The sequence below is a fragment of the Helianthus annuus genome, chromosome 9 (assembly GCF_002127325.2).
Source record: "Helianthus annuus cultivar XRQ/B chromosome 9, HanXRQr2.0-SUNRISE, whole genome shotgun sequence".
Taxonomy (NCBI): domain Eukaryota; kingdom Viridiplantae; phylum Streptophyta; class Magnoliopsida; order Asterales; family Asteraceae; genus Helianthus; species Helianthus annuus.
In genome coordinates this window covers 170,980,426-171,052,514 of record NC_035441.2, presented here as the reverse complement: position 1 = coordinate 171,052,514, position 72,089 = coordinate 170,980,426, and the positions used below count along the sequence as shown (strand labels likewise).

At 35.1% G+C, this 72,089-nt stretch overlaps 1 protein-coding gene and 2 long non-coding RNA genes across 4 annotated transcripts; 1 reads left to right on the top strand and 2 right to left on the bottom strand.

The window, feature by feature from the left end:
• The first annotated feature begins 52,152 nt into the window (after positions 1–52,152).
• Positions 52,153–56,024, top strand: LOC118482229 (transcription factor bHLH110-like). The gene is made up of 7 exons (XM_035977864.1): positions 52,153–52,481; positions 52,766–53,393; positions 53,684–53,812; positions 53,892–53,957; positions 54,387–54,452; positions 55,314–55,370; positions 55,477–56,024. Exons 1-7 carry the CDS (start codon positions 52,387–52,389, stop codon positions 55,600–55,602), a joined length of 1,167 nt encoding a protein of 388 aa, XP_035833757.1. The 5' UTR covers positions 52,153–52,386; the 3' UTR covers positions 55,603–56,024.
• Positions 56,025–63,167: 7,143 nt separating this feature from the next.
• On the bottom strand, positions 63,168–65,779 carry LOC110879543. 2 transcript variants are annotated; one of them, XR_002558751.2, is made up of 5 exons: positions 65,418–65,779; positions 64,305–64,406; positions 63,855–63,960; positions 63,643–63,701; positions 63,168–63,511 (listed from the first exon to the last, which is right to left on the bottom strand). It is a non-coding gene; the product is annotated as an uncharacterized LOC110879543 (long non-coding RNA). The 2 variants fall into 2 exon arrangements; XR_002558752.2 differs by having other exon boundaries at positions 63,643–63,692.
• Positions 65,780–67,954: 2,175 nt separating this feature from the next.
• LOC110879544 lies at positions 67,955–69,994 on the bottom strand. The gene is made up of 2 exons (XR_002558753.2): positions 69,654–69,994; positions 67,955–68,376 (listed from the first exon to the last, which is right to left on the bottom strand). It is a non-coding gene; the product is annotated as an uncharacterized LOC110879544 (long non-coding RNA).
• Between the last annotated feature and the right edge of the window lie 2,095 nt (positions 69,995–72,089).

Sequence of the window (72,089 nt, the reverse complement as noted above, 5' to 3'; positions counted from 1 at the left end):
CAAGATTTCAGGGGTTACCTATATATCCAAGTTTATGTTAACCCACGGAACAAGCAAGTTTGAAATTTAGTTTATATCTCGTCACAATTTACTAAGTGTGTAAGAACCTACTGACATATCTGCAATGAGATTGTTTATCACATTTTATCTTTACAAATCTTTAGCATGTTGTGACAAATCTTTACAAATCTTTTCACAACAAAACTCATTTTTGAATTTTTTCATGTTTTTGTATTTTTCAAATTTTCTAATGTTTTTGGATTTTCTGAAATTTCCCTACTCCCCCTAAAATGCAAACACATTTCAAAGAAATTTTGAAAATAACTAGACTCTTGACCCACTAGAAACATGAAAAGTAAAACAAACTGTACAAAAAATTTGACAACTGACATCGAGTCACATCAAATCTCAATTCACTCGGCATAAACAATCAAAACTCCCCCTTTCAACAAACCATTTTCTCATTTATATCTCAAAACACTTATGTTTATTTTAATCAAAATGATTTTTCCGGAAAATGAATTTGTTTTCACCACTTTTTAAGTTTACCACTTGAAAAGCATGGGGATATGGTTCATCATCTTGTTTAACAATCAAATAGATATAGTAAATCAAGTACAACTTAATGTCCCTGATTTACCATTTGCAGTTCATAAACCTCTGATCCACTTGAAAATATAACCAACAAATCCTTCTTGTAAGTAACTCCAACTAAAACTATTTGTAGGTTTTCCTGTAGGAATGAGACATCTACAAGAAACCTCTTTACCACTTGTAAGATTAGTCAGAAAGATGCCGATTCCTGCTTCTCAATTACCAACCTGGAAGCTCCGGCGTAGTCCTTTCATCTGTAAAATTCAAACACTATTCAAAATCTTTCAAACAAACTTTTCAAACACTAGAATGATGCCGATTCCTGATCCACGATATAAACTTGGGATCTCCGGCATAGTCCTAAGACTATCATGGAAAGCAAACTTCCATCCAACTCTTCTCAGACTTGATGGCTTTCAGTTCTTGCGCAGTAGGGTTGTATGTTGCCTTTTTAGTTGCATAAAAGTCTTTAACCCCCTTTGCTTTCCCATTCAACATTTTCCCAAAAATTTTCTTTACACTTCCATTAAAAGTTTTCTCGACATCAAATTCATTTTTCTCTGTGTAAAACTGTTTCGAGATATCAACTTTTCCAATTTTCTATTTAACTTCTTCAAATTTCAGTGACGGAAAATCATCATTATTCACTGAAATTTTCTCCTCAACCTGTGGCTCTTCTGGCTTTGTGGAACCAGATTCATCGCCGACATTTTCATCATTCCTTTTAACAACCCACACTTGGTTGTCTTTTTCTTTCTTTTTGTAAAAATTCATCTTCGAACACTCACCAACCTCATATTTTGAATTTTCAAAAACTTTAAGTTTTTCAGTTGGTGGTTCAATATCAACAATTTTTTCTTTCAATTTCTGAGAAACTCCCTGTTTTGTTTTGGTGTTATTTTGACAATTCCATGCAATATGACCAACTTCATTGCATCTGTAACAGGTACGAGTCTCTCTTTGATAAAACACTTCAGTTCCATTCGTCTTTCTTTCAGCAAGAAACTCTTGATTTGACTGTCTCCAGAATGGTTTCTTCTGTTCATCTTCTGAGCTTCCACCTGACACAAATTCTGTTTTTGTTTTAGAATTTTTATCATTTTTATAGTTTTTTGGTGGAACAAAACCTAATCCTTTCTTTTTGTAGCTACGATTTTGGTTAGGTTTCTTTTGAAAACCAGAACCAGAATTGTAACCCTTTTTCTTGTTTAGACGTTGTTGAACTCTTGAAGTGTATTTTTTAGGTTTTTCAGTAAGATTTAAATCTTTTATTTCAAAAATATTGATTTATGTCATTTTTGAAAACCTTTTTGATCATGTCAAAGCGAACACTTCTTATTGGAAACTCTTTGTTGTAATATAATTTGTCAGAATAATTTAAAGTGTATACAACTTCAAATGTTTCATCATCCAAATTTGCTTTCGATAATAAAAATTCTTTACTATAAGACCGTTTAACCAACGAATTTTGACTGTTGACTGACGAATTTGACCCTCCAGACTCAGATTTTGACTCGGACTCCTCATCAGTATCCAACACCTGATCGACCACCTTTTTAATTAACTCAGACTCATGATCAGTATCGGACGAGGTAAACGTGACATCAATGTTATCTGGTAAAACGTCAGTTGTGTCGGTTTTTAGCTTTATAATGACTGCTTTTTCAAGTTGCTCCTCGTTTGGTTTTCTAGGAGAATACCCTTCCCAAATTGGAGGCGGACACTTGTTATAGCTAACAGTCGGTTCCTTACCACAATCTTTCTTCTTATTTTGCTTCTCGTCTTGAAAAGCTTCCATACCTGCAACAGTTGGGTAAATACGATCAATGAGATAATCAGAACTAGAATAACTTTGTAACAGACGTCTAATTCTCTCATTCTCGATCTTCTCAGTCTCCAACTCTTGCTTCCACTTAGCACTTTCTTCGATGTAAAAGTTGATGGCTTTCTGCTTTGTCATCATCACAGCATTCATCATCGTTAATGCTTGTTCTCTCTCTGAGTTTGTCTTTTGGAGACCAGTTACTGTTTTGTTCAAGACATCATATGATTCTTTTACATAGTTGAGGTTGAACAGTAACTGCTCCTTCTTCTTCTCATACTCAGCAATAATGTCATCTTTTGCTGCACATTCCTTGCAAGCTTCCAAACATTTTGTGCAAGGCTTGACAACTTCAACAATCTTCTCAACCTCAATTGTTTCCACAACTTCAATCACCTTTTCTTCTTCTTTCACCTTCTCAGCTTCAATTACTTTCTCAACTTCAGTAATCTTCTCAGCAACACTTTCAACATTTTGAACATCATCTTCAGATTTCGTTTGTTGTTCTTTAGCAGCTCTTTTCTCCTTCAGTTTCTCCAACCGTTCTGCAAAATAGAAATGAAAACTGTCAGGAGGAAGATGAGATTTTGCAATATTGATATGTTTTTCTTCCTCATCATCATTGCTACTATCAACTGGAGACTGATCAAACTGTACAGGTTTTTCTGAATCAGCTTCTGATAAACAAGAATCTGACGGTGTTTGATCAAATACAACTTCCTTTTCTGAACTAGCAACATTTTGTTCACTCTCATCTGAAATTTGTGAACCTTTATCTAAACTTTCATCAGAACTTTCTGAGCTTTCATCAGAAGTAACAGACTTTTCATCCTCACTCTTCACATTCACTCCAATAGACTTCATCCAGGTAGCAAACATATCTGGTTCTCTGACAATCTTGGCAATGAAGGCTTTATACTCTCCCTTTTCATCAACGAACATATCCCAACTGAAACCTTCAGGTAGTTGTTCATCATCTTGATCAACTAAATAGGCTTTGCTATCAGGAGATATGTAGTTGCTCCAGTTGAAGTTCACCAAACATGCTCTCTTTGAATCTTCAATCTTTCTACCATGAGCCGTCTGTGAGTCTTGTGATTGACCAACTTGCTGATAAATGGCTTTCTTGTAATAATCGTCTTTACCAAACGGATTCTGAGCACCACTAGCTTCTCTGTTCTTGCATTCCTGTTTGAAATGGCCTTTCTCCCTGCATCGAAAACAAGTAACTTTAGATTTATCAAAACCTAAAGTAGATACATGAGCATCAAGAAAGTCATTTCTCCCGGTAATTGTTTTGAACTTTTCAGCACGTCGAAGAACACTTGCAAGACACCATTTGATATCCATTAATTCCATCTCTTCGGCGTCTATTTGATCGTAATCCTCTTTAGTGAGCATGGATTTCCAATCCGACCAGCTACTAGTCCCTCATAAGATAACAATACAGAACCAAGTAGAGCCATGTGGTCTTTAGCAGTGTCTTCTGAAAAGCTTTGGCCTTCTGGAAGGTTTAGAGCTATGTTGCACTGAATCACGTAGCCATTTCCAGTTTTCGTGCTTTGAGACTGAAAGCTTATATTTGACTCTTTAGGATTGACACTTGGATATGATGAGAATCCGCTGCTACTTTTGGTCGAACTCTGATCAGCTTTTTCCGTTGACTCACCAGCACTGAAAGCAGTTTGGATTTTCGGACTTCTCTCAGCTTCAGGAACTGGAATGCTGCCTTTATAGTACATCTTTACGTCCTGTTGACCACTCGGACTGTTCATCCTAGTGATCTTTTGTTGTTCCAGGTCCTGACTCTCAATCTTTTCGATAAACTGAGAAATCGTTAACCCATCATAAACACCCGTGTTTTTCAGAATCATCAGATATGTTCCCCACTCTTTCTGTGGTAGTGCATCGGCTAGGTTGTCTACCCACTCTTCACGATCTTTGGTAATACTCAACATCGACATCGATCGCACTAGGTGACAATAACGTTCTATCAACTTCTTTGTGTCTTCACCCGATAGACTACTAAACAGATCAAACTCTTTCTTAAGCAATGCCTTCTTGCTCTTTATCATATTCTCGCTACCCTCAAATTTGACTTTAAGTGCATCCCAGATTAACTTTGCAGTTTTGTCGTGCTGTAGCAAAATGAATATATCCTCTTTGATTGCTTGTTGCAGCAGACTGATCATCATCTTCTCGGCTTTGTACATAGTCCGTTCCTGATCCGTGAATTCTGATAACTCTTTGAGAACCTGCAAATCTGTTCGAGGCAACACGTATTTCTTCAGTATGCATTCCCATGACCTAAGATGGTTTGCCTGAACCCAGTTCTCGAATCGATCTTTCCACCCGTAGTATTCTTCTATACTCATCAATTTCGGGGGTTTCTGGGTGGTTCCCGTCTCGTTCTCTAAATTCATGGCCTGAGCAATCACAGCTGGAGTAGATGGTGTTGCAAATGCGTTGTAAAACTCGGTATCCATGTTTCACACCTGTATCTCCTGATGTACACAAACAAACAAAACACAATCAGTTTAAAAAACACTTATCACAGCAACTGAATCAAACTGATACTCCGTGCGAACTGAGTCACTCGAACTGATGATTATTCTGTGCGGATTGAAGTTTGACACACTGTGCAGACTGCTAAGACCCGGATCAATTCAAACGACCAGACCCTTTGAAACCTTTGAACTCCAAACCATACGAGTTGGAACCAACTTTCAAGCGAATTGTTGACACTTTAAACGAACTGAAAATCACCCGACCTGAATTCACACTAAAACTTCAAATGTTATTGAATTCAAATGAACCGGATCTTTTTGAACAATTAATTTTTTTAAATGTGGCCAACAACTAATCTTAATTGATAAAGGCTGGTTATATTGAATTTTTGATGACACAACTAATCTTTGTGATTGGGCCGATTTAAAGCATAACAACTATCATTGAGCCGCAAAAACTCGACATGGGATTGGGCCTCTTCTTATGAAAAAAAATGTGGCCGACAACCTTTTCTTTAGACAAGTCTCATTGGACCTTTAACTCCACTGAACCAACAAATGATAAAAGTTCACTTATTGGGCCTCCTTACTACTTGATGACAATCACATGGGCAAGCTAACACAAATTCATTGATTGGGCCGCAAGTCTATAGTGGGATGAAAACAAATTAATTCTTTTTACCACACTTTGAAAATCACTGACAACATAAATCTTTTAAACCATTGGACCTCCAGTATAAGACTTATTACTATTATCGTGATTGGGCCTCCCACTTTGAATGCTCTTTTTTATAAACGAATGTGAATGGACCGCTAGATGAATCACATGGGCCGGATCATTTACTTCCGTTTTGACTGTTTGTGGCCGACATTATTACTGAAATTGTTTAATTCCCATTGGACCAAAACTGTTTATGGCCGACACCTTTAATATTTTGCATGTTTTCATTGAACCAAGTATCATACAAGCGGACCTTAGGAGAGGACTTGAATTTTGTCAGAAAAGCGGACCTATTGATTGACCAGACTTTGAAGCAAACCTACTGACAAAGTGACAAATGAGCGGACCTATACTACTACATGAGCGGACCTCACAAATAACGTCACAAAAGCGGACTTGAATGCAATTTCAAGCGAACCTAATGCACTTTTGAAGCGGATCTATCACATTAAATGACACTCAAGCGAACTTGAATACCATTTCAAGCGAACCTAATGCATTTTGAAGCGGATCTATCACAATTTGGAGCGAACCTGTTAAAGTTTGAAGTGGATCTTCAAACAAGATGTCCAAATAAGCGGACTTGAAGTGCCAAATAAGCGGATCTACTCAAATGTTCGAAAAAGCGGACCTAATTTCGAAGATGATTTCACCCATTTTTCATCCGAATTTCAAACTCAAACTTTCAAGGGTTTATCTATGAACAATTACCTACAACCTGTGAAATTTTGAGCGGATTCCGACCGTTAAATCTCGTTCTGATGAAGAAAGAAGGTGTAGAAGTAAGAAATGATGATGAATTCTAGCTATTCTCTGTAGAAAACCTCCTCCCAAGTTCTGATACCACTTGTAGGATCGTGTTTCGACCCGAACGAGTCGTTCAGAGGCGTTCTCCTATGTTTCAGGTGCGGAATAACAAGAAACGTAGGTAGAAATAGCTTGTTCTTCACTTTAATCTACTGATTTATTGATTTGCCAATGTTTACATCTCAAACGTCACACGGGCAGCACCTCGGTATGGAAATCACAAAGTTACAAATGAGATCCGCTTATGGGGTATATATAGTGCAGGTAGGTTCCCACATACGGACATGTCCGTATAAGCGTATAAGCGGACCTGACAAATAAGCGGACCTCCTACGTCCGTATAAGCGGACCTGACACATAAGTGGACCTCCTATGTCCGTATAAGCGGACCTAACACATAAGCGGACCTCCTATGTCCGTATAAGCGGACCTGACACATAAGCGGACCTCCTATGTCCGTATAAGCGGACCTACTCTCTAAATCACATATTCTCCCCAGTTTTCTCGTAAAACGCGCCCTAATCTATACAATACAATGTATAACATGATCTAAGACGAAATCAACAGATGAAGTGCACCAACAGGTTACAACTTTGGAAGATAACAAGTTTGTTACAACGATTGCTATTGTGTTTGTGTGTGTATTCGCCAACTGATTTTAGAGAGAGTTAGAATGTGTCAATGTGTTTCTAATAATAGCTTGTTATCCCCTTAAAAAATAGAAAATAACTAGATAACTAACTATCTGAAAAATAAGCTTGCCATCCACGATCACCACAACAGTTTTCATCTTGTGCATGTGCTATAATAAGGAGTATATTCCCCTGGAATCTCGGTTAGAACAAGCCTCCTTCGAAATATACCTGCAAAACAAGCTAAAAGGTGATGGAAACAATTGTTAGTTTTAGAATATCAAAGAGGATCCTGGATCCTTAGCCTTCCTGCACCATTTCCTTAGGATCCTTGATCCAGGTTGAACTGAGGATTCGTGATCCTTGATTAATAAAATTCTATCCCTAACAGTACCTATATCACATCCGAAAAGAAGACACCCACTTCCAGCAAGTATAAATTCAAGAACCCACAAATCCAACACCTTGTTGCTCTAATAAGGCTCACTGAGGCAAATGATCGAACACTTGGTAGGCAGATGACTCAGGTAAACTTTTTGTTGAACAATTTAGTCAAATCTTGTAATGTTGGAAAAATGGACTATGTGAGAAGAATACGCAAATCATCTATACCAATAAGATCAAATGAACCCAAACCATCGTTGCAGCAAGGGTTATTAATTTCAGATTATCAGTTACATGTATCCACAGCAGCCAACGTAAGACCAAATCGATTTCCTTTGTATGTTACAGATAAATTGTTAGTCGACTGATCGATTTGAAAAACAAATTTGGATTAAGATTGTTTGTGTTAAATAGGTTTACATATTAGCCGGTGGTGGAGGTGGTGGCGGAGGAGGTGGAGGTGACGGCTGGGAGGAGGAGAGGGGTGGAAGAGATGTCTGTGTTTTGTGTTTTGAGATGAAGAAGAGGTTGGAAAAGGTGGGAAGACATTGGACCATGTCTGCGTGGGGAAGAGGACGCGCAGAGGTTTGAAGACATTTTTTAATGAAATGTGTTCTAAAAAACAAACGGTCTGCAGAGTTAAACGTATGCGCGTAATCTGCGCGGCGCAGACATAAGAGGTCAGAAGAGGTTTTTCTGAAAAAACAAACCCCCCCCCCCATTAGTTTCTTAAAAAAAGGATTTGTGGTAACATGAAGGATGGATACAACTGGTTGTCAACGATAGACTAGTCCAACAAACGCAATAATTTTATGGTCTATATCATTCGAGATCATTGACTGATACATATTAATGAAGAGAGGCTGAAGTTGCATATGTGAGTTAGTGATTTAGATGAAAATGACAATAAAACATTAATTTAAAAATCTCAAATGCAAAAAAAAAAAGTTTGTATAAATTTAACAAACACAAATTTATAGAGAAGCAAATTAAGTGATAAATGAAATTTATAAATAAAAAATCATGAAGCATAAGCTAGTTGATGCACAGCTTACTGATGTGAGGCTAGACTAATAAAAAAATTGATGAGTTTTGTCCTTTATGTTTATCCCAAATTTCAGGCGTTGTCTTTTACCTTTAAAATTGATGAGTTTTGTCCTTAATGTTTCAAAATCCTGCACGTTATGTCCTTTAGGCCAAACCCAGTTAATTTTTTTTGTTAAAACTGATCATCCAAGGGTATTTTTGTCTTTTTACCTATATATTTAATATTAATATTAAAAAATAATATTATTATTACTATTATTTATATATATGAAATCATTAATCATAATCTTCCCCAACTCTCTCTGCAATTCATCTCTCTCTCTCTCTCTAAACTCAATCCGCCATCACCCACCAGAACTGAATTAAACACCCACCACCACCACCAACATCGTCACCCTTCACCACCAGAAACACTCCACCACCTCTAACCGCCATCACCCACCATAAACGCCCACCACCGGGATCGGAACCCTAGAAAACTACCAACCGTCAGTTACAACCACCGAAGACCACCACCGTTTACACCTACCGGCCGGAATACAGTTATCATCGAAAAGCTTCTTGAACAAACTGACAAAATCATCTTCTTACATACATCTAATTCCTTATTTATTTCTGATTTCTAGCAATTTGGATTCACACAGTGGGGCTAATCGTAGTTTTACGGACCAGAGGCGTGTCTGTGTTTTTTGGGGATTTTGGGGGTTTTTGATTTTGTGGGTTTTAAGGGTTGTGGTGGTGTCGATGGTTGTTCTTTATTTGGTGGTGGAGGTGGAGGGTGGTGGTGAAGACCGGTGCAGGGGAAACAGTGGGTGGATGGTAATGGTGGTTATGGTGGTGGTGGGAGGTGGCGGCAGGTGAGAGAGGGAGGGAGAGAAGAGAGAGAAGGAATTTAGAGAGAGAGAGAATGCAGTGGCGGTGTGTGTGGTGACGGTGTGCTCTTCCGTCAATCGGAGACCTTACCACAGTCGATCGACTATCACAATGGTGGTTTGCAGGTTCTTGGGGTTAGGGTTCCAGTGGGGGTGGTGGGTTTAATGGTGTTGGTTGCTAATTTGGATTGTTGCAGGTTGGTGTTGGGGTTAGGGTTCCGGTGGGGGTGGGGATGGTGGAGACAGTGGTGGTGGTAGTCTGGTAATCGACGGTGGTGGTGGGTCTGCAGAAGATGGTGGGTATTTATTTTAAGTTAATTAAATAAATTTCTCTAAAAAATGAAATTACAAAAATGCCCTCATGTGCAAAGTTTTAACAAAAAAAAATTAACTGAGTTTGGGCTAAAGGACATAACGTGTAGGATTTTGAAACATCAAGGACAAAACTCATCAATTTTAAAGGTAAAGGACAGCGCCTGAAATTTGGGACAAACATAAAGGACAAAACTTGTAATTTACTCAATAAAAAATAAAGTGTATTGATTATTTATTTATTAATATTGATATTAATACTAATAATAGTATAAAAATATAAAAAAGTAATAAAATGTATTATAAAATAAAATAATATACAAAACATAGTTATTACTTTTGCCTTTAGAATAAAATGATGTATTAAAGTAGTTAATCATTACCAAGTTGACTAATTTGGTATATTAGAGTGTAGGGAGTGGTTAAACACTTGGATTAGGTAAACTTTCAAATCACCCAATCAAACAGTGTCACGTCATTTTACCTATTTTGTTTACTTATAGCTCAAAAATGTTTGCGGTGGTTTAGACACTTGGATTAGGTAAAGTATTATTAAAAAAACATATAAATCAAAAGATGACAATCATCTCTCACAAACAACTTACCCCGCATTGGTAAAGCTTTTCCGCTCAATGAACTTCATCGATCGGTAAACATCATCGGCAGCGGTATTATCGATCAGTAATCGCCTTACCGATGGTGTTTACCGCACCGCATTGTATACCTTTAATCCTTATTTTGAGTCTATTAAAATGTTGTTTTCTTAGGGTAAGCGGGGCACCTTCGGTGACCCCATGCGGGGACTCCTTTCACCGTGCGGGTACACCGCCACCAACAAAGGTTTACCGCGCGGTTTGTGTTTGGCTCGGTAAGTGGTCACCGCTTGAGAGAGAGGAGAAAGAGAGAGGGTGATTGGTTGTTAATGTGAGTCCACCCTTTTCCACCAATCATATTTTTTTCTTCTTTTTTTATAAAAAAATAATTGTGTGAGTGGAGTAATGCCAACGTTTGAGTGCAAAATGAAGACTTAAGAGGGGAGTTGACGTGGCACGTGCTGATTGAGTGTGTAAGAGAGGTCATTCCCCTAAGAGAAGAGTGCCCCTCTCACCCTTAAAAAATAACTCGGAAACATATGACGCATTTATGGCGTTATGCGAAGGTCACTGACATCATAATTGGAATGTGCATTCAAGGATATGTCGTTTTATAGCGTGGGCCTGTCCATATTTTGTCCTTTTTCACTTTTAATTCCCCACTTTCATATAGTTTTATCAAGTATTCAAAACCTTTAACTACAAAATACAACATATTATTATATTAATTCGCGTTTCGAAAATCGTTACAACTAATAGAATTTTACAAACGAAACAAGTCCACTGTTTAGCCCGTCAAGTTAACCGAATCAACTCCTTAACCTTCATCATTTATATGTTGTTTTTCATTATATGATAAGGTAGTTGTCATTAACTCTTAATTCAAATCAATGGTTTGAAATAGTTAAACTGACAACTGTCAAAACTAAACGATGAAACCGTCAATCCAAGAAGCTCAACAAATCCCGACCAGTTTGGTTTGTCGTCTCCCAAAATCTTTTTATCGGTTTGACCCATAATTCTCATCAAACACCACTAATCCTAAATAGATGCTATTAAAGAAAAGGAATTTGGTAAAAGCTGTCTTATAGTGTATGATTAAGAGCTAAGATTTACTTATTTATCATTAACTTTTTATATATAATTATTTGTTTCAATTCTTAGCTCTTGAGCAATCATTAACTTTTTTATACACAATTATTTGTTTCAATTCTTAGCTCTTGAGCATTATGTATATATTAAAATTATGTATATATTAAAAATAGAAACCAATGAACAATAACTTTAATATTATAATATAATATTATATATAGTTTTTTATACTTTTATTATCTATTATCTATATATTAAAAATAGAAACTAATGAACAGTAACTTTAATATTATAATATTATATATAGTTTTTTTTTACTTTTATTATTCTAATTTTATAATAATAATTATAATAATAGTTTTTTAACTTTAATTAATGATTTTTTAAGTATTACGGGTTGGGATAGGCTTGGTGTCAACCGGTATCAAACTGTTACTGGTTAAGTTGAATACATTATCATATCTTTCTTAACTTTAATGAGTTTTTTTTTTTTAATCCCAGGTTGGGATAAGCTCGGTGTCAACCGATATCGAAACGGTACCGGTATCGAAAATACCGCCCCATACCCCATATTCTTATATTTCCTAGATCACTATTGATTTTGTTTGTTTTAATTAATTGAAATAACTATTTATTTAATTAATATATATATAATTTACTCAATTAGGATTAGCAAATGGTATCGGGTATAGGTATCAGTATCAAATTTATCAAACTGGGTATATTTTTGGTATCGACTTTTGACATTTTCGGTATCGGTTCGGCACTGTACCACCACCGACCGGTACCGAACCGTACCGTGCCAGTATATTTGGTACCGGTACCCACTTTTGGGGATTTTCGGTAACAGTATTTTCGGTACCGGTTGTTACCAAGCTCATCAAATCCTGTAGCAACGCAAGTAATTGCACCGTTTAGATTACTTTTCATACACAACCCAATGAATAGTAACATCATCAAGGGGATGAGCAAATGGTAACACTTGCCATAGTTGGAGCACCACACGAACTTCACATGGCCGTGACTATGCTTGTCTCTACATTCGTTCCATCACCTAAAAATGTAAACAAAACGATCCAGTTTTCAACAAAATTGGGTCATAGAAAAGCGTAAAAACATAACAGATTTGATGATCATGAAACAAAATTGAGTGATGCAACTAACCATGTAGCGAAGAACTTTTGGGGGTTTCTCCAGTCGATAAGGGTTCCATGGGTTCCGATTGTCTGAAATTGGCGCTGGTGGTGCCAATCATGTTGAACCACCGTCAGGTCCATCCACACCTGCAGGGCCAGCCGCTGCTAAGTCGTCGGCGTTGTTCACTAATACCTCCGCGGTTGTCGTCGCTGTTCACCACTACCGCCGCCGCCGCCGTATCCCATGTAGAACGGAACCCTAAAAAACATTCAGGATAAAGAGCGGTGGAGATATCAGCTATATGAAGCGGTGGAGGTTTTGAGAGCAAGAACTATTACTTTTATTATTCTAATTTTATAATAATAATTATAATAATAGTTTTTTAACTTTAATTAATGATTTTTTAAGTATTACGGGTTGGGATAGGCTTGGTGTCAACCGGTATCAAACTGTTACTGGTTAAGTTGAATACATTATCATATCTTTCTTAACTTTAATGAGTTTTTTTTTTTTAATCCCAGGTTGGGATAAGCTCGGTGTCAACCGATATCGAAACGGTACCGGTATCGAAAATACCGGTATGGTCCTATTCGGTATCGATACATGAAGGTAAAAACCGGAACCAGGTTAGTAAAGAAAACGCCAAAAGTCGGTACCGAATTCATATTGAAAATCTTTTAGTTCGGGAAATTCGGTACTACTACCTGGTACCGTTTGCTCATCCCTGATCATGAGTACAGTACGAACAACAACGGTATAGTACAATTTTTTTGTTGATTTTCTTCAACTTTCAATGATTTCTTTTTTTTTTTTAGTTTAAGGGTAGGGATGAGCTCGGTACCAACCGATACCGAATCGGTACTGATATCGAAAATGCCGGTTACGGTACCATTATATGAAGATAAAAACCGGTAGCGAACCGGTACCATGAACGCCAAAAGTCGGTACCGAATTAGGACTTAAGATCTTTCGGTTCGGGAAATTCAGTATCGGTACCCGGTACCATTTGCTCGTCTCTGACCACAGGTTTCATACGAACAACATCATTAATATACAACTTTTTGGTTGATTTTCTTTCGCTTATCTTTTAGTATTTTGTTTCTACAATTTCTTTATATTCTTGTCAGCGGTTTTGTGCACAACGCGTTTATAGTGATTTCAAAACACATTTAAACACCGACTTGATAACAAAAGAAGTTCGCCGCAACATGACAACGTCATAAACCTAGTTGATCTCATATCATAAAAAGTAGACAATTTAAGTATTTACTGTAGTCTTTTAGTAAGATATGTTTGAATTATTTTATAAAAGATGGAATGCAATTTTTTAAGTTTCCATTGCAAGTTTAGTTTTGTGGTTTTAGGTCATGGGGTATGGGGCTTGGGTTGGGGCGTGGGTTGGGGGAAAACGCCTAAGCCACCATCCTGGGTGGGCTCGGGTTGGGGTATGGCCCTTGAGGCTTGGCTTTCAAGTCGGGCGTGGGGCGGTATGGCCATGCTAGCTGGCTGCCCCCCATTCGCTCACCCGCCACGTCATAGCGGACATTCAAAATTTGAATTTAAAATTCAAACGGTTTGGGGACACCAAACCGCCACCCGGTCACCCAACCACCCCCTATATATTGTAACCCCAACCCACTGGTCCCCCATCCCACGAACCCAACCTCACCGGCTAACCCACTGTCCCCCCCCCCACTATGGCATCCTGGACCCATGAAGAAGAAATGACACTCGTCACTAGCGTCGTCGACGCTATGAAGGGGCGGCCACCGGGGCAAACAAAATATTGGACGGAAGCATTCGCGGCCTATCGACATAATGTCGGTAACGACCGCCACAACCTCAACGCGTGCCAACATAAATGGCGCGAGCTACGGCCCAAGCTTGACCGTTTCAAGGCTTACTACGAAGCGGTCCCGAGCGGCAAGTTAAGCCACGAGGACCGGGTGGCGGTGGCGAACATAGAGTTTCGAGGCAAGGAGCGAAAGGCGTTCGACAAGATCGATCTTTTTGAAATTTATTTAACGCTCTAGGTTTGTTATTTTGTAATTTTTAGAAATTATGTAATTTTTAGGATTATGTAATTTTAAATTTTAATGTAGGTTTTTTTTTATAAATGTTGTGTGATTTTTTATAAATTTTTTTGTAATTTTTTTTAATATTCTGCCACCGGTGCACCCAACCCACGCCCCGCCATACCCCGCGGACACGTAACCAGACAGTGAGGGCTCCCATTCCACGTGTCAACAAATGCTCCAACTCAAGCCCCACCATACCCCACGGTGAGCGCTTGTAAATTAATAATTGCTTTAATTCGAAAAGGGAGTTGGGACATGTTTGGCATAGGGGACAGCTAGGAGCCAACGTAGGTCTACTACGCTCTAGCATTAACCAAGGTTGTAGGGACGGTTTTTTTTTTTTTTTTATTTTTTTTTCTAAATTACACTAAATTATTTCTACTCTACACCTCGTTTGGATAGAACTCAAAATCTTTTGTGCTTCTATTTTTTTGAATGGCCAACAAAATTTTATTAAATTATAGGGCCAACAACGTGTTAGTCCACATCAATTACATACACCAATTACATTCACCAAAATACATCCAAACTATAAACATTTACTTGCTACATCAAAATTACTCCATTCCTCCAAGTGATTCCTCTATCAAATAAATTAGTCACTCGTTAGCTCGCTTGTAGGGACGTCCTTGATTCTCTCAAGGGTTTGGCAGGTACTAATATATCTATTTTTAAATTGACAAATTTATATCCACTAAATTTGCAATTAAATTTTACGGTAATGGTTTACTGCAGGATCAAAACCCGATTAGAGGACAACACATTGCTAAACTCTTTGATACGAGCATATTACAAGTAGTGGCGGACCTAAAATTTTTTTTCATTGGGGTCCATTTTAGAATTTTTCACAACCAAACATTAAAATTTCCGGGTCGGTCATTATAGTCGGATCGGGTCAGGGCTAGGAAATAATGTAGAAGCATTTAGTGGACATGAAACCACAACATCATTAAGAACCAGTTTTAAGAATCAAGTTACCAAATTGTGATGATTAATAAGTTGCTTGAAACCAATAACTACGTAAGCAACACAACTAGTTCACATAACTTCAAAATTTTGTTTAAGCTTTTTTTTTTTGAAGGCCACTATATGTTAAAAGTCTTATATGGTAATCAATCAAATGTGAAATAAAATCATTCGGAGACATTAAATTTATCATTTTAAAAAAGCAAATTAGAGAATCAATGGTTGGTTGTGATGTTTTAAAACACTAGTTTAATTTTGATGGAAAAAATAAACTAAAAAACAAAAGATGTAAGACTTGAACTTGAGACCTACTTGTTGGAACACAAGGAGATTTATCATCATACCATCTTTGCTTTTAATACTATGGTGTCCAACTAATTTATTTTATGAGGTCTTTGAAAAATTTAACATACAGGTTCTACTATTTTTTTAAAAATCGTTGGGGTCCGTGGACCCTGACCCGCATCATGTGGGTCCGCCCCTGATTACAAGCCCTTTTGTTGTATTAGTATCTAATTCTTAGGTAGTGTTTGGTATTTAGGATTGGGTGACGGAATGGAATGAGCTTGTAACACCCGCATCCCATGATAAGCTCTAGGGAGTGTTACGCATCGGATATACAGAACACATAGTAACCGGAGAATTCACAACAGAAGTTTCGAACTTTAATTAAACTTTTAAGAGTATTATACATATGTATTATTATACAATAACATTTTCATCAGTTAAACTATATTACAGATCTAAATCTTCAGAAGCCCTCTAGACCTCTATCTCCTCATATCTCATCATCCTCAATTCCTGCAATCACATGGCACCTAGGATGTGTGCCTGGAAAATATTTGGGACTCAGCATAAGCTGGTAGGTTCATGAACATAAATGATTTTATTCAAAGCATACATTTATCGAGTATCGCGTCAATTAGATATAATCATGGCAAACAAATAAGAACAGAGTAAGCACGGTATGTTCACATAACCAGGCTATGTATACAAACTCTACTGGCTTTATCAGATACACACAATCAACCCTCAATCATCTTATTAATCATTGCCACATATCACAGATGCTATACATAGTCGATTATATAGTTATTACCAATCAGACAGAACATCACATCATGTTTTAGAAACGGTTCAGAGGAACTCACATTGCTAGCTTATAGTTCTTGAGCCTTCAGATAATTAAGCTTCTTGTAAGTCTATAGTCCTGGTTTTAAGCCTTCTGATAACTAAGCATCTAATTTAACAAAGTACAATACACATAAGTGTAAAAACCGAATCAAACTTTAACGACAATCATGAGATCAAAACCTCAATGTAGTTAACAAAGTATAGCTTTATTCAGGCAGCACTTTGGCATCCGCTGATTGGTTTCGGATCAATCGGACAAGGTATCGTTTCAGTGATCAGGGTTTAGTACACTTTCTACGGAGCAGAGTTTCGAGGCTTAGGGTTTCTGGAATTAGAACGATATAACGAGAGAGCGAGAGAAAGAGATATATGAGCAGTTTAGAATGCACAAGAACTGCTCTATTTATAGCTGAATTTTGACGTCGTCACGCCACGCGACCGGCTCCACACTCCCCCATCGCGTCAAGTGGCGGGGTGTGTTAGGGCTTAGGTGGCATGAGTCACCCCTATAGGTCTGCCATGTGGCAACACGTGGCATCTCGGGAATCTGGACCCGCCGCGCTACGCGACGATGACCATAACTTGGTTTTCTCGTTTTTCGTGCTGGTTCTCGTTTTACGTGTTCGGGGTTTTGATTACGGGTTTATTCGGGACATTTGAATTTTATTGACCAGAAGACTCGGGATGTTACAGAGCTATTGTGAGAGAATGAAAAAGAAAGGTGTTTGGTTGGTCAATCAAATGAAATAAGCTATTACATAAGAAATCTCATTCCATCTAAAACCCCAAATTTATTTCATCAATCCCTTTTTATTTTATTTTATTATATCTTTCAGCCTTCATCATCACCACCACCACCTCCAACCACCTGTCGCCAATCACCACCGCCACCAGCCACCGCTGCTACCACCACCCACCATCCACCACCACTTGTTGCCACCCATGCCACTACCGTCGCCGCCACCACTACCAATTTTATTATTTGTTTTTTCCTGTCTACCAAACAACATAAAGTAGTTATTCATTATATTTTAAAATGGTAACCAAACAAGACAATAAAACGATGATTATCCATTTTATTCCTTTGCCCATTCCATCCGCTCGTCCAATTCATTAACCAATACCAAACAATCCCTTAAACTCTTAAAACGTGTAAAATCACATGTTACATTGAAAAGGTTCATTTAAAAAAATACTTATTTTGTCTCTGATACCAAAAACTAAAAAGGTCTAAAAATGTTCCCATGTTATCACCATTTTTTTCTAATAATCTTGTAAATTATGAGTGAAGATACAATAGTAAGTTTATTTGGCTAAGAAGGTTAGGAAGTGATCTTGACCATCTATTTAGTTAATCAAGGGCTAAGATTAAATGATGGAAATTGAAGGTAAGAAAAGAGGCGCGTGAGTTTGTTTAGGGGCATTCTAGTCAATCCAAGCCAATAGTTTCTCTCTCCTCCAATTTCCCCCCATTTTTTAAACGTTAATAACTCTTTCATACTACATTATTTTTTTATAAAAATTGAACCAAAAAAACGAGCGTTTTTTTATCTTAAAAACGAGTATACTATTGCTATATTTTCGAAAACCCAGTTGCGTAAAACGCAATGAAAAAACCCAGTTGCGTAAAACGCAATGAAAAAAAAAACAAAAAAATGACATTTTTCTAAAACGCAATGCGCCAAAAACACAAAGAAATGTCTTATTTGTAAAACGCAATGGCCAGAAAACACAAAGAAATGTGTTATTTCTAAAACGCAATAGCCTAAAAACTCAAAAGAAAGTGTAGTTTCTAAAACGCAATGGACTAAAAACACATAAAAATGTGTTTTACCTAAAACGCAATGCACCAAAAACACAAACAAATGTCTTATTTTTAAAACGCAATGGCCAGAAAACACTTAGAATGTCTATTTTTCTAAAATGCAATGGACTGAAAACACATAAAAATGTGTTTTACCTAAAACGCAATGCACAAAAAACACAAAGAAATGTCTTATTTATAAAACGAAATGGCCAGAAAACACTTAAAAATGTCTCATTTCTAAAACGCAACAGCCTAAAAAAACAAAAGAAAGGGTTCTCTCTAAAACGCAATGGACTGAAAACACCTAAAAATGTGTTTTACCTAAAACGCAATGACTAAAAACACTTCAAAATGTGTTTTTTTTTTCTAAAACACAATAGCCAGAAAACACATAAAACTCTCTTATTTCTAAAACGCAATGGACACATAAAACTGTCTGTGAACTGTCTGAATTGTCTACGAATTACTGTCTTCGAAATGAGCCAATTTCTGGAAAATTAATTTTTCTGATGCATTTTTATTAAAGCAATTAGCTCAACCCCAGCCAGGGGCTCTGCCCCTTGGACCCCGCCAGGGGCAGCCGCCCCTAGGACCCTGCTACCAGGGGCGCTGCCCCCGGACCTCCGCCAAGATCGTAAAACGCAATGACTAAATCAAAAACCCAGATAATAAAAATGAAACTAAAGAATTTCTTACATGGATCGAAGTCGGTTTCTTCAACGATTGACGAAATTTGAATGATTGAAACACTTATCAACGATCGAATCGAACGAATGGAGTGATTATCTTCAAAATCACCGGAAAAAACGAGATTTTGTATGAAATTAAACTGGGTTTTCTTCAAAAAAAAAAAAAGCTGAAGAACACGTTGATCGGGGTGTTTGAATCATTGATTGGTGACGAAAATCGCACTATAATGTAGTGATTATTGAGATAGAAAGTGAAGAAATGGTTGAAGATGGTGGGTTTTGAAAATAGTGGGTTTTGATGTTACTGGGAAGAAGAACGAAGAAGAAAAGGATAAGATTGACTAAAATACCATTCCTCTTTATTTTAAATTTTGCCACATGTCCTAATCCTATTGCTTCCTATACTTCCTAGCCAAAATAAACTTCCTATTTGATCATTTCCCTGTAAATTATTTTAGTAAACTATTTATTCCGTATTATTTGTTTTAGGAGCTGTTTGTTTTACCTTTTAATGAGGTTTTTATTGGTTCAGACCTCTTACTGTTTCAACACTTAATTGTTCAGCACTTAATGGTTCAGACTGTTTGTTCACGAGCAGATGTCTGAATAGTTCAGACATTTGCCTCTGAATGGTTAAGCATTATACAGAGTCTGAATGGTTAAAACCTCTAATCTGAATTGGTCAGTCATTTTCCTCTGAACGGTTAAGCATTATACAGGCTCTTAATGATTCAGACCTGTTACTGGTTCAACACTTAATGGTTCAGACCTCTTACTGGTTTAGCACTTAACCATTCAGATGTTGCCAAATAGGGATGGCAAAAATACCCGAGCCCAACGGGTATACCGAAACCCGACACAAATGGGACGGGTAAACCCGATACCCGACGGGTAATGGGCCGGGTATGGGATTAGTATTAAAAATTTTCGCGGGTATGGGTCGAGTATGGGATTAGGTGATACCCGACCCGATTACCCGAAAACATACCCGTTTACCCGAACTATATACCCGATCATATACCCGGATTTTTAATTTATATTTTTATTTTCCATTAACCATTGTCTATTAGTGATTTATTTTAGTATGTTCATGATGTGGAAAAATAAATTTTCTTTTAGTATATGTATTTGATAATAGTATTTATATTTTGTATGTTATGAAGTATATACGTATAAGTGTATAAGTATTATAAAGTTATTATTAATTTATGATAGAACTTATATTATGTAATGTACATTTTTAATTTATAATAGTTGTATAAATTAAATATATATTAATTATAATCGTAAAAACTGTATTTGGAAACCCCAACATAAATATTTTAACAAATTAATGGGTATACCCGATACCCGCGAGTATACCCGATACCCGACGGGTATTGGGTCGGGTATGGGACACAAGTTTACAAGCGGGTATAGGTATGGGATTACCAATACCCGACCCGAACCCGACCCATTGCCATCCCTATTGCCAAACAGCTCCTTAGTAAGTTATTACTAAAAAGTTTACTTGATATATATATATATATATATATATGGATTGGGTTCATTTAAGAACTCTAAATAATTGCAGAACTTACAGAACTCCTAATAAACAATCATTTTATATATATTTTTTATATTTAGAATCTTTTTATCATCTATTATATGTATTTTTATGATTACCTACATGTTAAAAGTAGTTAACATATGTCTAATAGCCAAATTATATATATGTGTAATAACTAATTACATATATGTAAAAACACTAGTTTACATATATGTAATTATAAATTTACATATAAAAAATGATAAAATTACTCTTAACATGTAGGTAATCATAAAAATACACATAATAAATGATAATATTATCCTTAACATAAAAATATATAAATACAAAGATTGTTTATTAGGAGTTCTGCGAGTTCTGTAAATATTTATGGTTCTGAAATGATCCTTACCCATATATATATATATATATATATATATATAGAGAGAGAGAGAGAGAGAGGAAGGTTAACGTACATTATGGCTTAACGTACATCACGTACGACAGGTAATTACGCACGTTCATTTTAAAATCACGCACGTTATAACTTAAAAATCCAAAATCACGGATGTTGAAACACAATATTCACGCATATTGAAAACATTAATCACGCATGTTATATAACAAATCACGCACGTTGTTTTACGTGAAGTACGTTAAGCCGTAATGTACGATATATTTTTTCTATATATATATATATATATATAACCAACCTCAACTTCACCCATCGTGTTCGATCGAAGTCTTGTGCAAAATAGGACCCAACATTCATAAACGAACTTGAATGACTACATTAGCTCTAATATGCTTTATAACCGGGTAGTTGTACATGCTCTTAATATTTTGAGTAAATTACAAAGATTGTCCTTTAGTATATACTAGCTTACAACCCCGTGTATTACACGGGTTAAATGACGGAAAAATGTAAATTATAAACTTGTATATAATACTTATTAATGAAATGACTTATTTAGATAAAATTGTAAAACAAAAGAACAGTTATATTTTCGCTATTCAAAATAATTTTCTAAATTTTTAATTTTCTTTTGAGATACTACAATCCATTTTATTATGTCTTAAAAAGAAGTAACGCTAAAAAATTAAAAAAAATAATTATCATAAAATTGTAAGTATTTTTAAAAATAATTATAAGCTATGAGGTTATGGTAAATGAATTGTAATTAAATTCTAGTATGTATATTAATGATATAATAAATACTTTGATATAAATACTATTTTTAGATATATGGATCATGAGACAAGATACGAATATCATCATTGTATAGAAAATATTACATATTAAAAAATCATACTAAAAATAAAGTATACGTTTAAAAAAAATAGGACTAAAGTTTTTTAAACTATAAATTTGAGCGTCTACAACAACTTTTTTAATTAGTAGTCGATATTTAAATATTCAAATTAAATTTTTTATAGTATTATATAATGTCTTTATTTAGCATGATGATAATGTCTTTTGTTGCGTAATATGATTGAAATTAGAAAGTTGGACCATTTTTTAAGATGAAAACATATTGATATTAACATAAATTTAAAATTGGAAGAAAATATTGAACACGTGTATTATACGACTTAAGTAAATATAATGTTATATACTTAATAGCAAAAAAAAATATGTCTTTTGAAAACCATTTAGTGTTCGCTTTAAAGATAATTTGGTACTTTATTTAGATAATTCGCTTGTAATTTTAGTCTTCTAAGTTATATACTATAAGTACTTGTACATGTGATTTGACACTTTATTAGTAATTATTGTTTGAACTTAGAGAACTCGGCCTTACAAAAAGTTTTTTGATTTTTTTACAAGGGGTATGAATTAGCGGTTAGAGACTCTAACTATATCAAATAATATTATACTTATTATATTATTTGATACATTTATATTTGTTATAGATAATCATTAATTAAATTTGAATTTATACGTTTATCTCTAACTATATTAATTAATATTATATTATATTTTGTGTATAAAAATTAATATGTAATACTATTATTAAAAGGGAGGAGACACCAGAGAGTGACACGTGTACAAAATGATTTTCGTTTATTAGTATAGGAAGATCTCTTAATATTTTGAGTAAATTACAAAGATTGTCCTTTAGTATATATCAAATTACACTATATATCCTTTAACTTTAATAATTACAGAATTATCTTTTTTAGAAAATGTTACACACCCCATGTCATTTAAACTAACTACTGTTAACTTTTCAGTTAATCATAAGGTAAAATGATTATTTTATCCAAAAAGACATAATCTAATCTGGAATTTTATTTGTAAGAAGATAGAACTTGAGTAAATTACACATTATGACATTTATATATAAATTACTTAATTATGTTGTTTGAGTAAAATAGTCATTTTACCTTAAAGTTACATTAGCTTAAATTGGACACAAAGTGTGTAAAGATTTTCCAAAAAAAGATTTTCCAAAAAGTATAATCTCTGTAATTATAAATGTCAAAAGACATGTAGTGTAATTTGATATATATAAGGGTTAAGTTATGCTACAAAAACTCATAAAAATAAGAAGTGTACAAAGATACGATAAATCGCACAAGATGACATAATATCGAGCAAAATATAACACAATGCAAAAAAGTATAACACAATATCGAGGAAAAAAGACACAATGAGTTGCAAAAAAAGAAATAATGATAAATAAAAGATACAATGATAATAAACAAAAATTCTAAAATCTACAACATATAAATCCAAAAGTTAAAATCTAAAATCTCACATCTTAGAGTTCGATGAGACGGTTCCAATGCCGCTTGAATGAGATCAATCGGAGTCCGTTTGATACCCTTTGTTCGACTTCTTATTTTCAGAAGCCTTTATATTTGATCCTAAACTCTAAATTACAATCTCCTTTACACTAATATTTTTAAGGTTTTGTTAACCGTAAAGGAGTATTTTGGAAATTAAGTCTTGTTGTATGTATATATCGTTTGGTGGTTTGGTGCTTTCATTTGTCCTCATAAGTATCTTGATTGGTAATATGTGGATCTTCACCTGATCAAAAAAGGTGAATTTGTAAGAGTTATAAAACCGAGTGAAAAATAAATTGTTTATTTACTTAGTTTGATTAAAAAACAGGTCTCATATTCACATTAATATGTTAAAATTGAAGTTTAATGTAGCAATATTAAACGGAGAAAAATGTAGTTCCATATAAGTCTAATAATACGGTAGATATTTAATGGGTATTTTCTTAAGATTTTCTAATATATTTTATGAAATCCATTCTATACTATGCAAGGTCATAATGTCAAATTAAGACCAACATAGGTAAACATAAAAACTCGTATGATGACATGATCTTGTGAGAAACCCTTCGTTCAAAGGAAGGTGTTTATTATTCATATGGAACTAGTAATAAGACCCGCGCGCGTTGCGGCGCGGGTACTTCGTAAATGTCAAATGAATTAGTCCAAGCGTTATGCGTATGATTGAACTCAGTTTAACCTATATAAGCATCGTGATTCGATCAAAACGTAAAGTAAATTGAATTTATACCATACAATCATAAGATATTATACGCGACCCGACTAACTCGAATACTGTCAAGTCAAAACGAATATGCGACTTGAATCATATGTAGGAAATGTACAAAATAAACCACAAAAGTGTATACCAAGTTAACGTTAAAACGTAGACAAACTCGAACTTATAGGAAAACGTATACGAAATTTGAGTCGAAATGTAGACAAACTCGAATATTGTACCGACTATGTGGCGTGATTATATATAGATTATTATCGACCCTTTACGTTAAAACGTAGAAAAAATCGAATTTAATCGACGAATCGTATTTGACCCGATTATTTTTAAACAAACGACATGTACATCGAAAGTATGCTCGAAAACATATTATAATTGAAAACAAAATTTTCTTCGAAATGTAGACCAACTTGAATTTATTTTGTCAAATCAAGACGTATTATATTTGACCTGAATAGTTTCTGAGCAAAACTGACATCGAAACATACATAAAAAAGTAAGCACAAAAATGTATTATATTTTATCCGACTTGTTTTCAAACAATTTTTTTCATCGAAACGTAGCCCAACACATTTTTTTATACCAACACGTACATAAAAATAAGCACACAACAATTTTTTTTAAATTAACGACCGAGTGTATTAAGAAAAAAAACATAATATATATACTCTCGATGGGGTCAAAGTGACATTTTATAAAGTTTACAAAAAGTTAAGGGGTTGAAAATTACATTGCCTAAACTAAAGGACCTAAAAAAGGATGAAAATGAAAGTTGAAAAACTTGAATGTCAAAAAGCAATATTTAAGGGGTAAAAATGAACTTTGAAAAAAACTTTGAGGGGTTAAAAAGAGGAATGTCCACCGACATTCCTCTTTAAGATTATATAAATATGAAAAATCTGGACTTGAATTGGAACTAAATGAATACGAATTCTTATCCACGTCAAATTTTGAATTCGGTTTCAAATTGAATTCAAATGCCTGAATTTTGATTCGACTCGACACGAAACATATGTATTTTATTTGAAAACTAAAATTATTTATTATATATAAATGAAATTTATTATTTATCTTAGAATCCACATTATTATATATATGAATAGAAAGAGACGATGAAGTGGAGGCCTGTTTCTTTTTTTGAACCGATGTAATAATATCTATTTTAGTTTTGTTATGTTTTTTACTCCAATAGTCATCATATTCTTATTATTCTAGATCACAATTTTACTCTAAAAGTGGAGGTCTGTTTCTTTTTTTACTCTAGATGATATATTTTACTTCAAACAAAAATACAAAATAAAATACCATAATCAAGCCAATTTGTAGGTAAAGCTCTAGGAACAAATAAAAAGACTAAGAGAGTGTTGGAAACAAGAATCATTCAATGTAGAGTTAATTACATAAATGGGTCCTGTGGTTTATACTTAATTTCGCCTTTGGGTACTAACTTTTATTTTTAACAGGTTTAGGTTCTATGGTTTCAATTTTGTAACACCTTTGGGTACTAACACCAAAATTAGTTAATTAATGACTAAAATACCCTTGCATTTTTTTAAGTTTAACAATGTAACACATTTGGGTACTAACACCTAATTTTATTTAAGTTTAAATCAATTTTACAAAATCTATTTATTTTTTTTATTTTCATCTTTTTATTGTATCTCTTAATTAACATAAAGTCTATTTATTTTTTTATTTTCATATTTTTATTAAATTTCTTATTTAACATAAAATCTACTTGTTACACCAGTATTTTTTTAAATAGATTTTTTAAATAAAATCTACTAGCTATATAGTTTTATGTAAATTAAATTTCTTACTCATTTTAAATAATGTAAACCTTACTCGTTTTCAATTTTGAATATATATGATTGATAATAATAATAATAATAATAATAATAATAATAATAATAATAATAATAATAATAATAATAATAAATATCTTTCATGTAAAAGAAATTTAAGCCATTTTTAACTCGTTTTTTTATTCATTTACATTTTACTATTTTAGAAATATATTTAATTTACATAAAATCTACTAGTTGCACCAGTAAAATCTACTAGCTATATAGTTTTATGTAAATTAAATATATTTTTTACAAAAAAAACGAGTTAAAAAAAAGCTTAATTTTTTTTGTTTTATCTAAAATACATAGCTATATAGTTTTATCTAAAATACCTAGATATATAGTTTTATCTAAAATAATTTTTTTACATGAAAGATATTTATTATTATCAATCATTTCAATCCAAAATTCAAAACGAGTAAGGTTTACATTATTTAAAACGAGTAAAAAATTTAATTTATATAAAAACTATATAGCTAGTAAAATACCTAGATATATAGTTTTATCTAAAATACCTAGCTATATAGTTTTATGTAAATTAAATATCTTTCTAAAATAGTAAAATGTAAATGAATAAAAAAACGAGTTAAAAAAAGGCTTAATTTTTTTTACATGAAAGATATTTATTATTATCAATCATTTCAATCCAAAATTCAAAACGAGTAAGGTTTACATTATTTAAAACGAGTAAAAAATTTAATTTATATAAAAACTATATAGCTAGTAGATTTTATTTAAAAAATCTATTTAAAAAAATACTGGTGTAACAAGTAGATTTTATGTTAAATAAGAAATTTAATAAAAATATGAAAATAAAAAAAATAAATATATTTTATGTTAATTAAGAGATATAATAAAAAGATGAAAAAAATAAATAGATTTTGTAAAATTGATTTAAACTTAAATAAAATTATGTGTTAGTACCCAAATGTGTTACATTGATAAACTTAAAAAAATGCAAGGGTATTTTAGTCATTAATTAACTAATTTTAGTGTTAGTACCCAAAGATGTTACAAAATTGAAACTATAGAACCTAAACTTGTTAATAAAAAAAGTTAGTACCCAAAGGCGAAATTAGGTATAAACCACAGGACCCATTTGTGTAATTAACTCTTCAATGTATTGCTTAACACTAAGTGTCGACGACCAAACAACATGGGTAACAATGCCGACATTGTCGGAACTGTTACTGGTATTTTTCATGGTTTTTTAATCGATGTGAACATGTGTGTCTATCCTTTTGGTCATATCACGACTCCATTTTTTGGGTTTCTCTTTTGATTGCTATACCGTGTGTCAGTACCATACCGATACTTTAGCGAACCAAATTGATACATACCGAATTTTCGCCGCAACGCACGAGGGAATTCAGCTAGTTATTATACATATTATACATATTAAAACAAAGCTTTCATGAACAGTACTTAGATATTTTTATACTATTATTTATACTTTCGATTATTTAATCATTTTCTTACTTAATTGATTTCATTATTATGATTATAATTATATATACTTAAATTATTATTTTTAATATATATATTAATTAATTCTATAATATTTATGAAATTTAGTGAACAGTAGTTCACCTGCTTTGGACCAAATTAAATTACGATTATGTCCCCGCTTTAAATTTACGATTTTATCATCAGTTTCAAAATAAAATTATGATTTTGCTCCAGTTAAAAATTACAATTTTGCCATCGGTTCAAAATTACGATTTTACCTGTTTAAATTTACAGTTCGCCATTAGTTTTGTTTTATTCCTCCCAGCTAAATTACGATTTTTCCTCAATTTAAATTTACAGCTTGGCGCATGCTCATTTATCCTGAAAAATTACAATTTTGCCCCCAGTTTAAAATTATTGTTTTTCTATCGTTTTTGTTTTTCTTAAGCAAAAGTATGATGGTGTTTTAATTTAATTGGTTGACTCAATGTAAGTTTTTTGAGTTCGTGTTACGAGTAGTATGTACAAGTAACCGAACTACAGACGTACAGTTTATGAGAAAGAAAATATTCGGCTTAGTGCCCCGCAACACAGGCGGGGCAAAATCTAGTATATATTGTTGATGAAGATTTATGAATAGTAATTTTAATTTTATAATAATATATAGTTTTTTAATTTATTATTTTAATAGTATAATACTTAATTATTATATTTGCTTTTTACATTATAACATATTTTCATTTTTGTTTCTTTTCTTGAACCATATTTCCTCTGTTACTTATTTTCTATTTTTATAATTATTTTTTCCCTTTCTAAATCATATTTCCCTTTCTAGTTAATTAAATATTTTATTAATAACTTATATTCGTTTTATCCCTTGACATTCCCATATAAGTTTTGGTAAAAACAAACATGTATTCAAAATAGAGTATTTATTTGGTATCATAAAACGGTACGATAATAAACTGAACCGATTTTCTGACGATTTGGCTTTCTATACAAGATGCTTCTTTTCAAATAACGTTTGTTTTACCTTATCATTTGCTCCGCTTCGCCGCAACGCGCGACGTCAACCAATCTAGTTCAAATCAAGATGAACATGAATTTTAGATTCGAATCCGTTTTTCGTATCCAATTTTGAAAGTTCCAAATCCAAATAAACTGATTCAAATAAGTTGTAATCTAACTTAAGAGAACAATGTTAAGCTAGTGGTCCCTAATATGGCTGCAAATGAACCGTATGTTTAGCGAACACTTCGTGAATCATTTGGCGGGAAGTTCATTTGTGTTCGTTCGTTTAATTAATGAACAAACACGAACAAGAATATCAGTTCATGTATTTAAATGAACAAACATGAATAGATGTTGCATTCATTCATTTATGTTCGTGAGTATTTAGTAACGTGTTCAGTTGTGTTTGATAGTTCGTTAGTGTTTTTAGTTTTTAATACTTTATTTAAATACTTCAAAATTTCGACAATTAAAAAATTTTAATAAGTACCAGTGTGCTTATGAACATTAGTTTGTGTTAATTTGTGTTCATGAACGGCCGTTGCCTAAGAGTAACAAACAAACATGAACATGTTCATTTCCTTAATAGGGGCTATTGGGCCGGCCAAGCCGGGAGACCCAAGGCCCAAATTTTCAAAGGGCTCGAAAAGTTTTTTTTTATATAAATTTTATATCATACATATAATTAATGGCACAAAAGAAAAACTTATTTACCAACCAAATTCTGCAACGGGCCCATATCTACTAAAGACCCAAAATTTAAACCTACTAAAAATCGATTATTCGTTGGGTAATGGGGCGCTCAAAAAACAACAACATTGGCGTTTTGGGTTTTTTGGGGACGGTTGGACGAACGGCTAACGACATCATCAATTCATCACATCAACGATCGACAACAATCTTGCGTTCTTGATTACAACGATCGATGTTTCAGGTTCGATACCATCTGGTTCAGTCATTTACCTAATGCTATAAATGCATATCAAGTGCTTTTGACAATTCCAGTCATTTTCCTATTGTTAGTTCGATCATTTTGCAACACTACCATTGTTTTGTTTATTTTATAACAACTAATCAAATATTGTCGTATTGTGTTTTTTGGATATATAATTGATAAGTTTAAATTATAGGATTTTGTCTCACACGAGGCCCAAAAGTTTTTTTATCATTCTCTGGGACGACCCTCTTCCTTAACAAACAGACATGAACATAAAATCAAGTTCAAGTTGACATGAACAGTTTGTGAACACAAATATTTTCTTAACAAACGAACACGAATAAGGTCTTGTTCGTCTCGTTTGGTTTGTTTGCATCCCTAGCCCCAACATGGTTCTAAGATGAAAAGAAATAGTTTTGAGAGGAGGGACTTACATAAATGGGTTTAAAAAGAATGCATGTTATTATTCGATTTGTTATATTATATTGAGAATCAGATTACTAGCAAAGTGTAGGATTCAAATGAGAAATAAATTCTTTATAATAATAGAAAGATTGAACACATAAAATCTTTATAGTAAACGGAGTGGAGGCGTTGAAAGGGGAGGGCAAGCTCCTCCACGCCACCTACACCACCCCGCCAACACACTCCATAGGTGTTGCCCCTCTCCAACATGGAGATCTCCTTGGGCGTTGCCTTCCTCTTTACCCACCCACTTGACTTTTTGGGGCTTTGCCCTTGTCCCTTTGCCTTTCGTCACCCCTTTCCTTTCGTGATGTGGAGGGCAATGCCCCCAAAGTCCACGTAGTGCCTACGTAGCAGGGCTTTGCCCCCTTACATTTGCCTATGACTCCATGTAGTCTCGAACATCAAATAATTAATGTGTGATATACATTCAAGTCATGCCATTAGGGGGATAAAACATTTAAGATAATAACATGACTATGTTTCATAAATGGCACAAAGCTATGAGAAACATGTAGGTATACTTATATGTTTTGGTTGTGCCTTATGATCTATAAAGTTAACTATTATTTAATGATTGACATTTATTTGTGTAACTATGGATATTGGTATTGGCTTAATATATAATATGTATGTATACAATGTATATTGATCGGCGTCGAAGTGTCCGGCTGAAGATAAGAAGAGAAAGTGTTCCAAAATACCTTTAACTAGATAAGACGTGGTAAGAAGGGTGTCGAATCCACAAAGAGTATGTGGGTTGTGTTATAAACTTTGTTAATTAGAAAATTATTTATGAAGCCTGCTATTGTAATTTTTATCTTTTTGTTTGGTTGGCTTGAAAAGTGTGTTGGAATGTCCAACGATTTGTGTACAATTGTCACACCCCGATATTTCCACGTATTACCGGTGGGCCCGGTGGGGAGTATCGTGACGTAGTTGATATCATCATAGTCAAACAACACAAATTTATAAATGCACAGCGGAAGCAAAAGATAGATATATTTCAACCGAATAAAATTGTAATATTAAGTATCACAAACAGTTGAAACAGATCCACAGGTGGATCAAAATAAAGAGGACACTTTGTTCAACAGACATTAGGCATCTAAGCTTGTGAGACTTCTATTTGATGCTAGGAGAGACCAGCCTATTCCGATTAGTACCTGCACTTAGCCTTTTTGGGAAAATACATCAGTTTACACTGTTAATACAATTTAACTGACTCATTTTGAAAATGTTTAAAAATTGATTTGAATGCACATGGCACAAAAGATTTTATAACTTGGGATAATTATTTATATATAAACTTGTAAAAGAATTACATGTTTCTTATACGTTCAGTAGCCCGGGTTGAACACCGGGTTAAAGATTAATTGACACACCACATGGTATAGTCCCGCGGCGGGTTATTCCCGAAACCGGCGGTTATACCTCATTATTTATAAATGTACTGGCGGGTGTACGCATACACCCGCGTGCTAAGGTCGTGGCCATTTCTTTGAATGATGACAAGGATATCCGGGACATGGTCATTAACCCCCCAAAGGTCTTAAGCAAATAAAACAATTTAAATGGGTCATTTCAATAAATTAACCATCATTTGATTAAAGATTCAATGCCCGACCAAGCGGTATTTTATATACCGTACCCCAAGCCCGTATAGGGAAAATAAGTTAAAAGTATTTACCTTTGCAAGTAATAATCACAATAAGCAAGTGCACGTAGCTTTTACCGGGTCTCCTATTCTGGAATGAAGGTTTATAATAACCTATTAGATTCCTAACGGGTCTTTAATTTAGCCTAAGCTTAGACCGGTTAGTTTTAAAGATAGATACGATTCAAACGCATGATTAAGCGAAGACCGGAATAGAATGTGATTTAGACCTGACAAGTTTGGAGACTTGTATAATATGGGTAAACTAAACACATTCTGGATTTTGAGACAAAAATGATAAGGTTTGACCCGTTTTGGTCAATTTATGCAAACTAGTTACATAAACTGAACCGAACGCGAATAATGCGTAATGGGTAACCATATGAGTCATATAGAGGTTTCCTAAGTTAATATGACTTAAATATGTTGTGACATCAGTAAGATATCTTCTATTATGCCCATAATGATTTTAAACTCAAACTATGCCCCGTAAGGGTATTTTGGTCATTTTAAAGGTTATAAAAGAGTTTAAATAGTAATCTGAGTTACAGGTCTGATTTAATCAGTAAATATACTTAATTTAAAAACTATAGCAGTAGGGTATCATATATATGTGAAATTTATTAATTATAACCATACTATGCACCGTAGGGGCATTTTGGTAATTTCACATAAGCCTAAAAGGTCAAAACTGGAAATCTGAGTTTAAAACTTTTGCTTGCTGTTAAAATATAAAAAATTTACTGAAAATATCAGTAGGCATCAAACCTTATATGTTTAAAATAGTTTTAATACATACTATGCGTTAAAACCTTAAAAAGGCGATTTGAAGCCATTTCCGGGTTTTTAAAGGAAAGCTAATATTTTTATTATTCCAGAAGGCTCAAAACATTTTATTTATCATATAAGATCAGTAGAAAAAAGGTTTGGTATCAAAAGAATTTGTAAAACTCATTTTATGGCCCAAAAGGGCAAAACCGACAATATCCGAATTAAGCTTAGAACCCTATGTTATGCTCAGCTTAAAAATAAATAAAAATCTCTAAAAATCTCAAAATATTAATATCAAAAATTGGGTTTAGATATGCTATATGCTAATTATGCCATTTAATTACTAAAAAGCTTCTTATTTACGTTAATGAGCATAACTCCTAATCTAGACCTCAAACTGATGTCAAATTTTAGGGACAAGTTTATAAATCAGTAATGAAGGTCTCTACTCGTTTACTTTTTCAAAAACCACATTTTAAGGTGAAAAGGGCATAATAGTCAACATTTAAGCAATTAACGAAAACATGCATATGAATCGGATATCTAATGAACCAAGTTGTATAATCACAGAGGGTTATACTTATATGAAACCTGGTCCTAATAAGGCTCTAAGGCATTTCTAAACTATGCTTAAACGGGTCAGAACTGAAAGACAAAGCAGAAGTCAAACTATGCGACTTTCGGTCCCGAACCGAACCTAAACTGAAAATTGTCGGGGTAAACATGTTTAGACATGTTCTTACATTAATTACCAAGTTATATTAATGATAAAACAGGTTGCATGGCTCCTACATTGCTAATTATGCATTAATTTGAAAATAAGCTTTCTGTTGACTTTTTAGGATTAACTTTGACCCGACAATTAACCTACTTAGAATGGGAATCATAGGGTAACCTTTTAAGGGTTTATTACCCACATAATTACCAACTCATAGGTATTTTTAATTCGAGATTTGACTGGACAATTTTTGAGTAATCTCGAAGTCAAACCTTAATTACGACGGTTTGACTTTTAGCTAATTAACTAAGCTAAACTGAATTATGAAAGGTTAAGGACACTTACAAGAGTCCTAAGCACGACTAGGGATCTTAAGAAAGCTTGTTGCTGATCGGAGGAGCTCCAGAAATGAGTCTTGTGAACTTTGCAAATGAATGAGTTCAATGTTGCAACAAGAGGAAGCTTATATAGCCAAATTGATGCAACAAGATCATGCCAATGAGGTCTACTAATGTTCCCATATGAAGACAAGTGCCCCTAGTGCATGAAGAACCATTGGGGCAGCCCCTGGTATGTAAAAACAAGATTTTAAGTCGGTTAACAGCCTTAACAGGCAGCTGCAGGTGAATTCTATCACTGTGCTGCTCACGCGGGCCGCGTAAGCCTATAGGGCACTCTTACGTGGGCCGCCTGGCCTAACTGAACCAACCAAACAAGTTTCAAGTTTTGCACATTTGGTCCTTGGTCCTTTTAAATGTGGTTTTAAGTCTTGTTCTTGCATTTTTGGCCCTCTAACCTTACTTTTAAGGGTTCCAAGGGATTACCAAGCACCATTAAGTCCTTGGTTAACTTTGTGATCACCCGTAAGGCCTTAAATTTCAACGTTGACGCTTTTAACCCCTTGCATACGAATTTTATCATAACTTTCTCATACGATAACGAAGCTTTGTGAAATTTTTATCACACATTCTAGTGAGCACAATTTATTGTTACAAAGCTTCGGGTTTGCTAAAAGGTCACTCAGAGGTATACTTTAAACATGTTGACACATTTAACCCCTGTAGTTTGTAATCTCTCACTTTCTTTCACAATTAGCTTCGTATGATCCATGATTTATTCGTTTAAGGGTATAAACATCGTGTAGGGTTATTTTAAAGTATATTTATCCATAGTTGACACTTTGAACCCTTTTATTCACATAGTTTCCTTGTTTGTCAACTTTAGTCCCTCCAAAGTAATCTTTTACACGTTTAAAGCTCATGACACGTGTCGATACATTATTGGACATGAATTTTCGAGGTGTTACAACAATGATAACAACTAGATTAACGATTATAATTAACAATGCAATGCTTAAACTTTGATCAGAACAATACTTGTTGAATTGAGATCAACAAACGATATTAACAGGGATGGGTTTTAAGGCTTAGGAATTAACAATCATCAACATAAATAAAGGACAAAAGTATGCTTTGTTACTCAAGAACATAACTAACCCTAAATTTTTATCATGAATTCATTTCACAAATTCAATGGTGCAAGGAATTTTCAACAGTTCACGAATTCAAAACAAGATTATAACGCAATTAGCACAATTGTTTAAATACTCAAAAGTAAAAAACAAGAATTCACAACCCAATTAGTTTAACAAGATCCCTAATAGCTTACAATATCTACACCGGGGTGAAACTTGGAGGATTAGCCGCTCATGGTTTGAAGAACTTGGAATCCGGAAGAAAAACTCTTGTAGTCTTGTATTCGAATCTTAGAATTTCAGTGTTGTAGGATGATGAAAGAGTCTTGGAATGATGAATGATCTCAAGAATAGGCTCCAAGATGTCTTTTATAACCCCAAATTCGGAATTGTTAATTAATTTCATTAAACTCCCCATTTTCAGAATAAAACCCTAATATGCGCCCTTTTTAACAGCACCCGTCGTCGCCGACGGGGCTGAGATTCGTCGGCGACGGCTTAACATGGTCGATGGAGTTTTGCACTGTCCATGGGACAATTGACGCGAGTCTAAGCCATGTGTGATGGCAGTAATGCCCGTCGCCGATGTCGGTACTCCCCAAAATGCCCCGTTTTCTTGTTTCTTCAACTCGGCCTTTAGTTCCATTCCAAAGCCTTGTTTAGCACTCGAAATGCACCTTAAACCTATCAAGACATGTAAAATGCAAACCATATCAAAGTAGAGCATTTGAGAACTCAAATCCACATAAAAACGCAAATTTAGACACGAGAAACTAAGGACTTTCAACCACCTATCATATACACATTAGTGAAATGGTGTTTAATGTAATGGGACTGAAGATGAAAAAAAAAGTTTTAGGAGTAAAGAATCCTGGCATGGGGTATAATTAGTATTTGTTGGTGTAGGTTAAGAGTAAGAACAATATAAACTTTGTCGATTAAAAAAAGAAGTAGCCAATCAATCAGTTCTTCCTGATTGCATAAACATCATAAAGTAAAGAACACTAGTTACACAACATATATTATATTCAACCTTTTTCTCTGTATAAAATATTATAAATATGTGAAGGTGAAGAAAAGTTTCATGAAATAAGGAGTATAATAATTTATCATTTTCCTTAAAACTATAATACTTTATTAAAATATCCGAAATCAACCATAAATATGTGTTCATTACTAATTATCAAATAAGGAGTATAATAATTTATCAAATAATAAATAACCAACCATATATATCAAGATATTCTAACAATTAAGCATTTGGTAAGTGGTATCAAATAGGATAACCACTACACACGAGAAAATATAATTCGCTTACAACATGTAGCATTAAAAACAACCGGATTCTATTCGAAGACCTATTTGACAAACAAGTAGAACCTAACTTTCTAATCAGATTTGATAGCCAATAAATCTTGATTTTTTAGAAATGAAAAAAAACAAGTACAATAACAAATTGTATGTTTAATTAGCTTAATAGACCCACTCTTTTCACACGAGAGCTACAAGAAGTAAAAAACCAGATTCAAAATGGATTCTTTGATTCGTATGAAACACTCACACCACATAGCTCACTAAATGAGAAGTAAAAAAACAGATTCAAAATCAAAACAAAATTTATAACAATCGTATGTTGTCGTTTCAGAAGCATATATAACAACCATCTTTTGTACAACCATGAAATAAAGATGGATTCGTAAAAACTGGTTTAATTCTGTTTCATGCCTTTAAGATCTCACTCTACTTGCGCTACTATAATGGTAAGAACAATTCAATGGAAAGGTAATTATCTTTGAAGAACGATACGTATATAAAGTATAGAATAAATGGAAATAATACAAAATACATAATTATAGAATACTCATAGTGAAGAGAAAATACATACCACCTACGTTGAAGGATTTGGAGAATCCTTAAACACCCTTGCAAGATGGAGGTTCCGTTATAGACTCCGATCTTGGAACATAGATTGAGAAATGGAGTCGTAGATAGTGGCTTATTGAGCACATCGGCAAGTTGGTTTGTTGAATGAATATGAAGCACCTATAGTGCCCCAGATAATACTTTTTCCAAGACAAAACTATAGTCTAAAGCAAGATGTTTCGTGCAGGAGTGGTAAACCCGATTGTGAAGTAGTAAGCCAAGTTCATGAAGTAAATATGGACCCAAGTGACTTTAGTCGTGGCATTTGCAACAAATTTATACTCTACTTCATTGGATGATCTAGACACCAATTTATGGTAAGATGACTCCCATGATATAATATTTGATCCTAAGTGTTGGATCTGAGAGTTAGTGAATTGTATGTGTTTTTGATAAATCTGTTTGTAAATTACAAGTAATCAAACAAACAAAGATAATAAACACATCATCTCTTAAACACTGGTGGATTTGGGAATGATTGTCAATAATTCATATATTATTTATATGTCAATTTACAATCAATAGTACAGTGGTACTATTTATATATTACCCCTTATTCATATGTCAATTTACAATCAATAGTACAATGGTACTATTTATATATTACTCCCCCTTATTCATATGTCAATTTACAATCAATAGTAGAGTGGTACTATGTATATATTACTCCCCTTTACCCGGCGAACTCTCTCTCTCTCTCTTAGATTCTTCTACTTTTCAACTCCTAGAGTTGAAGTTCACGGAATACAAAGTGAACTATTTATAGAGGAGAGAACTGTTGGTGACATCACCATGAAAGCGACCTAAAACAACCCATTAAATGTGTAAGTGCTAGCAGTTGCGCAAAACTGTTGGACAGTTAGGAAATAAACAACTAAAATTGAACAACTGAAAAACTACTAGTAAACAAAGTTTTGGAATCCAGTCTGGTATTTCTTTGACTTGTTCACTTGGTCTTGTGTTCTTTAGTCTTTATTGTGTTGACTTTGACTGTTGACTAATTGACCCAACACTTTTCATTCTAGCACTTGTAGTTGTTATCTTGTATCTTTGAAGCAACAATTGTCCGTTCCGGTAGTTTAGGTTATTGTTTGGATAACTTTCAAGGGAGGAAACTTCTGGACTTTGACTTGCAATTTAACTTCTTCCATCAGGCAGGGAGATGGTTTCCCTTGGGTTTTGACTTTCATCATTAGTTAATCTTACATAACCCAACACCTAGTACAACATATAAGTTGTGGTAGACCACCCACCAGTTTCAATTCCATCCCAATCAAAGTCAGAGAAAGTCCGTTAAATCAAGTGATGAGTAACGGTTTAAGTGAAGACCTTAGGGAATGGTATCTGATAGATACCGAAGGACACAATTTAAGGCTTACCAATGGTATTAAAACTGAGAGTGCATCAATTGTGATTACTTATTAATAGCAAATGAGAAATCTGGACGAGTGAAAGCGAGATATTGGAGTGAGCCAACAATTTGATGAAAAGAAGTGGGATCCACTGAGGGTGAGCCATATGAAAATGAGTTAAAAGATCATTTATGTGTCAATGTTAAGATAAAAATAGGCTCGAGTTTTTATAGATTACTTCTATACGAAGGAAGTGATGTAACAACCCAAGATCCTTAATGGAAAATCTTTGTGGAAGAGCGGACACAAACTGGTATAGGAAAGAGTTATTATTACTCGTAAAAACAATGTCATCCACATAAACCATGAAATAACAAGCAACTCTAAGTCTGTGATATATAAAGAAGTATGGATTAGCAAGGGATTTTTGAAACCCAAAGTTGAGAGGAAACTTATTGAGTTCCATATACCAAGCTCTAGTAGCCTGCTCAAGGCCATCAAAGATTTTGAAGCCTGCAGATGTGTTGCTAGAGCTGATAGTGAACGTAGCTCTGTGGTTGAACCATGTAAACATCTTCATGAAGTGTGCCATGAAGAGATGCATTATTTGTGACAACCGTCACTTTTCCGTACATTCCGTACACTAAATGAACAGTGATCTGTGCCTTAATGAACATACATGATCTAGTTTACAAGAGAAATAAGTTTCTGAATTCCATACAAGTGAATTCATGTACGTTTTATACTACAAAATATTGCTTTATGCAAAAACGAGAGCGTTGCGTCAAAAATATTAGTAAACTCACCGGTAAGACACACTGTGTCAACGGAACTGCAGAAAGCAGTCAGACAATAAAATTGGAGCCTAGGTGTAGGTCCAATAACAAGAATACATTAAAACCTAAGAGTACATACAAGGGTTTAATATATATGCTATATGAAAGCAAAAATAAGCACTAAAAAGCACCCGAAACACACTTTAAGAGCAGAACTAATTGCGACAAAACTGCGAAACGAACGTTGATGGCCGCCCGGATAATATTTAATCCCACAAATATTCTGTTATGATTAAAATTTTATTTTAATCAGGTTCGTGTTGAAAAATAAATTAAAACGCTTAAAAACGTTATTTTTTCAAGTTTAAGCACGTATCGTGTGTTCCTACGCGACACAGTGCTTACACTGCAAAACGCAGACAACGCAGAAAACCTAGGAATATTCCAGGAATATGCTAGGAATATGCTAAGAATATTCCAGGAATATGCTAGGAATATGCTAAGAATATTCCAGGAATATGCTAGGAATATGCTAGGAATATTCCAAAGAATATGCTAGGAATATTCCGAAGAATATGCTAGGAATATGCTAGGAATATTCCAGGAATATGCCAGGAATATGCCAGGAATATGCTAGGAATATTCCAGGAATATGCCAGGAATATGCTAGGAATATTCCCGGAATATGCCAGGAATATGCCATATGGAATGTCTATAAATACCTTGAGATGGCACACTAAACAATTCACCACCCAACACCACAAAACTACTCTCTCCTCTCCCTCAAAAACTTTCGGCCGAACACCCCTTGATCATCCATCATATTTTTCGATTTTGTTGTTCACATTCCAACATCATACAAGTGTCAAGTGTCACGCATAAGAAGGCTTGGTGCACTCGGAGCTCGAAGGACCTCTTTCTCTAGCTTTTATCCACCACATTCGCGTCTAGATACTTCCCTAGCCTCGAGCTAGTGGTATGTTGCTTAAAACACATTCTTGAGCTATTTTGAAGTGGTTAATGTGATGTGTAATGATTAAAACTCGAAATCTTACAAAATGGTGCATTAAAGTCTACTAAAAACATGAAAAATGATGGTTAAAAGCTCACTAGTTGTGTAAATGTTGTAGTAATTGAAATTTGTGATTATTTAGGCCCGATCTACGTTGTGGTAGCTCGGATCATCATTTAACCCTGTTTGGTTAAGATCATGGATCTTGACATAAGCTTGTTTGAAATGGTGCAAGGGTTAAAAGGTGAAACTCTACCACACAAGAAACATGAACTTGTGTAAAAGTATTTTTACTTATGAAATAGTGTCTGAAACTAGCCGATCTATGTGTCCACAAGTGGTATTTTCAAAAGACCAAGCGTCAAAAGAAATCACATGTTCTAATCCGGATCTTACACAAACAAAAGTGATTTTTTGTGATCAAACAAGTGTGCGAACACTAGTGTAACAAAAGTTTTAACAAAGAAATAATTTTCGTAAAAACCGACTAGAAGTTGTGGAACTTCATATTCTTTAAAAATAAAGTTTTTTTTTTTAAGAAATTAAACTTATTTTTAAAGATAACAAGACTTACTAAATGTGCTAGTAAATTACTACACATTTTTGTAAATATGCAAGTTCATGAAATGGGGAAAATTAGTGATTGTTGTTGATGATTATTGTTGATAATTGTTGTTGATGATTATTGTTGATAATTGTTGTTGATGATTATTGTTGATAATTGTTGTTGATGATTGTTGACGATTTAAAAGAAAATAAACACATGTTTTGAAAACATGGGAAACCTCCATTTTTAGGGGAAACTCTGTCAAAATTTTTATAAATTTTGACACTTAGAAAAATATAAGTTTTTGAAGAACTTATTCCCTAAAAATGTATTTAAAGGTATTACCAAGGTTTCCCTAATTTTTGGTGATAAGAAATGAGGATTTCTTCAAAAATAAAAGTGGATATAAATATGTATATTTTTGAGAGAAAAATATATATTATTTTATCACCAACTTTTGTGCTAAGTGAATATAGTATATGTTATACGTGCTAGCGTATTGAGACGTAAAGATACACTAAATACTCATGAGGAGTATAAACATGAAAATACACATACAACATGCTTAGACACATACAAGAGGATATATTTATGAAAATATATTACTTGGACAAAATACATAATTCGGGTGCAAAATACAAGATACGTATATTTATTTTTGAGAAAATGATATAAGACAAATAGTTAAAAATATAAATATTTTTAACACAAGAACACAAATACAAAAGATAGTGACTTGCACTTGTGCGATACAAGTCTAGTGACTAACGTTAATAAAACGCGTTTAGGTCACGACGCTAGATAAGCAACTCCGGTGAAGTTTACGACGCAGGAACGCAAAGTTGTGAGTTCATGCTCCCCCTTTTCTTTAACTGTTTTTGGTTTTATAACTCTCGGGGGTGAAATACATGTTACAAATATTATAATTTTTTTTACAAGTAGTAAAAATACAAGAAGCACTCTTGGTGAGAACGAGTACCGAGTGCAATACGAATCGAGAATACAAAAATACGAGAAGCACACTTGGTGAGAACGAGAACCAAGTATGATGTGCTTTAAGAAATGCCTAGAAATTACTAGATCATGTGAGCATAGACTTAATACTAAAAATGCCATAAAGTCTTGGTGAAAACTAGTACCAAGCCATTAAAAACATTCAGTAATTAGGGACGAGGGTTAGATCTAACGGGTACGGCCGAGCCCCACTCATGGTCCTTATGTGACCTCTTGAGTGCTTCGGTGTCCCAGTCGAGGTAAATCGACACAGTCGAGGTAAATCGACACAGTCGAGGGTAATCGACACAGTCAAGGGAAATTGACACAAGTCGAGGTTAATCGACACAGTCGAGGGTAATCGACATAGCTAAAGGAGCCAACACTAATGCTCCATAAGTCCTCACATGCCTTAAAGGAGCCAACACTAATGCTCCATATGTCCTCACATGCCGAAATGTCTTTGTACAAACATTCAATTAGTACGTGGTGTACACAAGAAAACTTGATTTTTGCAAGAATACTTTATTTATACAAGATACATACCATGTTTTCATACTCGGTATGCGAAACGCATGAACTCGCTCAACTTTATGTTGATGTTTTCCAAAATTACATGTATTTCAGGTGACAGGATGGATCTTGGGCGCAAGTGTTGTAACTAGAAGTAGACTACAAGTTTAGATGTCATCCACTTTTGTTGAATTGTAACCTAGATGAAGGTTGTGTTTTAAAACTTAAATGACAAGTGTTTGTGATCCTCAAAATTTTCCGAATGGATGAACATCGTTTTAAATCATGTAGTTGTTTATTATGATCGAATGCAATGATAACAAGCTAGTCACACATCATACGCTTCCGCAAAAGACAGGGTGTGACAGTTTGGTATCAGAGCTTCGATTGTAGTGAACTAGGATTCCTTCTCGAGTCTAGACTACAATCACTAAAGTGCTTTCACAAAAACATTTTACAAAATGGTTTTCATTGCATTCACGAAAGCGCCAAGATCCACGAGTCAGACACATTTCAAAGAAAAGACAAGGCAAGGAAATTAGTGAGGAATACCCATAAAGTAAGGTGCCAACCAAGGCATAGTCTACAAAAGTTAGACTTGACAAAATGACCCCCCCCCCCCAAAACGAGAGTTATACGTGGTATAATGCATTAAGTTACTTGATTATGCTAAGTAGCATATTTGTTATTTGTATTCATGCATACGAATAAGTGTACGAAATGATTATTGACGTGAATAAAATTCTTTCGACTCCGACTCCTATTACGGTACGTGACTCGCACGATGAAGCTATCGACCTCGCGTCCTTTGCAAAGCTCGTGGCTGGGAGTGATTACCAGACAAGACTCTGAGCTTACTTCCGTAGGAGATGGCTGCTCTTCCCTCTCGAACGTGAAGATGCCAAACTACGGTGGTGATGACGAGGCAGAGGCGGCGACCTTGAACGAACTCTTAATCAACGGGACGAGATCCCTCCGGATTATGTGAAGCAAAATTGACAACATACTTGACTAGAAAAGGAAGATGAAGTATTCATCACGAAGGTGCCCCTCCAACTACTAGGAATTCTCTCCATTCCTATTCCATCTAATCATCGTGCCTATACGCGCATAACAGTAACGAATGTTAGCGCATGGACCTCCGCAATGGTCCTTTCCATGGCAAGGAGTGTAAGGACAGTAGTGTCCCCTCCTAGATCAATCATCTGCTTGGACGAGAGAAAATTGGGGTAACTGTGCAAGACAATTTATTATTACGGGGGCCCATGTAATAACGACTTGTAGTGCACAGAAATCCTGGTGGACTCTACGGGTCGAGCTAATGAAAACCACACCAAATTCAATGTATAGGTGTCCTCACCTTCATCTGGTAGAACATCACATAGATCAGTGCTTTAGCACGTAAGAAAGTAGGAAGCCTGTCTCAGCCTACTTCGTGACTGACACTTCTACCTGCGTACGAGACGTTTGAGGAAAACGACATTTAAGCAAGTGAAGATGAGAAACATTCAAGAGATTCAGCGAATTTGCACTCTCTATCACCCATACACGAGCAACCCCCTCTAAGGGAAAATGTACGCCCCAGTAAAGCCAAAAACCTAAGAAAACCAATGTAGCGGGAAATAACTGAAACCTAAATGACTGAGGCAATGTAACCTCAAGTTCGTTTTAAGCCAAGTTGGCAAGCCTAAGTGAAGGCTCAGTAACTGTTTCCCGCTCATACATTGAGTATTTATGTATACATGTGAAATTGGGTGATTACATAATGGCTTATGGTGCTATGTACCTCATAGACACCTGGAATGTTGCCTAACCTACTTCATACCGTTTTGGCAGAAGGGAATGCCGCCCAGGCGAGACACAAACACCAGTACGCTACCAAGAACAGAAGCCGAGCTGCAAGAATGCATCTCGCAGGCAATTGCACGACATGAAGCCCTCCGCTCTAAGCACATCAATGGCACGACTGAGAATAACCCTCTAACAGGCTGCACCTATAAACAGTTCCTGGACTGCAAGCCTTTGAATTTTGATGGCACAGGAGGTGCCGTTGCATTTGTTCGTTGGACAGAAAAGACGGACTCAGTTCTAAGAATGAGTAACTGTTCACCCCAACAAAGCGTTACCTATATCTCAGGGTTATTTCTGGATGGCGCACTCTCATGGTGGAACCTTCAGGTTCAGACCCTTGGTGCAGATGCTGCTTATGCACTGAGCTGGGACGAGCTCAAGGAAATGATGGAAAAGAAATACTGTTCTAGGACTGAAATCCAGAAGCTTGAGGTGGAGTTCTGGAATTTGAAAATGGACGGACCGAAGATTCCTGAATACGTCCAGCGATTTCATGACTTGTCTAGGGTCGTCCCCTACCTAGTCAAACCGGAATTCAAGAGGATAGAACGATTCATTTGGGGACTTGCACCCCAGATTAGTGGCATGGTTACTACCTCAAAACCCTCAACCATCACAGAGGCTATCGATATGAGTGTCACCCTTACTGAAGAGGCTCTACGTGCGGGAAAATTTTCGGAATCTGAGGATAACAAGAAAGAGACTCATGTGGAGTCGTCAAGCAACAAGAAGAGGAAGTCCTCAAACCTAAAGATGAGCACCCAACTCAACTATGGAAGCTCTAAAGCAAACAAAAGAAAGAAAGTGAATTCGCCACATGGCAGGAGCACTGATGGAGCCATTAATAGGGCAGGTGGTAATGTTTACTCGGGGACTAAGCCGAGGTGCAGAGAATGCACTTTTCACCATAAAGGTCGATGTCTGAAGCCTAGGTGTGGAAAGTGTGGAAAAGAAGGGCACAACAGGGACGCCTGTTGGGCGAAGGACCCAGATGGAAGAAATAAGAGAATACCCGGTTGCTACAAATGTGGTGAAGCAGGGCACTTTAGGAAAGATTGCCCAAAGAAGAAACAAGCAAGGAAGGGTTTTCACGATCGAAACTCGTGAACCACGCTAGGATCCAGATGCGGTTACGGGTACGTTCCCTATTAACCACCCTTATGCATCTATTTCTAATACTGGCATCAACCTTAACCTTGCATGCTTAGAACTTAAGAAACTTCTTGGCCTAGTCTCAAGTAAGATAGACGTCCCGTATTCTTTAGAAATGGGCATATAGAAGGATAGCTTAAACAGTCGAAGCGATTAAGGATCGTGATTAGGCACTCAGAGGGCCGTAACCTTCTGTTACCATTGACTCGTGAGGTCATAATAATCAGCATGGATCGGAAATCCAAGTATGCAGCTGAAGTCGTCAATACGAGAAAATCAGACGCATCCCTCGTGCGAATGATGAAACCCAACTTTACTGTAATAGGCGCAAGGATGCTAGACCCCATAAGGCGGCAGATCTACGACATCCTTCATTGGTCGAAGAGGCATAGAAATGCCTCTGAGTAGACTGCAGAACCTGGGAACATCCCCGCGATGGAAGAAGTTCTAGTAGCCTTTTCAAAAGACTTGCCAGAAATGCCCCTTCGCAGCGTCAAGAGAAGTTTAGGATAAACCACGTGCCAAGAGCAGCACCAGTGTCGAATAATGTCTTACCGACTAACTTCGTCCGTAAAGCATGAGCTCCAGACGTAACTGCAAGAGCTACCAGACAGAGGAAGTTAAGGACATGACGCCTTTAGTTAGGGATATGAGGAGAAAGTTGGCAGTTCCATTTTGCGTAAATTCCTGAGAATTGAGAATCAGAATCCTTTGCCAACGACTGGCAACATAAACAGACAAAATCATAAGATCCTAGTTGCCACCCAAGGATCAACTTGAGGACAGGATGTCCATGACTGTGTATACCAGAAGGAAGTGTCCCTGAAACGACCTTTAGGACTCGCTTTGGAAGTTACGAGTTCCTTGTCGTACCATTTGGCCTAACACATGCATCGACAATATTCATGGACCTCATGAAATCGAACGTGTAAGCCATACCTAGATAAGCCATATACTTATTGACTACATTCTCATATGGCCAATGACCAAGGAAGGTCGTGAGCAACAACTGCAATTTACCTTGCAACTCTTAGAGAAAGAACAGTTAAGCGCTATGATGACGAAAAACGGATTTCGAATTCGCGAAGTGAGAACTTTCAGATCCATGATGGATAAGAACGAGATTCATGCCAACCCTGCAACCAAGAGCTAAGGAGCTAGAGTTGCAATTATGTGACGCCTCTCGACAAAGTCTCGATTGTACGCTGATGCAACAAGACCACGACATTACATACGTGGCACATTGATTAAGGAATCATGAGAAGAACCCTTGAGATAGGTACAGTCATTGTGCGCAGCAAACTGGGCGTTATTACCTGAAAGAAAACGTTGCACGATCTTTACTGATTGCAAGGGATTGCAGCACACCGATGATCGTAAGAACTCGAATATGAACTGAGCTGTTGAACGATGCAGACTGTATGAACAAGATGCGTGCTTGTGTGATAAACTTTGATAAAAAGTTGGAACACTCACTTACCCTTAGTAGAGTCTTCCTACAACAGTATTTATCACGCCGCCGTCTAAACCGCTTTGTGTAAAGCTTTAGATGGAACGTAATGAGTCAATTCCCGTTGTGTTGAACGGAGACCGGGAATAATGGATCAACTGGCCGAGATGGTCCAGGAAAAATCTAGAGGCAAGGTCGTTCATATATGCGATTATATCAAGACAGCCCGCAGAACACAGAAAGATTACGCCGATGAGAGGCAGAAATCGTAAGAATTTGAGACAAGAAGCACGACTAAATTGAGAGCCGCGCCTAGAAAGGGCGTAGTGTGAATTCGAAAACGAAAAGATTGAATCCCCGGTGTAGGGATCAGAACCATTGTTCACAAGATGAAGCTTCCAGAAAAAGATCAGTAGTGATCGCGACACATTCATGTGTCTAGTCTTTAGAGGAGTCTGACGCAAGGAACAGTCATAGTTCCCACAAATAAGATTCACGTCAATGATATACTATACAACCTGTTGAGGTTTCGGACCAAGAGTCCACAAAATGCAGAAAAGACATGATTGATTTACTTGAGCATGATAAAATACATGACATGAGAACACAAAGACGTGTTTCAAATATAAGTGACCATATTGGTTTCACAACTCCCCTGCGACCGATGGCATCGCTTGAATTTCGGGACGAAATTCTTTTAACGGGGGGAGACTGTGACAACCGTCAACTAAATGAACAGTGATCTGTGCCTTAATGAACATACATGATCTAGTTTACAAGAGAAATAAGTTTCTGAATTCCATACAAGTGAATTCATGTACGTTTTATACTACAAAATATTGCTTTATGCAAAAACGAGAGCGTTGCGTCAAAAATATTAGTAAACTCACCGGTAAGACACACTGTGTCAACGGAACTGCAGAAAGCAGTCAGACAATAAAATTGGAGCCTAGGTATAGGTCCAATAACAAGAATACATTAAAGCCCAAGAGTACATACAAGGGTTTAATATATATGCTATATGAAAGCAAAAATAAGCACTAAAAAGCACCCGAAACACACTTTAAGAGCAGAACTAATTGCGACAAAACTGCGAAACGAACGTTGATGGCCGCCCGGATAATATTTAATCCCACAAATATTCTGTTATGATTAAAATTTTATTTTAATCAGGTTCGTGTTGAAAAATAAATTAAAACGCTTAAAAACGTTATTTTTTCAAGTTTAAGCACGTATCGTATGTTCCTACGCGACACAGTGCTTACACTGCAAAACGCAGACAACGCAGAAAACCTAGGAATATTCCAGGAATATGCTAGGAATATGCTAAGAATATTCCAGGAATATGCTAGGAATATGCTAAGAATATTCCAGAAATATGCTAGGAATATTCCAAAGAATATGCTAGGAATATTCCGAAGAATATGCTAGGAATATGCTAGGAATATTCCAAGAATATGCCAGGAATATGCTAGGAATATTCCAGGAATATGCCAGGAATATGCTAGGAATATTCCCGGAATATGCCAGGAATATGCCATATGGAATGTCTATAAATACCTTGAGATGGCACACTAAACAATTCACCACCCAACACCACAAAACTACTCTCTCCTCTCCCTCAAAAACTTTCGGCCGAACACCCCTTGATCATCCATCATATTTTTCGATTTTGTTGTTCACATTCCAACATCATACAAGTGTCAAGTGTCACGCATAAGAAGGCTTGGTGCACTCGGAGCTCGAAGGACCTCTTTCTCTAGCTTTTATCCACCACATTCGCGTCTAGATACTTCCCTAGCCTCGAGCTAGTGGTATGTTGCTTAAAACACATTCTTGAGCTATTTTGAAGTGGTTAATGTGATGTGTAATGATTAAAACTCGAAATCTTACAAAATGGTGCATTAAAGTCTACTAAAAACATGAAAAATGATGGTTAAAAGCTCACTAGTTGTGTAAATGTTGTAGTAATTGAAATTTGTGATTATTTAGGCCCGATCTACGTTGTGGTAGCTCGGATCATCATTTAACCCTGTTTGGTTAAGATCATGGATCTTGACATAAGCTTGTTTGAAATGGTGCAAGGGTTAAAAGGTGAAACTCTACCACACAAGAAACATGAACTTGTGTAAAAGTATTTTTACTTATGAAATAGTGTCTGAAACTAGCCGATCTATGTGTCCACAAGTGGTATTTTCAAAAGACCAAGCGTCAAAAGAAATCACATGTTCTAATCCGGATCTTACACAAACAAAAGTGATTTTTTGTGATCAAACAAGTGTGCGAACACTAGTGTAACAAAAGTTTTAACAAAGAAATAATTTTCGTAAAAACCGACTAGAAGTTGTGGAACTTCATATTCTTTAAAAATAAAGTTTTTTTTTTTTAAGAAATTAAACTTATTTTTAAAGATAACAAGACTTACTAAATGTGCTAGTAAATTACTACACATTTTTGTAAATATGCAAGTTCATGAAATGGGGAAAATTAGTGATTGTTGTTGATGATTATTGTTGATAATTGTTGTTGATGATTATTGTTGATAATTGTTGTTGATGATTATTGTTGATAATTGTTGTTGATGATTGTTGACGATTTAAAAGAAAATAAACACATGTTTTGAAAACATGGGAAACCTCTATTTTTAGGGGAAACTCTGTCAAAATTTTTATAAATTTTGACACTTAGAAAAATATAAGTTTTTGAAGAACTTATTCCCTAAAAATGTATTTAAAGGTATTACCAAGGTTTCCCTAATTTTTGGTGATAAGAAATGAGGATTTCTTCAAAAATAAAAGTGGATATAAATATGTATATTTTTGAGAGAAAAATATATATTATTTTATCACCAACTTTTGTGCTAAGTGAATATAGTATGTGTTATACGTGCTAGCGTATTGAGACGTAAAGATACACTAAATACTCATGAGGAGTATAAACATGAAAATACACATACAACATGCTTAGACACATACAAGAGGATATATTTATGAAAATATATTACTTGGACAAAATACATAATTCGGGTGCAAAATACAAGATACGTATATTTATTTTTGAGAAAATGATATAAGACAAATAGTTAAAAATATAAATATTTTTAACACAAGAACACAAATACAAAAGATAGTGACTTGCACTTGTGCGATACAAGTCTAGTGACTAACGTTAATAAAACGCGTTTAGGTCACGACGCTAGATAAGCAACTCCGGTGAAGTTTACGACGCAGGAACGCAAAGTTGTGAGTTCATGCTCCCCCTTTTCTTTAACTGTTTTTGGTTTTATAACTCTCGGGGGTGAAATACATGTTACAAATATTATAATTTTTTTTACAAGTAGTAAAAATACAAGAAGCACTCTTGGTGAGAACGAGTACCGAGTGCAATACGAATCGAGAATACAAAAATACGAGAAGCACACTTGGTGAGAACGAGAACCAAGTATGATGTGCTTTAAGAAATGCCTAGAAATTACTAGATCATGTGAGCATAGACTTAATACTAAAAATGCCATAAAGTCTTGGTGAAAACTAGTACCAAGCCATTAAAAACATTCAGTAATTAGGGACGAGGGTTAGATCTAACGGGTACGACCGAGCCCCACTCATGGTCCTTATGTGACCTCTTGAGTGCTTCGGTGTCCCAGTCGAGGTAAATCGACACAGTCGAGGTAAATCGACACAGTCGAGGTAAATCGACACAGTCGAGGGTAATCGACACAGTCAAGGGAAATTGACACAAGTCGAGGTTAATCGACACAGTCGAGGGTAATCGACATAGTTAAAGGAGCCAACACTAATGCTCCATAAGTCCTCACATGCCTTAAAGGAGCCAACACTAATGCTCCATATGTCCTCACATGCCGAAATGTCTTTGTACAAACATTCAATTAGTACGTGGTGTACACAAGAAAACTTGATTTTTGCAAGAATACTTTATTTATACAAGATACATACCATGTTTTCATACTCGGTATGCAAAACGCATGAACTCGCTCAACTTTATGTTGATGTTTTCCAAAATTACATGTATTTCAGGTGACAGGATGGATCTTGGGCGCAAGTGTTGTAACTAGAAGTAGACTACAAGTTTAGATGTCATCCACTTTTGTTGAATTGTAACCTAGATGAAGGTTGTGTTTTAAAACTTAAATGACAAGTGTTTGTGATCCTCAAAATTTTCCGAATGGATGAACATCGTTTTAAATCATGTAGTTGTTTATTATGATCGAATGCAATGATAACAAGCTAGTCACACATCATACGCTTCCGCAAAAGACAGGGTGTGACATTATTGACGTCCAGTTAACAAAGGCATCGGTTTTGGATAAGGTAATAGATAAAATGTTGTGGATGGTGATTGGTCTAGGAACAAGGCTGAAAGGTATCAAAGTAATCCTTGCTGTATTTTTGGTGAAAGTCCTTGGCGACAAGCCGAGCCTTGTCTTTTCCAATTAATCCGTCGATCTATCGTTTGATTCGAAATACCCATTTACACCCGATTGGCCTATGTGAGGATTGGGCAATGAGTTCCCAAGTACCAGTTTGGATTAGCGTTGAACTCATCATCCATGGATTTGCGCCATTTTAGGTATGTGAGTGTTTGAGTGTTAATTGGGTTTCGTTGAAGGTTAAATGTTTTGTGTGGCGTATGCCATAAAAGCGGTGTTTAGGAATGTATTACATAGAGTTGCGATAGTTCCTTCTATCAAGTGCCCTTTTTGTGACAACATTGGTTCTACTATTAGGCGATGGGGTGTTGAAACGGGGAGGAGAACAGAGAGATGAGGTGGCAGGGTATCCCCTTGGGGAATTTCCCCTAATCACACCGAGCTCCAAAATTCGACTGTTGGCCCATTTGACCGTTGAACGGTCATTAGATTTAAAAAAATAAATTCTTTTTTTAAAAATCAGTTTAAACCCTTTTCTCGATTTAAAATTCACACCCACTTCCAATCCTTTAACCATTCTCCTAAAACCATCTTAAAGTTTTACAAAAAATATCATGGATCTGAGCAGACCAAACCTGTCACCACTCTTTCCAAACACACCCGCTACTCCCTTGACCTAACCCCTTTCGTATACCCCACGACACTGATGGATGCATTTTCGTTTGGCGGTTTAGTCAAACACCGAACACGTGGCAATTGCAATACCAACAAAAACACCTTGCTATGCAAATGCAATCACAACCAACCCAAATGCCATCGGTCCAACCATTGTATCAAACCGGACCCGCACACGATTACGTTTCTTTAGGTGTAGACGATTACATTTCTTTAGGCGTAGACGATGAAGGTTGTTTGTTTGAGCTCTTAATGAACTCTTAATGGGACCAAACCTTGGATTCTGTCAGAGGTACTTCATTCAGACCGTTTGTTTCGCGAGCAGATGTCTGAATCGGTCAGACATTTTCCTCTGAATGAGTAAGCATTATACTGAGTTTAAATGATTCAACACTTAATGGTTCTGATCTCTTACTCTAACAGGTTTAGCAATTACCCATTCAGAAGTTGTCAAACAGCCCCTTAAAGTGGTCTAGTGTACTTATCTCCACTCAATATATTGGACCTTCTCCCCTTCATGGCAAGCACTTCAAATCCTAAATGTTGCACCGAGTTTAGGCTTGCCCTTATCTACGTGTTTATCTAGTCGATTTGGCTTGCCCTATGGAGACGACAGAGGACGTCAAACTTACAATTTGTTTAATTAGATTAAGAATAGGTCTAAAATTAGTAGCTTGAATTGATTAGAGTACCGAAGGCATTCTCGCTTTCCTTTTCTTATCATATTTTGTAGTGAGTTTGCTAGCATCTTGCTAGTGTTTTCTAGTTTTTATAATGCCTAATAAAATAATGATAACACACATGTATATAAATCACACCTCTATATACATAGAACATGTTTTAAATTAATATATAAAAAATATCTATTAAATTATTGTTGGTACCTCTTTCTTGCTTTCTTTCTTTTCAATGGGTTACTTTAAGAGCAGAGTTTGAAAGAGAAAGATTGCAGCAGAAACTATGAAAAAGAATTACTAAAAGCCCCTCTGCGCGCACCCACACGCACCAAGATGAGTCAATGTCCATGTTCATGCCGGTGTCACCTGAGATAAAGATTCTTTGCTAATTTTGTTCTCCTTTAACCCTTTCGTTTTCAATTTCTTTTCACAAATAAGAAAAAAGGAAAGTGCATATAACAAGATCAGCTGCACAACCAGTCATTCATATATATAATAATGGAATCTGCAAATTTTCATCTCCATCAACAAGAAGATCATCATCAACTTCATGTGGATTCTTCTTCTTTTTCTTGGTCCCAAAATCCCATCTTGTAACCCCTCTTTCTCTCTCTCAGTTTGCTTTTTCAAACTTTTTTCCAGCTTAGGTTTTGACATGATGCTTTTTCTTGAGATTCATAATTATATATGTACTAAAAGCATCACATACAAGTCATATATACGCTTGAATTTATCCATAAGCCTCTTTATTTATGGACTAAATTATTTCTTTCTTTGATCATTAACTTATCATTATGTTTCTTCATATCATCCTTAATGTTTTCTAGCTAGGGTTTTGCTTTAGTAACATGTTACAACTGATTTTTTAACGATGCAGGAACGGACCGAATAACAACATAAGTTCCATCATTCAAGACTTCAAATTTCCTTTCAACGGTATGGGGTATCCGATAGAGAACTTCATGACTCAAGATTTGCAAAGTCTTGCAAGAATTAAAGATGAATTTTCTGTTGTGGAATCATACCCAAAGTTCCTAGAGCTTTTAAACTGCAACCCAACATCTTGCATCCAAGATTTACACTTGAACCCTTACTCTACTACCTACTTGAAGAATGAAGATGATCATCAACAAATTAGCTACTCAAATAATAATCAGGATCTCTTGCTTACAAATTATTCTAATGGATGTCAAATCAAAGGTGGCCAGCTTATAAATGATCAAAACTGTTCTAGTGGAACTTTTAGCCAAATTTTCCCATCTATAAGTGTTTCTAGTTTGAATCAATCCACCACCACCTCATCATCCTCATCTTCAACATCATCTTCAGCAATATCTCCAAGCTCTTTTGATATGAACTGCTTACCAGCTTTGGACCCCTTTGGCTCTCCAAGATTTGATGGGAAATTTAGTCATCATTCGTCGCTCAGCACGCAAAATCTTCGTGGCGTATCTTATGGTTTTGATCGTATGCCGAATCACAGGCCAACAGTTTACCCTAGTAAGGTGATTTTCATTATAGTCTCTCTCTCTCTCTCTCTCTCTCTCTCTCTCTCTCTCTCTTGAAAATGAATTATTGGGTTTCATTTTTTTTCTCATTTTCTCCATTTAAAAATGAGACTTACAGCTTTATGCATCATGACAATCATGTTTAATTTGATAGACAAGAAATGATCCGTTCTTTAATTATTACCTTTTGACAAGGTTAATGATATATTGATATATCATGATGATCATATAATACAATTAAAGTTCATGAAAAACTAAACTTTATATCTGTTTCCAACTTATTAAAGATATCATCAGTCTCCACCACTAGAAGCACAAAGCGGCCAGCTAGCAAATATGTCGATGCAAAGGAGACTAAATCTGTTGCACCAAAGAAATCGAAATCGGAACCACGCTCTTCTTCTACACCCTTTCAGGTTTAATTATCTAAGCATTTTTAATCATCTCTTTTTTTTTAACTTTTGAATCATTTGTTAATTGAATATATTGAATCAGGTCCGCAAGGAGAAACTAGGGGACAGAATTGCAGCTATTCAGCAGCTGGTGGCACCTTTTGGCAAGGTAATGTGTATTTTCTCATCTTTTTTCCCTAAAACAACTAAAAAAAATAAGAGAAAATATAGAAAAAAAAGGTATACTTTCTTTCTTTCTTTCACTAGAGAAAAAAGTTACTATTTTGTTTTAGATTTCAAAATAATCTTGACCATTGAATTAGTGATCTTCATAAAATATCGTAACCTTCAAGAATGATAGCAAGGTTCTTTCCTCTAAATATAAATTGCCCCATTTGTCCCCATAAGAATCCAAACTTTTAGTATAAGTAGATCTTGTCACTGCTATTTAATATTTTTCTTTGTTTCTAGTTTTCTCAGAAATATTTTAGTTTCATTTTACCCATACTGGACATTAGTGGTATGACATATAAAAAAAATTAAAATCTGTAAATTATCAATAACTAACTAGGGTTAGGTCTTGGATTAATGTTTGCAGACTGATACAGCTTCGGTACTACTGGAGGCTATTGGATATATCAAATTTCTACAAACCCAAGTCGAGGTGCATATACATTCTGTTCATCTATCAAAACATTCTTCTTGGGTTACGTTTTTTATGACTTCCCCCATACATTGAGAAAATATAAATTTTATAATACTGAGAAAAAACTTAAAATCCTTTCATTGTATATTATTATTATTATTATTATTATTATTATTATTATTATTATTGTTATTATTATTATTATTATTATTATTATTATTATTATTATTATTATTATTATTATTATTTAGAAATCACAATAACAAAAACAAAATACACGGTAGTGATATTTAAAATCCTTGGCTCATTTTTACCAAATTTAAGGTTTCCAAATGCAAAAGGGATTGCTTTTAGCAAATTTAATGCAAACATTTTGTCTTTGGTAGGTGCATGTAGTACCTTTCATTTTTCAAAACACACTCTAATTTCGTTCTTAATCTTAAAAGTGAAAATCAATAATACTCAAATGCTGTAAAAAAATTTCAATTATGCAACATTTAAAAAAATGTTTAGATGTATAGGTTTTTAAAAAATAATTTTAGAAAACAAGTGATTGAATATACATGTTGTCTAACTTTTCCACACATATACAAGACTTTGATAAAAGTAACATTAGGTGTAAAATAATGGAAATGATTGCATCAAATAGTGACAATAAATAACATGCGTGTTGCCAAATTTATTTTCTAAAAATATAGGATACAAGAAGTCCTAACCTAGGACATGCATCCATATTTAGGGAAACAAGATAATGACGTACTTGAGAATCTAAACGTGTGTCTGCTGTCCAATATTGATCATAGCTTCCCAGGCTACACGGGTAAACTATACATCTAAGTTGTACATTGATTTGACTTCAAAACACTGTTGATTTTGTAGACGTTAAGTGTGCCATACCTGAAGTCAACTAACGAGATTGGCGGAATATCACAAGGGGTAAGAACACTTCAAGTTTTTAATCCCAGTTAATTACAATTTACTATAATTACATATACCTATATATCATATATGTGTGCGCCGCGTACGGTTTGGTTTCTTTCAGGGGCAAGTGGATGATGGACATACAGGGGTTAAGAGAGATCTTCGAAGTCGAGGATTGTGTTTGGTGCCAGTGTCGTGCTTGTCGTACGTTACAGACGGGTGTGAAGGCATTTGGCCAGCACCTTGATCAACTTAACGTGCATGATGGCTCTAAAGAAATGATGAGTGGTTTGATGTAAATTTCACTGAAATGAAGCTAGGTTACAGTCATGTCTTGAAGGCCAAGGCTACAAACAAGTAACTTCAGGAGGCTTCCTTATTAAAGTCTATTTAGTCTCTTGAACAATTACTTAGCTTGATGGTATTTGATCTTAAGATACTAGGATTATATCTCCTTTTAATTTCCTTCCCATCTTCCCAACAGTTTAATTAGTCTTACTTTTTTTACAATGTAAAAGAGTGGAGCAAATTTGGTCATCTTGTAGAAAATGTTGTCAAGTATGGACCATATTTGATCCATTAGTGAGTTGATGTTATATTATTGTAATGATGGCTATACTTGAACTAGCCAATTAAGTAGAGTTGATGATCTTGGTTGATTTGGCTTCACTGTGATGGTATTTATAAGCTCTCTATTCTTATACGAAATCAAAAACAATTTATAATACTTAAGCTATAAAATTGATGTGTATGTGTTTAGCATTTGTGAATTGAGGTATATCTTTTTCTTAATTATCGTAATAGCTTAATGTAAAAGTAAATTTTAAGATATAACTTAAACTGATAATACAAACAAATTAAAAGTTAAAGGAGAATGAGTGTGTGTATATATATCACATAGGGGACGTAAAAGAAACATATTTACACACTATATGTTTGTTCCGTTCTTTGTCTGAATGTCTGATATGCATTTGTTTTCGGATTGTAGAAGGAATATATCTATATGAGTAAAAGTGTAACATTAATGTTGCTTTTGTTTATATGTATATATATGATTTGTAATGTATTTGTTTTGTATTTATTATTATAAGGGCGTGATAGAAACATATGTATACACTATAATATATAACACCCCAATATTTCAAAAAAATGTATTTTTAATTTAAAATCCAAATTGGATATGCAAAATGGATCATGATTTTAAAAGCCCAAAGGGAAACTAAAGGGAAACTAAAATGGCAAGACTCATACGGACATAATGGTAATATTTAATGCAAAACCCGATTAGTTGGGGGGGGGGGGGATAAGATCAGCCCCCTCATTTTAAAACTTTAACACCAAGTTTAGATGGAGAAAGTAAAAATCGAGTTGTGATAGCATCGTGAAATAGGAGGAAACTAGTATGAGATCAACACCTCATCACCTCCAAGTATCGTGGTGGTTGTGGAAGTTAGTTCTTCGAGGGTTCTAGCCATGTTCGAGGGTATCGCTAAATCAAGTAAGAATCACATAAAAGTTATTGTGTTTATGTTTGTTCATGATAAAAATGGTTAATATGAAGATTTTATTGAATTTCCAACGTTAAAGTAGGAATCTTGACAAGGAACAATATCAGATCTAAAAGCTACCAACTTTCGGGTTTTGGGTGAGAAGAATGTATGTTTTCATTTCGTTTGAACCTTTCACACGAAAAGTGAAAGATTGCACAAATTCTACTCAAACAAACAGTTCTAGTTTTCGTGCGATAAGCCTAGTTTTTACATGTAATGTTACACGAAATGTATGAAAGCAAAAGGTAGGTGTACGCTAATAGTTTAGCAAAATGTTGTTATGGTAAATGAAAACTCTGGCCATTTTTTCGCGTAAAAGTTTAAGGATGAGAAAAGGTGACATAGTTGCATATTTTAGAGTGATATGCATTCTACCCTATATAATGAAAACTATTAGCCCTTACACGCTTATGCTTGATGTTACACGTTTATCATTGATGTTATGTGAAGTCTAGCAATCATTGCTAACTTATTGATGTCTACCATCAGTTACTAAGTACTGATGGGTAGTGTGAGCGCAACGACATAGCATGAATGAAAGTCATATTTTGTATATGAAGTTTGTTTCACAATTAGATGTCTACATTAATGACTGCTTTTATGTGCATAATTGATGTGTAGTATGATTCAACACTACTTTTCAAGTGTTCTTACTCAAAATGATAACTCTATATGTTTAACCAGAATTACAACTCACTCGGTGCAGCTTGACCGTTCTTCGAATGCATCTTATGTTGAACAGCTATTGATACTTGAAAAGAAGTCACTCAGCATAGAATGAATGCTACCCTACCCTGAAGTCTGGTATCCTTTGGAACATAATTGACTTATTATGACTTTGATTGCTATGTTCAAACTTGGATGTCCGATATTTTGAATACTTGATGTTTCTGCTGTGATTGTATGGCATCTATCTTTTTTAGAACTATGATTTAATACTTGAAGTCAACTGTGAGGTCTCCAAGTTTGGGGCCTTACCTGTTACTACTTGTATGACACGTATACATTGCTTGTAGCTATACTAATGATTTTGTTACTTTTATTTAGAAATTTTTTTTGTTGGTGTTTTAACATGTTAGTTTCATTTTAGTTATAATCCTAGTTATTACATTTATTTTACAAGACCTAATTCCCACACAATCTGGTTGATGCTATATATAAAAAAAGATCTCACTTTCCACCCCATCTTCATTTATAGCATGTTGACACTTGTAATTTTTCTTATATGCTAATATGAACAGAGGGAAGCATCAAACCTAAAAATAGGGTATGTTGCACTTGTTTCATATGGATGTTAAGCATTCCTATAAGTTTAACCAACTTTATTTTTCATAAAAGTTAGCCACTTGTCGAAGTTATTTTTGATATCACATTATTTAGTTCTCTTAGTGTTTGTGCTTTGCACCCACAAGCACAAACTATAGCATATAAATGAAGTTCATACAATTCTTCTTTAACAACATGTATAACTTCCACACAAGCTTTTATATATCCTTAGAAACAAAAGGTTGTGCGGATGCTTGTCATGTTATGAGGGAAGCATTGTGTTCAATTCGTGTGTGTACTTATGGTTGTTTTGTTAGGCCTACGTTTGGAGGCTAAGTGCCTCGAATAATGTAATTACAATAGTGAATGCAATAAGAAGGAAATTTATTATGAGAAAGAGAAATGGCTAAACCCATATTGATCCTTAATGTGTTTGAAAAAGAATGCAACACCATATTTAACATTTTGCTATTTCATGTTAAGTAGATTCTCTATTCATCATAAACTCTCTTTGCATTTACTATACCTTATAAATAAAGGCCATTGGGAAAGCTACCGACCAAAATACCCCTACACCAAAAATAAAATATACACATCCGTGCTCAGCATTTACTATACCTTAAATACAATGGTCATTGGGAAAGCTACCGACCAAAATACCCCTACACCAAAAATAAAATATATACATCCGTGCTTAGCAATTGAAGGAGGAAATAGGAGGCGTGAAATGAAACGTTTTCATAACAACCAGTTAGTAAACATCTAAGTGATTATTTTACGATACCAAGTGTTTAAAGGTTACAAACCGAAAGTGTTTAGGTTAACATAACCAAAAGAAGACAACTTGCCCAAAAACACCAAACAAAAGACATTGTTTATAAAACCAAGGATTTAGCAAATATAACCCATGTGCGAATGGGAAATACAAAATAGAACCTTACAAAATGGTATCGTCTAAGATGCATACAAGAAACTCCAACGCCGTGAACTACCATTTACTTACTTGAAAAATAAGCTTAAAACATCAACATAAACATAATTTACGGGTTTGAAAGACACAAAGGAAACTTTTATCATTTGAAAAACTAGTATGCATAGTTCATGTGTCTTGCAAAACAATGATGTATGTGCCAACATAAGCTTGTAACCAAACCATAACACTAACATTTGCCTCGTTACATCATACATCCATGACGATGTCTAACACGTAGGACACAATTGCACTCCCCAATGGTCCCCACCGACTAAGAGCAGAGATTGCCAATCCCAATAAAACCACTCGACTGTTCCGCGGTCCCAACACACTAATGGTTACTATAAAAATACCAATATGAGGGTTTTCCGAGGTCAATATCAACCAACTTATGCACACATAGGGGGTGGTTGTTTTTTGTGAAAAGCTCTTCAAGACTTCTTATGTCAGCCCCACGCCGACCACGTGCAGACGTTTGAGTGTGCAGTGTGTTTGTTTTCTCGAAGACATTTCATTAAAAAAGGTCTGCGCTACCTCTTTTTGGTGCAGACATGGATCAAGGTCTTCTTACCTCTTCTCCATTCTTTTTTCCCCAGATGCAACAAACACATTGAAACCCTAGTTCCTTCTCTATCTTCCCCAACTCAGCCGCTACCCATCCTCCTCCTCTTCCTCCTCCTCTCCGTCGACCGACCTCCTCATCCTTCCTCTCCGCCGGCCACCCTTCTCCTCCTCCTCCACACCACCGTCCTCCTCTTTCCTCTCCGCCGGCCTCCCCTCCTCCTCCTTCCTCTTCGCCAGCCACCATCCTCCTCCTCCTAAGTCGCTGGTCATCCTCCTCGTTCCTGCTCCAATGTTACTGCTAACAGATATGTTTAAGATTTGTTTTGTTTTTTTTTTTGTTTAATGTTAGGAATTATTTGTGTTAATTAGGTTTATGTTTAAATCCTGAATTTTGATTATGTGAATAACTTGATTATTGGTGTTTAAATTCTGAATTTTGATTATGTTACTAAGTTGATTATAGGTGTTTAAATTCTGAATTTTGATTATGTTAATAAGTTAATTATAGTTTTTGTTTGTTTGATTATTGGAATATAGATGTTCATCTTGATAAATCCGTTTATTTATATTTCAGTTTATTTCAGTAGATTGCAGAAGTTAACAAACAAACAGTCTTTTTCTTGCAGACTGCAGAGGTTTGGTCCACCTCTTCTGCTACAGATGTCTGCAGATGTGGTCGGCAGACTGCAGATGTTTTACATCTGAATAAACAAACAGGACCATATTGTATATGATGGATTTCATGTCAAACTACCATACCCCATAACCAAGCATGTATTTTCCCCATTTAATAACCATGAAAACAATAAGGGGACTTGAAAACTCATCTAAGCTCCATGCACAATGCTAGCAAATATATGATTTCTGAAAACGAAACGACCTACAAGTGACCTAAACCATATAAGACACTAAGGCCTAAACACATGTCTACTCGACAAGTTGTTCACCAAACCGACTTAAACCGAATGAGATGTTAACGTTTTAAATAAAACGTTAAACTTTATGACCCGTAACACACAAATATATATAGTAACACATAACTTCACAAAACACCGGTATACCATCCCCTCAAGATTTAAATTGCTTAAGAGAAGGTCTTATTCCTACAAAATATTTTAAAAAAAATACATAGGTTTTAAAAGCGGCTGATAAAAAAGATATGGGAGTTAAATATAAACTTCCTAATGTAAAAATCTGTAATAACGGGGAATGTGTCCCCACTTCTTTTGTCCTTGTTAAAAACATTTCAAATGAAGCTATTTTAGGAACCCCTTTTTTAAACAAGATATTTCCTTTAAGAGAAGTTGACCACAAAGGATTTTCAGCAACTTATAAGGGGAAAAACCTTCATTTTAAGTTTATAACTCAACCTATTGAAAAAATGATAAATGAAATCTTAATACAGGCAAAGATAAATCAAATAAATTTTCTTAAAGAAGAACTCAATATACATACAATAGAAGATAATTTAAAAAACCCAAAACTCATATCAAAAACTGAATCAATAAAGAACCAATTTAATAATGAAATATGTAATGATCATCCAAATGCTTTTTGGAATAGAAAACAACATATAGTCTCCCTTCCTTATGAAAAGGATTTTCAGGAGAGTAATGTTCCAACTAAGGCAAGACCTTGTCAAATGAATTCTGAATATTTAGAATTATGCAAAAAGGAAATAGCCTCTCTTCAACAAAAGGGATTAATAAATCCTTCCAAGTCACCATGGTCATGTACTGCTTTTTATGTAAACAAACATTCGGAACAAGAAAGAGGTGTTCCAAGACTAGTTATAAATTATAAACCTTTAAACGGAGTTTTAAAGTGGATAAGAGATCCAATTCCAAACAAGAAAGACTTACTAGATAGGTTATATGACGCACTAATATTTTCAAAATTTGATTTAAAATCAGGATATTGGCAAATCCAGATAGATCAAAAGGATAGATATAAGACAGCTTTTAATGTTCCTTTCGGACAATATGAATGGAATGTTATGCCTTTCGGTCTCAAAAATGCCCCTTCAGAATTTCAAAAGATTATGAATGATATATTCATTCCTTTCTCAAACTTTATAATAGTTTATATAGATGATATTCTAGTATTTTCAAAAGATACTGAAACCCATTTTAAACATTTAAATTTATTTAAAGATATTATTATAAGGAATGGATTGGTCATTTCTAGTCCCAAAATGATGTTATTCCAAACAAATGTAAGATTTTTAGGACATATTATAGAGAAAGGAAAGATAATTCCTATTAATAGAAGTATCGAATTTGCTAATAGATTTCCAGACAAAATTATAGATAAAAATCAGCTTCAGAGATTTCTAGGGAGCCTAAATTATATAGCTCCTTATTATGAAAACTTGGCTAGAGATTCGTCTATATTATATGATAGATTAAAAAAGAGTCCCAAACCTTGGAATGAAAATCATACCAAAGCAGTTATTAAAATAAAACAAAAAAGTTTCTAATCGTCCACTATTGCAAATCCTAATTGGAAAAGATAGTTGAAACGGATGCCTCAGAAATAGGATATGGAGGCATATTAAAACAAATTTCTCCTCATAATAAACAAGAATATCTTGTAAGATTTCATTCAGGAAAATGGATAGAAAGCCAAAAGAACTACGCTGCTATAGCAAAAGAAATACTAGCTATTTTAAAATGCGTCTTAAAATTTCAAGATGATTTATACAATAAAAAATTTCTAATAAAAACAAATTGCCAAGCAGCTAAGTTTATGTTCAATAAGGACTTCAAACATGATGTATCTAAGCAAATGTTTGCTAGATAGCAATCCCAATTAGCCCCATTTGATTTCGCGATATCATATAAAAAGGGGAGTGATAATAGTCTTCCTGATTCACTACAAGAAATTTGGTTCTTTACCAACACAAAGTATATGTGGGAAAAAGTATATAATGCGTTGTTAGTTTTCTTTACCTACACATAAAATAAGTGTAATGATGTGTAGGCTCATGACTGTGGATATAGGTCATTATCCACACATACGTTATATGTAGGCAGATAGCAAGCTATACCTACACATATATGTGTGGCTAAAAGTCATTTATATGTGTGGTTAAAAGTACAACAATTTGTTTAGAAGACATCTGACGTGGCAGCTGACGTGGAATCCGACGTGGCAGCTGACATGGCACATGACATGGCATCCGACGTGGCATCCAACGTGGCATCCGACGTGGCAGTTGACGTGGCATCTGACATGGCAGTTGACGTGGCATGAATATATGTGTGGGTAAAAGTAATCTTATGTGTAGGTAAAAATAATATTATGTGTAGGTAAATGTTGAAGATGTGTAGGTATTGATTTTAATTTGTGTTGAAAAAAACGTTGATGTGTTGGTAAATATATTTTAAAGTGTAGACATTAACCACACTATATGTAGATAAAAATGTTCAATATGTACAAACAAATACCAAAGCATTATGGAAACAAATTAAGATTCTTAATTAAACTAATAAACATTAATCTTACAAACAACCAAATAAAAGTACTAGTTATAGAAATTTAAATACTAAAACAAACAAAACAAAACTAGAAGAGAGGTTAAAACATAGTCAGGGTATAACTTATGTCATTATACCATTAATATGTCCGTCCACCGAACGGGTACAGAACTAGAAAAGCAAGGTTGTTAGCAATTCCAACTAAATACTAGATTTTATCATCTAAAGGATGACTTCCGCCCTTCAATTGAATCTTCTTAACATCATATTGTCTTCCATCCAACTTATTCTTGCATAAAACGACATCTCCAAGTCCACCATTGCCTGCAAAAGGAATCAAAACAGAGTAATGCTTTTATATGGTATATGGTGTTAATAAATGGCCAAATACTTTCTAATAAACTATTAGTCAAGTCAAAGTACATAACTATACAAAATAACACTCCAAAACTTACCCTTGAAACTCCTTTTGGAACCAGTTCATTGATGCCCTTCATCGCTGCGGCTGCGTTCGCTTTAAGCACAAAATGAACAGGTTATTCAAAATGAGTGTAACATTTTATAATAAAAGGAAATTACCTTTTGCTTAAATGACTCAAAATCAGGTTTTTCATGTTCTTTCCGATGGCTATCGGCATAAAACTACATGATAATAATGTAATCAGACCTGACCAACATGACGGGTTATTTGACTTGCCAAGATACATGTAAGCTAACATCCCTCAAGCTGCCTTTAATCCAGCAACTTCTCTTTCCTTTGTCCAAACATCCACCTGAACCATTAAATATCATTCATGAGCACAAAAAAATAATAAAAAATAAAAAGTAAAGTTATCGAGGTAATTCAGTCTAGTCCTATTGCTGCCGTCAAACGCTATGGCCATCGTTGGTCTTAGCAGTCAAGAATATCCAAAAGAGGCATAACCGCTTCACATATACCATCGTCAAATTCTAGATAATGTAATCATGTTTAACACACCAATTAAAAATGGACGAAAAATAGAACAAGCAACATCTGAAACAGATTTAAAGAAAAAAAAGGTGGTTTTTTAATTTAAGTGACTTTTACTCAGATATCACAAAAAGGTAACATTTTTCCTCATAAAAAGTAACTTACCATGCATCCGATAAGGCGATACAGTAGATATTGCAAAGAAGGAAGTTGTTCCAATAGTTAGTTCCTCACTTTCTTTTCTTGATCCTTTGCTCTACTATAACCCTGCAATTATAAGCAACTTTGACCTCATAAGAATTTTCATATAATCAATCATTTTATTAACAGGTCGTGCAAAGATAAACCATTGGATGTGTACATGTGTAAATACAGTAAAAAGAGTCGAGGCAGTTCTACAGTAACAAAGATTAGGAAAAATATATTCACAAAAATGGCACTTTTACCCTAGAGTAACAGGCATATTTAAAAGATTCAATAAATAGTCATTTTAAATAAAACAACAATTATGAACCTTTTTTCACAATCATAATTTCACATATGAGTCACTGAATTTGTATGATGTATTTATATAAAATTAGGTTTAATATAAATTAATTTACATATTGGCCTCTAAGGTTTAGCACTGAGGTGTAATTACAGGGCTTTGTATATACGCTATCAAGTTCGATATAACCATATCCCTGCTCCATTTCAGCGATGAATGCTCAAAAGAACTCCCCTCACATTCGTTTTGAAACGTGTTAATTTATCGTGCTATTTGAAGTTAAAACTGAACTAAAAATATATATAATGCTGTTATATGTTCGATTTATTTAAAGTTAGTAATAGAATCAAAGGATGTTTATTTAGTTTAAAGCGGTTTGAATCTAAAGTGTCCAAAAATACATACGAAACTTTAATCATCTAGATGCTAAATCAACTGAATCGATTTCAAAATTTGACATTATTTATTCACAAAAATTTTAGGAAACAAGAAGTTTTATTCATAGTAACAACTCTAAAAAAACATTCAAAATCTGATTTTGAGTTTTTGTTAGAAATTTTCAAATAGTTCAAAAGAACCAGATCAGTTTCAATGCAGACAAACTTTAGAAAATCACTGAACCCCAATCCCAAATTAACCAGATCGTAACAAAACTCAACCTAATCAAGTGATAAATATGAGGTAGAACTAACACTGCAAAATAAAAGACTAAAAAGTGAACATGAAACCAGTATTAGCAGATAATGTTCAGATGAGTTACAAGTTTACAACCAACTACATGTTAAAAATACCTTGAATAGAAGGAAAGCATGGCAGAACTTCCTTACGGGAGTTGCCAAAATCTTCACCGGAGCTTGGTTGGAAGGTCCATCCTCCTCTCCTTTGATGGCTGTAGAATCTTAACACAATCACCACCGGAACTCGTAACCATCTCCATTTTTTGACGGAACCCAAAATTTAGACAACCTGACTGTGTCGCCGTTGGTTGATGTATTTGTCCCCGTTGTTGAGAGCTTGAATTAGAAACCGAATGTTGGAATTGAGCCACGCAAGGCAAAGACATAGCAGATCCAGATCCAAAATCGGAGAGAGAATGAAAAGCGAAGGGAGCTGTGGATTTGAAATTTGAAATGAGATTGGGGATTGTACAAAAGTAGGGATTATAGGACAGCTTTCAGGGGATCATGATCCGTGTGAAGTAATGGACGGTTGGATGATGATCCGTGTGAAGTGATTGACGGTAGGATCAGGATCCTTGTGTTTTTGTTTGAATTAATAAGGGTATTATTGGGAAGTAAGGTTACCAATATGTTTGTTGTGTTTAAAAGACTTTTAAAGGTGTTTTAAGGGAATGCCAAATTACATTAAGTAGTCCTTGGGATACGCTTATTATATATAGTATATATATATATATTAAGGAGGGGATATACGTAATATATATAGGTTAGGGCAATGTTCTAAAATCCGGTTTTTTAATCATACAGGATTAGACACAAAAATGGTTTAACCGGTTGAACCGGGTTGTGTCGGGCGGTTCAACCGGGTTGACTAGTTAATTGTATTATTTAATAAATTACAACATTAACTTATAAAATAATCCAAAATTGGATTAAAATGGAAATCTGGAACGAACGATGGGGTGATGGAAGTCTGGAACAAGTCAGGAATTATGTAGTGATGAAGCAAATTTTGGAGTTTGATAGATGGAGATAAAATACTAAAAGTTGTTAGGTTAAAGCTAAAAGTAAACATGGAGATAGGATGATAAAAAGTAAAATCCTAACCCAAAAACAGACTTAAGTCGGTACCGGTATAACAGTTCAAACTGGTATATCGGATTTTACCGGCGGTACAAAGTCTATGTCGTTTCTTCTAAGTAATCGTGTTTGAATCGGACGAGTTTCGGTTCGAAACGGTACTGAACTCACACGCGTCGAATCCGTAACTAGTCGGAGATGTATAATATTTTTATTATTTAGTCGAAGTCGTCCGTAACGCATGTAGGTCCGTAACGAGGGTCGAAACGTAACTAGTCGTGAATATATAATATTTTTATTATTTAGTCGATGTCGACCGTAACGAGCGTAGGTCCGTAACGCGCGTCGAATCCGTAAGAGCCGTAATTATATAATATTTTCATTTTATCGTTCGAGTCGTCCGTAACGATCGTGTGTCCGTAACGAGCGTCGAAACGTAACTAGTCGTAAATATATAATATTTTTATTATTTAGTCGAGGTCGTTCGTAACGAGCGTAGGTCCGTAATGCGCGTCGAATCCGTAAGAGCCGTAATTATATAATATTTTCATTTTACCGTTCGAGTCGTCCGTAACGAACGTATGTCCGTAACGAGCGTTGAAACGTAACTAGTCGTAAATATATAATATTTTTATTATTTAGTCGAGGTCATCCGTAGCGAGCGTAGGTCCGTAACGCGCGTCGAATCCGTATCTAGTCGTATATATATAATATTTTTATTATTTAGTCGAAGTCGTCCGTAACTAGCCGTAACTATATAATATTTATATTTTTTAGTCGAAGTCGTTCGTAACGCGCGTAGGTCCGTAACGCGCGTCGAATCCGTAACGAGCGTCGAAACTAGTCGTAAATATAGAAATCTTATTTTTTTAGTCTTTGAGCCAAAGTGTGGTCAACCAGAACCGTACAAAAATACTTTTCGACCCATTAGCAAACCCGCTTGACCCGCCAATTTTGCAACCATTCTATTGCCCTTTGGCTGCAAATATCGATTACATTGTAATGCAATATTGGTTGGACTTTCGCTGCAATATTACACGCGATTTTAATGCACTTTGGCTGCAATATTGGTGCGTTATTGCTGCACTTTGGCTGCAATATTGGCTGTGTTATTGGCTGCATTATCGTTGCACTTTGGCTGCAATATTGGAACAACATAAACGGGTGGATATTGTTTTGGGGTTAAGGCTGATCCTTATTGATAAAAGGTTGCTGTTGTGTTTGTTGTTTTTTTTGTTTGATTGATTTCGTTTGATAATAAAACGTAAAATGGTAATTTTAATTTTAATTAAACTAGGTTTATAACCCTGCGCGCGTTGCGGCACGCTAAGGCGACTCCGATGAAGGTTTGCATGTTTCAAGTGAGACCTCCAACTCGATAGTTTCACAAACCAGCATAAAAAATGATTACTTTTATACATTTTTCTAAAGACTTTTGGAACAATTCAAGATAACACAAAATATTTTCTAGCATCTATATGTAAAATCATGTACAACATAAACATCACTGTAAAAACATACCCCAAATAATATAAATATATATGGTCATATTTATTGTCCATTCAGCACAATTATGAATTATTGACTTAAATAAGAACAAACTATAAATTACCTGATACATACTTGAACAAAAAAAAACTCAAAACTACAAATGAACTTCATCAACATACACCAAGCACCCACTTTAGTGCTTGATGTCCACCTCATCTGGTACCCAAACAAATGTCCGGTAATACAACATACACATTGGTAGTTACAAAGTAATGACACACCATCCGACAGACAAAACATTACTAAAGAACATTGTAATAATTATTGAGAAAACATCTCAGCAATTCGGTTGCAACTTGATGCGCTAAATAACTCATGTATATACAAGCATCCATCAGCAGTTGTTTATATGATCTTGTTGACTTCCATTTGACTTGAAAAATATCTTAATTGGCTTTTGTCGGTTGTGAAACCTTGCTATTTGAGCTCCCAACACCTTTCCCTGTCCATATGTTTTGGCCCATTAACTTAAGAGCGAGTCGAATCGGATTATGTTTTATTTATAACGGATCAAATAGAAGAAGCTTAAGAGACAAGTCAAATGGGTTGAGCGTAAAATAAAGGTACTGAAACAAATACAATCATATCGAATAGATCTGACCATTTCTATTTCAGCATCTGATTGGCTTGTGCCTATTGGTCAAATAATTTCATCAAGTCCAACTTGTGAATAACTGAACATTACATCTTTTTTAATAAGATTAATTGTGTGCTCGTGTAGCTACAATGAAACAAAATAACAATATAACACGATGGTAAACCAGGTGGTATGCCATCTTTTGAAGTAGTATTTAATGCATAATTGGTTGTAACAAGCACGGTAGCATGTTTGGCTAGTTTATACATTCTCAATAAACATAAAGTATATTGTACACCTACCAATAGACTATAAGAAGACAAGTTCAACTCATTTACTTACAAGTGAGTCAGTTTGCGTTATGTTTTATTTCTTAACAGTAAAATAGGTAAATAATGTAATCACACTTGACACACTAACCAGGTCCAATCCCATTTGACCCATAAAAAAAGTTTGCCTATTTTGACCCAATACCCAACCCACTAGAGGTGCAAACGAGCCGAGCCTTATCGAGCCCGAGCCGAGCTTGAGTCTAAAATAAAGCTCGTTTATTTATCGAGCTCGAGCTTGAGCCTGGCATGTGAAGCTCGTCAATCAATCCTTATCAAGCCCTAGTCGAGCCTGAGCCTAAAATAAAGCTCATTTATTTATCGAGCTCGAGCATGGCATGTGAAGCTCGTCATTCAGGCTCGTCGAACCTTAGTGTAATATTAGTTTTTATTAATATTTAATAACATTTACCCCGTATTTCAAGTTGTGTAGTAAACGAGCCGAACCGAGCTTATTTAAACTTGTTTACGAGCTGAGCCCAAATCATAAATAAGCTTTTTATAAAACGAGCCCGGGCTCGAGCTTCACTTATCGAGCTCGGGAGCCTAAACGAGTCTTTTATTTATATTACTTTTACATAATATATTTGTTAATAGATAATAAACGAGCCAAGCCCGAGCTTGAGAAACTACCAACAAGCCGAGCTCGAGCTCTCTTATATAAATCTACCACTAAGCACCGTTTTTTGGCATGATGGTGGGAAGTACATAAGAGATGTGTGAAATGTATTCACCGTCATCAGATATAACCCTTGTATTACTGCAACACACACACATACAGAGAGAGAGAGAGAGAGAGAGAGATGAACTAACCGTTACTGGGAAGTGATAGCCGTTTCTTTCCCTGATTACCCACACTTGTGGACCTCTCTTTGGGATTGCTATGAGATCTTGACTGAACCGAATCCTTTACTGGTTATGACTTGGGCTTTGACTTGATAGACAACAAAGCAGGAACTTCTTGAATGGTAGTTGACTTGATAGGAGTAGAATCAAAGCCGTCAGATTGAGATTGGGCCACTTTCTCATTTGTTAAATCGGAATGAAGATTTGAAGCAATGACTTTCTTGCCAGTAGATTTTAACTGATTCTTGATGCCATGTTCTTGCTCTTCTTTGGCATACCTATTGTTTTCTTGAATACGGTAGCAATGACTTTCTTGCCAGTAGAATTTATTCAATAGATCCAACAATATCACACCATCCTTGCTGTCAAAATATCAGCGAGGGGTAAAAACGTAAATTAATATAAAGAAGAAAATGGGTGCTATTAGTACAATAAACATGTGATTCACTGACTCTCCTAGACCTCTTTGCTATCATGTGATTGGAAAGACATGTATTCTATAAGCCATCCCAAAGCAACAAAAAAATGATAGGCATGATGATCACCACTGCACTTCATTGCGACATTATCAATTATGAAACACAAAATTGCAAGTGAACAACTTATTAACACAAATATCTGTAAACATTATAAAAAGGAATTTTAATACTACAAGATCATTCAAGATAACACCTTTATTAACAAAACCAAATACATTAATTACCAGAATAGGCTTCTTGTATTGCCTGAAACTTATTCTTTGCTTCTTCCACATGTTTAAGTTTCCTAATGCAGAACAACAATCTGGGTTCCATCTCTAATTACCAAACGATAAAAAAAAACTTTTAAATATGGTATCAAACTCTAAAACAAACAACTCACTTTAGATCAATATTGGTTACCAGTGAAAGCTTCTTGTAAGCATTCTTGAGCTCTGCATCAGTGCAACCCTTTTTCCAACCACAATCAATGGTAAGCATCAAGCGCACCTACAATCGGAGTGAAGAACACTGAAATTGGAACCCTAATTGCTGAAATCCAGAAGTAAGACCCAAAAGATCGATGCTGTTAGATGAGTATATATACCAAACTAATTCAAAAATGAAGCACAAATCCTAATACCTAAACGGAAAAATCAAATGTTATGAAGAACGCTGACGGACGGTCACCGGAGGCATTTCCGTTATTCCCAAACTCCCGCTGGCAACTCCTCCGTTTCCTTCATCCTCTCCACCCTCCACCGCCTCCGGCTGTCCATATTCCGGGTTACGCTACGCACACCACCGGCTTCCTTTGTTCTGGTTTTTAGGGTGGGTTATTGGATTTTATCACCAAAGGCCGTTGCCACCCGTAACTAACACTTTGACACCCGGCACCCCCAACTTGACTTTTTGTTTGCAATGGCACCACCCAGTTAAATCTCCACTAGCTGAGTTTGTTTTTTTTTTCTGACGTGGCACAAGTTTGCTGAGTTGGAGATGATTACGTGGAAATGATGTGTATGTAAACCTCATCTCCTTCTTTATAACACAGACAACTCCAAAACACACACACCATCATCACCATTCTCTTTAATGGCGATCCTGCAAACCCACCGCACCTACGAGCTTCGTCTTCTCCATTGCACCCTTCCTCCCAATCAAACCCCACCTCTTTCCACACCCCTTCAAACCTCAATCCAAACCCTCCTCCAATCAATCGAATCAGGCCAATACACCAAAACCCTAACCCCCAATTCCGCCCCATTCCTCTTCAATCTCCCTGAAAAAACTAAAAAGAGAATTATAACTATGTACATCAAGTAAAACAGCAGGAATTAAAGAAACAGAGCATGAAATCAGCAACTTTGTGATCAAAATCAACATAAATTAATCAAACAAAAAAGTAAAATTAGGGATACAGCAGGAATTAAAGATGAAGACCTTAATTGAAGCGCAGATGCAAGATTTTCATCGGTAGATGAAGCGATCGAGATGGGTATGTTGTAGAACTTCAGATTGAATCATCTCTTACGATAGCAGTTGAGAATGTTCAAAGATGGGTGTTTGTGATTTGTGAGTGAGATGTAACAGATTTATAGTCTTGTTATAAACATGGGTTTTATGATTTTTGAGTGAGATTTCATTAATTGCTTGAGCTGGTTGGGTTTGACCGATGATCACTTGCAGAGAAGAAAGAGAATGATGATGATGGTGTGCGTGTTTTGTGTGTGTTTTGTGTGAGGGAGATGAATAGAGATACAGTGACACGTAATCGCCATGTAATCCTGTTCATGTAAGCTTGGTTGTGCCACGTGGGACAAAAGACAAACTCAGTTAGTGGAGATTTAACTGGGTGGTGCCATTACAAACAAAAAGTCAAGTTGGGGGTGCTAGGTGCCAAAAGTGTTAGTTGCGGGTGGCAACGGTCAAAGACCGATAGTTA

Bases quoted from the DNA above. Each gene is read 5' to 3' on its own strand.
- LOC118482229 (XM_035977864.1), top strand. From the start codon at position 52,387: ATGGAATCTGCAAATTTTCATCTCCATCAACAAGAAGATCATCATCAA. The intron at 53,958-54,386 runs GTAATGTGTATT...TAATGTTTGCAG, and splicing joins TGGTGGCACCTTTTGGCAAG to ACTGATACAGCTTCGGTACT. The intron at 55,371-55,476 runs GTAAGAACACTT...GGTTTCTTTCAG, and splicing joins TTGGCGGAATATCACAAGGG to GGGCAAGTGGATGATGGACA.